The sequence below is a fragment of the Mya arenaria genome, chromosome 1 (genome assembly GCF_026914265.1).
Source record: "Mya arenaria isolate MELC-2E11 chromosome 1, ASM2691426v1".
NCBI classification, from domain to species: domain Eukaryota; kingdom Metazoa; phylum Mollusca; class Bivalvia; order Myida; family Myidae; genus Mya; species Mya arenaria.
The window spans coordinates 1,946,528-2,018,616 of NC_069122.1; the positions used below are offsets into that span (position 1 = coordinate 1,946,528).

General features: G+C 33.9%; 4 protein-coding genes across 5 annotated transcripts; all 4 read left to right on the forward strand.

Moving 5' to 3' along the window:
• The first annotated feature begins 9,114 nt into the window (after positions 1 to 9,114).
• Positions 9,115 to 11,506, forward strand: LOC128235097 (guanylate-binding protein 1-like). The gene is made up of 4 exons (XM_052949833.1): positions 9,115 to 9,547; positions 10,320 to 10,546; positions 10,762 to 10,840; positions 11,091 to 11,506. The coding sequence occupies exons 1-4, from the start codon at positions 9,115 to 9,117 to the stop codon at positions 11,504 to 11,506; spliced, it is 1,155 nt and encodes a 384-aa protein (XP_052805793.1).
• A 6,818-nt stretch (positions 11,507 to 18,324) lies between these two features.
• Positions 18,325 to 29,185, forward strand: LOC128213936 (guanylate-binding protein 1-like). Of its 2 annotated transcripts, none has more exons than XM_052920092.1 (12): positions 18,325 to 18,438; positions 20,796 to 20,855; positions 23,086 to 23,130; positions 23,375 to 23,407; positions 23,700 to 23,899; positions 24,758 to 24,897; positions 25,228 to 25,337; positions 25,854 to 26,257; positions 26,594 to 26,877; positions 27,119 to 27,334; positions 27,550 to 27,631; positions 27,889 to 29,185. In XM_052920092.1, exons 2-12 carry the CDS (start codon positions 20,812 to 20,814, stop codon positions 28,194 to 28,196), a joined length of 1,866 nt encoding a protein of 621 aa, XP_052776052.1. In that variant the 5' UTR covers positions 18,325 to 18,438; positions 20,796 to 20,811; the 3' UTR covers positions 28,197 to 29,185. The 2 variants fall into 2 exon arrangements, with proteins under 2 accessions (XP_052776052.1, XP_052776126.1); XM_052920166.1 differs by having other exon boundaries at positions 27,550 to 27,615; positions 27,889 to 28,118.
• Positions 29,186 to 37,180: 7,995 nt separating this feature from the next.
• Positions 37,181 to 38,503, forward strand: LOC128235140 (uncharacterized). The gene has a single exon (XM_052949886.1). It carries the CDS (start codon positions 37,181 to 37,183, stop codon positions 38,501 to 38,503), a length of 1,323 nt encoding a protein of 440 aa, XP_052805846.1.
• A 53-nt stretch (positions 38,504 to 38,556) lies between these two features.
• LOC128235151 (uncharacterized) lies at positions 38,557 to 52,494 on the forward strand. Its single transcript, XM_052949894.1, has 4 exons — positions 38,557 to 38,657; positions 38,877 to 40,566; positions 49,448 to 49,630; positions 52,297 to 52,494. Exons 1-4 carry the CDS (start codon positions 38,557 to 38,559, stop codon positions 52,492 to 52,494), a joined length of 2,172 nt encoding a protein of 723 aa, XP_052805854.1.
• The last annotated feature ends 19,595 nt before the right edge of the window (positions 52,495 to 72,089 follow it).

Here is a 72,089-nt window from a genome sequence, read left to right on the forward strand (position 1 = left end):
ATGATAAAATTTTTCCTAAGAACAATTCAAATTATGTAATGTTAGTCTCAGAGGTTCCAATAGATGTATAGGAACGATAAACAATTCCTCGATAATTTTCCACACAATTTACCAATATTCATGCAGAAAAAGGGCAATCATAAATGAAACAACATCAGCGAACAAGAGGCTTGTCACATGATTCATGTAACTTGAAAACAATTGTGATGTATAGTGCAAAATGCATCTCCAATTAATTGCTTTTGCATCGTTGACAACTTGTCGGTTCTTTTGAAAATCTATCACGCATGGGCTATAGGTACATCCCGGACAAGGATTATTGCATCCTTTGACCTCTAGGGGTGACCTTGACCTTTGGTACTTTATCGAGAAACACCATCCCATCTTAGTGAACCTTCATGGCAGGAGTTTTGTGAATCCTATAATGTATTGTCAAGATACAGCCCGGACAAAGTTCAATCCTGACGGACGCATCACCGCTCTGCCGCACTGACGCCCTACCGTACGGAGCCGCCATGGTGTCAACAATGTCTTGCTATCGACAAAAACACATTAAATGGTTCATTGTGCTGTTACTCGATCTATTTGTACTTTCAAACGAAAATATTTTTAATTTAGTTTAACGTTTAACAAACGTCAATCTGATTGAGCACTTGCATTTTTATTGACAATGACAAAGCTTTTAACTGTACGTTCTATTCCTGGTAAGCATTTATTGGACCACATTTAAATGACTGGTATATAGTGTAAAGAGATTGAGCAGGTTTGCAAAAACTAATAATTAAATAATCTTAATCTTAAAAATTGTATAGACAATATTCCCAAATGACCACAAAGACTCAAGACAGACGGATATGAAGCAAATGTCAATTATGTTACTAAATGCGCACAATTTTGGCACTCTGTGCACACGCGAAGCAGTGTCTGTTATTTATCCAAAACGTTTTAAAAGAGTAACTTAAATTCGAAATGAAGAATGGAGGTTGGTGTTGTACCTATGAACGACCAGTGGAAACACAAATTAGAAATTAATGATTGAGTTATCTTAATTATCTTTATTATCGGGCTAATTTGTAATCATGCAACGTGCCGTAAATGTTGATGTTTCGTCTTCATTACTTTGAATCCATTAACACTGCTTTGTTTTTAAATTCTTTTTTATAATTTAGGTGTAATAACGAACTTGGTATTTTGGCAACGTATGCTTAAATGCATAAAATGAAGAAGCATTGACGACACCTCTCGAAGTACGACGGGCAGAGCAGGTGAGGAAAATACGACACGGGACCAAAAGGATTATGACAGTACCTTGGCTCGGTTTAAACTGTGTAATCTAGCTTCAGATAAAGAGATACCGATTAATTGGCGTGTGCAACAAAAGGAGTAAGCAAAACATTTTATTGTAGATAATGCTGATTCGAATGTGGACCTGATGTCACGTGCGGTAGATAGTAACGAGGCTTGCCATGGGTCGATATTGTTAGTCCTTTCTGGAAAGACAAGATCGGTTCTTGCATTCCTTTCAAAGACAAAGACGCGCAGCATTTATGAATAACAGTTGAAGAAAGAAAGTTCCAAAGAAAAACGCATGTTGATACAGCTTGAACATCTTTAAATGATTCTCTTTTAAAAGATTATTTATGTGATAAACGTCCTTTTATGAAATTGCATCCATTTATAAATTAGAGTATATTAAGCCTAAGGCCTTATTTCCTCGACGAGTTGAATAATATAAGTATCTTCCATGGCCGAGAGTGTAAGATAGGTTCATCCCGACCTGAGCGTTTGGTGTTTTGCGGAAACGAGGTTTACCGAGTTTCTGCAAAACACCCTGCGCGAGGGTCGGGATGAACCTATCTTACACTCTCGGCCATGGTAGATGCTTTTTCCCCCAACTCAGTTAAACAAAATTAAGTAAAAATGTATTTTTTGCTGGAACTCTTTTGTGCTTAGTAAAAATAATTGCGCATGGATATGCGATAATTTGTGGTTGTCATGGATATGCGCGCAGATTCAGATGATGTTATTAGTCAAATCGGTCGTTAAATAGTTCTAAGGAGAGTGAAGCATTATTTCTTGAAAGGTGCGTGATAACTGTTTTATGGTGACATTTGAAGCGAGAAATAATTAATAAGCGTTCTAAATATTACCTCAAGAAAATGTTTCCATAATTCTACAGACGACAGTCTTTAACAAGGAAGGTAATTACAATGTGGAGACCATTAAAAAGAAGTTCCATACGGGCATTTCATCTTCGCCCGTGGGCAAGATTAGAATTTCTAGCATAGCTCAATTATTGGATCTACTCAACTGAGGTGGGAGAAAAGTGTATTCTATATGACGACGTATGTTCTTTTATTTTATCACTTGCTTTTTTTCCTGTAAAAAGTAATAAAATATACTTACCTGTTTCACCTACGCCAAAGATGAAACTTACAACAAACTGCCAAAGCAAAGCCATTTCACTCGCTTCATTCATTGCAGAAATTAAGTATTCGGGATAATTTAAAACAGCATTTATATATCTAACTGTTTTAGATCCTTTATAAAGTAAAAATAATACCGACATTACATATTCACTAAGAATCAAAACATAAACACTTTATACAAAGAAATTTGCTTTCTTTAAAATGGTGATGTAACACTAGGTAAGAGGTCGTCATAATTTTTGTTATACGTTCAGACAAAGAGACACACTGTCAGACAGAAGATTTATCAAAGCCTAACCTTGATTCATTCGTGATATAAAAACAGATGAGACATTCATTTGTTATGATTATAATAAATGAATGTATCATCGGTTTTGCACAGAAACCGGACTCGAGCGTGATTCATCTCATCATGCAGCCTTTTTCACAATGATTATAGAGCTAAAATTTTTAGTATATTTCACGAAATATTCATGTTTATTAACATTTATTTACGTCACTGGCTAATCCATCTGTTCCTTACATCCGCTTCAGTCTGACATGAGTTAACAAACCTGATCCGTTTTCTTTTAATAATATCGACCATAAAATCTTTATTCCATGCAGCGCTACTACAGCTTTTCGGGTTCATGTTGCATAAGATACAAAATGCTATCATCTCAACTTCACGTAATGCTTACGGTATTCCTGTTCTCACCGATACGTTTGCATTCTATTTAAAAAGTACCCATCAGGCTTTGATGTGCATGCGTAATGGTTCAATGACGAGGGGACAAAGAGCAATGCCCGCGCTGATGATGGGCCGAATACCCCACACTGACAAAGCAATTCCATATTCCTCGCTACATGCAATGGAGAAAAGTAGTTCCCGGAATAGTTTAAATAAAAATATATGCTAATCGTTTTAATTTCGTTTATAAAAAGAATGAATACAGGGGTGATATACGGTAAGAGCCACCATATTATTACAAAACTTTTAATGAATTGTGTGTTTTTAAAAGGTGACGTCGCACGCGGTAAAATGAATATAGTATTGTGTAATATGTTCATAATCCATCTCGTTTTAATTCAGGAAGTGACCAACATTTAAAAAAATGTCATTCATATACTCCAGAGAAATATCACATATCTAACTGATGAATCAAATGGAAAATGAACTACTTTTATGAACAGTGGCGTTATTTAACAATACGTGATTATTCATAGGGGCCAGTTTTATTAAAAACTTCGTACGAACTAGACCAGAAATCTACGATCACTTCGCACGAACTTGCGTACGAAGATTTCTGCAACCGTTTTATTAACGCTTTCGTACATTATTTCGTACGAACACTTCGTACGAAAGCTTCGTACGTAGTTACTCTTCAAAAGGAGGAGTAAACAGACAAAAATCTAAACAAACCGTAGATGTGAGTATACTTAAAAAATAATAATCGAAAAATCATACTAGAAGATATTTACTATTTATTTTAATAAATATAGTGGGTGGTAACCTTTTGTCGTCTACGGTTGCTACGGCACGGTTTGACCCATTTAAGCAGCTGTTTCCTGTTTCAATGTTATCAGGTTATGACACATTTTGATAATACAATGTATTCAAGTTTTCATTTTTATTTAGACTTGTACTGTGCATGTTATGGCGTTGACATGTTAAAATAGAATAAAAAGGTATACTTGTCAGTATTATACTATTACGTTCGTTAATACTTTGTTATCTTCGATTGAAAAAACCGGAAGTACAAAATGTAAACAAAGTTTAGTAAGCGCATATTATTTGAACTGTTTCCTTACGCTATGTAAGTTTACACACTGAAATATGTTTTAATATACAATTATATTTACTATAAAAATGACATTTGTCTTTTATGAATAGGTAGACCTATTGTCAATTATCACTATGTACAGTACCCTTTGTTGTTATTGATATGATTTACAGTATAAAGTTTTTCATTGCAGGCAATATTTCGAAAGAAAGGCTCAGCCCTGAAAAGGATTGGGTAAGACTGTATATCTCTGCATATGAGTATACGAATTTTTGCATTATCTATGCAAACAGTAATTGGGACGTATGCTTATTTTAAGATTTATTATTGTTATAGGACCAAGCCTTTCAGGAATACATGCAACTGCCATTAAAATAAATATGAAAGAAGAAAATAACTACTGGCTGCTGCTTCTTGCAAACTACTGCTTTTTAGCTCAAGGTGAGCTATTGTGATCGGTCTTTGTCCGGCGCTCGTCAGTCCGTCCTTCCGTCAGTCAGTCAGTCAGTCAGTCAGTCAGTCCGTCCGTCCGTCCGTCAACAATTGCTTAAAAAACTTCTCCTCTGAAACTACCAAGCCAAAATTCAATGAATCTTCACAGAAAGCTTCCTTGGGTGGACTTCTACAAAAATACAACAAGGGGTCACGATTGATCAACAACAACAACAACAAAATGGCCGACTTCCTGTTTTGCTTTAAAAAACATCACCTTGAAACTATCAGTCCAAATTCAATGAAACTTTACAGGAAGCTTTCTTAGGTGACCCTCTACAAAAATACAACAAGGGGTCACAACTGATCAACAAAAACAACAACAGCACTAACAACAAAATGGCCAACTTCCTATTTTGCTTAAAAAAACCCATCTCTTCTAAAACTACCACTCCAAATTAAATTAAACGTTACAGAAAGTTTCATTTGGTGACCCTCTACAGAAATACACCAAAGGCCATGATTGATCATCATCAACAACAACAACAACAACAACAACAAAATGGCCAAAATGTTAAAATCTGATAGTTATGTACTCTTGAAGCAAGGGCAGCAAGTCTTGCTATATGGTCTCCCTTTATGTTGGAGATTCCACTATTTTCTATTTTTATTAACAAGGGAATATATTTTAAATCTTATTAAGTCTTCAACATAGTCATTTAAAGGTTATTATTGTTCTTTTTTTAGGTTCATAGATTAAAATAATTATTATTATTTGCATTTTTACATAATGATAAATTTAAAAATCAGACTTTTCCATTGAACTTTATGTTGATTATTCTAAGCTACAATCTTATCTTTTGTGTGGATATTGAATAAGGCTTAATGTCTTTTAAGAAAATTTTGATTTTGAACATGTGATGGAAGGTGATGTTTACCTAGATGGAAGAAGCAATGATATTAGTGGAAGGTGCTGAATGTGGTCTGATATTTGATTAGAGCTTAAGGCAGTTTATTGATTTTATTAGATGGTGCACTGTTTTTTGTTTGTGTATCTATACTAAAAGTTCTTTCAGTGTGCAAGCAATTTGACATAGTTTTGTCAGTGTGCAGGCAATTGAACGAAGTCATGTGTGTGTGAAGGCAATTGAACAAAGTCCTGTCAGTGTGCAGGTATCTGTACCAAGTGCTGTCAGTGTGCAGTCAATTATCAAGTCCTGTCAGTGTGCAGGCAACTGAACAAAATCCTGTCAGTGTGCAAGTATGAGAATCAAAGTCTGTCAGTGTGTAGTCAATCATCAAGTCCTGTCAGTGTGCAGGTAAGTGAACAAAATTCTGTCAGTGTGCAGGAAACTGTGACAAGTCCTGTCAGTGTGCAGGCAACGGTGACAAGTCCTGTCATTGATTATCCAGGCAACATGTTTGACCAGTATGTTTTTCAATATTCTTTGAGACCAAATATTAAGCTATATTGATTATAAAGGTTAAACTATTTTACTCAGGTGAACGATTTAGGGCCATTATGGCCCTCTTGTTTACCAGTACCCTCGTATATGAAATCATAACTATTACAAAATATCACTGTCAGTGCAGGCATTTCATTTCAATTCGAAGTTTGACACAGTATTTAACTAAAAAGTTAAATTTGTACTTTTATAAGAACTATTATCAAATATTGTATTTGAAAAAAATGGAAGACTATTTTACAAACAAATTTCACGTTTTATGGTTAATAGTAAATATTTATGTGTCTTCTATTTTACAGGTGCCCAACATACAGCTTTTCTCTTTGATTGCAAGCAGGATACATCAACTGACCTGTGAACTCTGTTTTCCAACTTGGGATTCCAACCCATTCCCTCTTGGGTAGAAGTAGTCAGACAATCACCTATACCACTACACTTCTCTCACTCTAGCTCTATTGAGTGATCATGATGTGAAATAAAGCAAACTGCAGTCATCTTTTTGTCATATTAGATTAAAAGTTAGAATCGCATGTCATTTTAATTAATATATATCTGAGAAACAGGTTTAAGCTTAATGGACCTTTGATTAACCTTGAAATGAATATTGGTTTAAGAACTACATTTGTGTAATAATACCATATTTGTCAAAAAATGACCTTGATAAATCATTTTGGACCAAACAATGACTCATGTTAATATTAGGTGAAGTTGTCGTTTTCAGCATCAATGCCATAAAATAAAATTCTGTTCATTTGCATTTTAACTCGATTCAAATAATTCTTGAGTCATTGTTCATCATTCCGGTTTCCATCCAAAAAGAATCTCCAGTATGTGTCATTTTGAAATCTTAGCCACAATATTAATATTACTTTACTAACCAAACCCTTTCTTTAAATACATTAAATGTTGATACTAGAATGATGCTATCAATTACACTTGTTGAAAGTTTAAGCATTAATGTTAAAGTTTCATTAGTTTAAAATATTACCAAACTTAATTTTATTAATATGAATTATAATACCTATTCTCTAAGAAAAATCTATTTATAAACTAAAAAAGGCATACATAAATATAGTTTTTATGTAAAGCTTTTCATTATTTGACTAACTATTTATAACAAAAAAATAATCAGTATCAAATTCAGTCTAAACAAAGTAGATAAATTGAAACACATCCCTTTAAGCTGACTTTTAAATATTTATCCGAAATAGTTGAAGTCCGAAATGTATACACACTTGCTTTTTCAGCTTTTTTTTTTTTTTTTTCGTTGATATTGAGCATTTCTGCAGTAAAAATATTTTAAACAAAAGAATATGTAAACTTTAACACTTAAAATACTTACTTATACACAAACTAATTTAATATTGATCATAAGCCTTAAGCCACTGGTTTCTTCTATTCCAATCCATCAAAACAGGTTCATATAATGGTATTTTTTTATATTTTACATCCCTTTAATGTGGATTTGTTTGAATTTCTTGAACGAATGGGTATGAAACTATACTTCTATTTCATTTTTGCATTAGTGCATATTTTTTTACCTGTTTCAAACAAAATCTAAAAATTTCCATTTTTTTATTTGAGAAAAGCGTGCACCACACAATTAAAGTATCAACTTTAACTATCAGTTGTTTGATATGCTTCAAGCTAATGTTTTAAAACCTTAAATTGGCATAAATGGATCCCCCTAAAATCCCTACATTTTGTTACCAGGTTTTCGGACTGTGAAAATAGTGTCAATTTGAGACTTCCCTTAATAAAAACACATAAACCAGCGTAGAAAAAATATAATCGTTAATGTCTTCAGTCTTTAAAAAGACATTTTAACAAAAAATCTGGCTGGCGATTAAAATATGGGAGCGGGCGCACAAAATAAAAAAATACAGTTTCAAAAAAAATAGGAACGGTAAATCTGCTCCGCGCAACGAAACATGAATCTGGTGGGACCTAAGATGCAGGCCTTATGCAATCAAACAATGTTTCTTTATTTGTGATTAAAAACAAGTATATTTTACAAAGCTTAGTGCGTGGCTTAAACAGGTAATAATTTATTTTAACGTTATACCTCTTTCGTCTGCAAACTTATAACCGAAAGCGAAAATGTCCATATTATGTTATGATCATACTTTAAATATTCTCTAAGCAACTTAAAACATGTGTTATAGGTAAAATACCAGTAAATGTTCATAGTTTAAAAAAGAACCAGTTTTGGGACAAACGACTGCGGCGGTGACTGATAACCTAAACATTGTTATTTTGGCCTCATATGAGGTTTACCTATTACACGTCGATTGGCAAACCACCATGCTCATCTATGCAAACTATAGTCAAAGCAAACTGTGTTTTTATGTACTGGACCACTGAATACGACATTTTTTTATTCCAACGTTTTCACGTATCATTTTTAATAGTCCATGATCTTTTCTCTATTTTTGTTTCGATTACACAATCAATTATAGACATTCCGTGGCGTGGTGGATATTCCTTATTGCCACATTGCTGTGCAATGTCCTTGTATACAATACAAAAGGCATCCTTGATGCCTCAGACATCACGAAATTTCGGTAAAAAATCAAATTATCAAGGGTTACGTTTTCTTTTCAAGTATATTCTAAGACCAGCGGGAGGTAGTAAAATTGATAAAACATTTGTTATCGTTAAAATTATATATAAACGTTTTGAAAATCTGGTTTAACATCGAGAACAGTTTTATCATTGAACATCAGTATATCAACTTTGTTTTGATGAATACATGTATCCGCCATTCGTCTGTTGTTAAAAAGTGTTGTAGTTTGTTTCGTTTGAATGCCTACATTGGTTTGCTTAAAGGGATGCGCAGATTTCATTTTGTCCTTGCAAATACGCTACTTAGAGGCGGCCGCCCAGTTTGTTCGCTTGGATTATTACATAAATTAAACGAGAAAATAGCATCTCAAATTATTCTTGCTTGATCAAGTAGTAAAACCACGTCAGACAAACGGCCTTAGTAAGAGTTATATCATTAACCGCTAGATTGTAATCATAATGCATTGCTGGATGTTAATATTTTACAGATTTCTGAATGTGATTCAATCTAACGTGTCAGTTGCAAGAAGTGCAAGTGAACACGACAGTATTCTTGATTTCTTCTTTCCAAATTTCGCTCTAGTTTTACGAGATTTCAATTTAACATCTGATACATCTTATGATGAACACCTTGAACAACTGCTGGTTTACAAGACTGGGAAATCTGACAGTGTCAAGGAGTACAACGAACCAAGGCGACTTATTAAACGATATTTCAAGAAAAGGAAATGCATTGCACTCCCTATTCAATGCACAAAGCCCGAAAAACTAAAATCAATGCCGGATAATGAGATTGACCAAGAGTTTTTGCAACGGGTAAACGACTTGCACAAATACCTATGTGACTGTAGCCCGTTGAAACTCAAATCAGGCAAGCCCATAAACGGCAGAAGTAAGTAACAACTCAAATACCGATCAAATATATATTGCTCTCTTTTAAGGGACCCGGGTCCCGTTTCATTATTGATTTAGGTATAGTCTTAGCATAAAATGGTTTATGCTGTATGCCAATGTTAAAATCTAGTTCTGGTTATGAGGTCAAAATGAACTTGGTATTATATATGATGTTGAAACAAATTTAAAAAAATCGAAAAATATTTAATGAAATAGGCCAAATATTCAACTTTTTTTTTACACTTTTTACATTACCAAGAACTAAAACGCACAAGGAAAATCTAAAAAAAACATATATTCATATTCTTTAAATGCTTGTCTTTATCCTGTGCTGAAAACGATCATAATAAGCTACATGAATTACGTGAAGGAAAACACGGCGCCGTGTTTACAAGATGCTATGAAACTAATGGCTGACAAGGAAAATCAGTTTGCAGTAAGGAAAGCGTCAGAATGCTACCAAAAAGAAATGAAAAAGAGGATAAACAAACACATACCAAATGAGAGCGGGCTTGAGAGATATCACAATGATTGCATGGACATTGCTGTCAATAAACTAAAGGAACTTGTTGTTGTAGATGACAGTGACTTATTTCACAGAAAAGCGTCCGTGAGTTTGTATGCATTTGTTTTTAGTACCGCATAAATAGTACGACATAATATCCAATTGAATACTGACATTGCAGAGTAAATTTGGTGGGTTTTTTTCGGTAGAAAACTATAGTAGAACAAATTGTGTTTAACAAATGCGTATGTGTCATGTAACGCAGATTTCTTTCAGGAATGTTTTGAAAATCAATTGAAACGTTTCAAGTCAATCGTAGAGAGAGACTCCCTTGAGAGATGCAGAAGGTCTCTAGAAAAGCTCGACAAAAAAATTCAACTGAAAATCAGAGAGAAGAAGTATGCTCATGTGGACGGCTACAGCGAATACATAGCAGACATCAACACTCTTACTGATGAATTTACAAAGCAAGAACTTTACCTTGGATCAAAGGTAAATAGATAATTGGACATTACTTCCAATAATTTTCTAAGAGCAGAATCCAATATTTTATAATGCGAATGAATTCTTTTGGAAAACAAGTGGTGACTGTCGTTGATTATTTAAATATATATACAAATTTGTTATTTATGCTAACGCATTTCTTATGATCCTTACGATAAAAGATTTGAGTGTATGGTTTATCATTAATGTATGGTACTCTACAGACTAGAGCCGCTTTGCAGGGATATATGGATGGAAAGGTCGAAGAACAACTTGTCTACAAAATGGTTAAGGAAAAAAATGGTATGATTTATGACCATTAACCGAATAGCATCATATTTTAATGAAAATACGATGATATGTACCAATGCAAATAAAAGCAATGCACGAAAAAGAAGGAACCCTTAATTAAAAATGATTTATGGCATTCATTATTTACACTTGAGATTAGGGTAGGGGGCATGATTAACTGATATTGCATTTGATGAGGGAGGGCATTTTAACTTTTATTATATCTCTGAAAAGATTATTAAATACCAACCTGTGTTTTTAGAACATCAGTTACATCGCCTTTCATCTGGATCAGTTGTTTTGCCAATGGAGTTTGCAGATGTTACAAAAGGAGAACAATCAAGTAAAAAGAAGGCACTTGAGTCATTTAAAAAAGATGAAAAGGATGGGCTGATGAGTCTTGGATCTGAAATCATTGAGAATCTGGAAATGAAGTTACAAGAAATGGAGCAGGCTAAGACCGAGTTATCAGAAGACGACACATACTATAAGCAACTTGTAGCAGAGTTTGACGCCTGGAATAATATCTACAAACAGGCGAAACTCACGAAGGGTCCGACGATTCCGAAGCCAATCCCAAAGCCAAAACCGGTCATGCCGATCATGCAAGGAAACGGTGAACAACGAAATACCCCAAAAGGAAAGGAACAAAAACCACCAAAATGTCCAATACTTTAAAACAGAACACACTCAGACATATATCATAACCATGTTTCTAAAATATGTGACTCCATCACACACATTTTTGACCCTAAATGTGTACGAAAATAAGATATAGATATATAAAACAGGAGAATACAGTTGGGACCAATATACATTTTAGAATTTTTTGTGGTATACTGTTATTATGCTAGAAAATAGTCGACTTCGGTTACATGTTTTACTTTTTGGTTTGTGTGAATTTATAAAGATGTTTTTGTTATCCAGTACATTATATTGCTGACACGTGTTATCATACTATACTGTACTTTCATATGTAAATATGATGTTTTAAAACTCTTGATAGATAAGAAGAAAGTTTTGCGTGATTTATACTGTTTTTAAATTTTTATGGTCGTTGGTTACAGTGTGCCCATTATTCACATACTTCAAGATTAAGGATATGTTTGTAGCAAAACGGTTTGTGCTTTTGTAGTGAACTGGTATGCGCTTTTTGAAGCAACATGGTATGTGCTTATTGTCGCAAGACGTTATGTGCAAAATGATATGCGCTTTTGTAGCAAAACGGTATACATGCATTAACTAATGTGGAAGACAGTCTATGATTTAAAGCATACAAAACGGCAAAACAGCATGTGTAAATTGGTGTATGCTTTTGTAGTAAAACGATATATATGTCAAACGGTTTTAGCAAACGGTAAAAGGATATGAGCCTTCGAAGAAAATCGGTTTCTGGTTTGTAGCAAAATTGTATGTGCGTTTGTTAGTAAAATTGTTAATGTGCGAACCGGTATGTGACTTTTTGTCAAAACACATTATGTTCTTTTGTTGCTAGACGGTAAATACTTTTATAGCAAACACAACGATATCTGTGCAAACATTTCAGAACGGTGTGTACTAAACGATAAGTGTTTTTGTACCAACATGATGTGTATGCAAAACGGTACGTGCATAACGGTTTGGCCGTATCTAACAAACAGTATATTTGCAAAACTGTATGTTTCTTTGTCGCATTTATTTTTATATGCGTTATACGGCCCATTGATTTTCAACAGTCCTGTTATATTTTGTCTTATGACATGTATTTTCTGTTTTGCTTGTTTTCTGAATAAATGTATTCATAAATATGATAGTATACATAATAAGATATCCGTCTTTGTTTTCATGAAACGAATGTTCAGTAATAAGTCAAATTAGGTGTTACAAGAATATCTTTTGTAATATAGTTTTATTCATGAAATGAACATATGGTATCCATAAAATTACATTTAATGTAGAGGAAGGTGCGCGAAGTGAAATAGAGACTGCAGTTTCTCGTTGACTACTGGGTTATTGATATATATGCAAAAAGCTACAGAAAAACGTGTCACGTCAGTTGAGTTGAGTTTTTATGGTATATAACTGTTAAGTTTTAATATGAAGATAAAGGCACTTGACAAGTTATATTGAAATGCATTAATGTGTTACTAAGTGAATAATGGAGTTGACTTGTTTCTCAATCAATATTATTAATGCCAACTCCTTGCTGTCTACATATTCGCTACTGTTTTCCAATCAAAGCACTAAAACTGATAAAAGACTGGAGGAATGGTAAAGATGGTGTTAATACTGATTTTAGGACACAAATCAATAAAGAGAAAATTGCGAGATGATGTTAACATCAAATGAAATAACTTTAACACTGAATTATAACTGTTGATGTTTATGATGTGGTCAAGGAAAGCTATTTACAATCAAATGTGCATACAGCTGCACCGTTCCATCTTTCCTCAAAGGAGGTACTATCATGTATGTAAAGGTACCCAGGGCCTACCACGATTATCTTTGGCGGTTCGGTGTACGGTACGACAACCTTCAATACGGCTAGGTAAGTTTGGTATTAGGAAAATAACCCATATCCAAAATGATAAAAAAAGAATTGTAACAAAAGTGTGAATTTGTTCACAAGAGACAGTTTTTACAGTATCGCGATTCGAGAAGAATTTAAGCAATATTCGTCAGTAAGCTTCAATGCGTTGTACTCAACTATGTCAATCTTATGTTAGTTTTTTACTATTTTCTGTTTTCTCGCTCTGGTAAAATCCTGTGCCTAGCCATTTTAAATCTTTTGGCAAATTATATTTAATGTGGTAATTGAAACAAAAACTCCTATCGCATATAGTCATTATTCTAAAGATACTTATATATCACATCGATCTACTTCTATTGATCGACGTTAAAGGGACTGTACACCAGATTGGCACCAAAAAACGTTTGTTTCTGTAACGAATGTCAGGACAATTATGTAATAGAATGTGTTACGCTTCGATATCATAATTATTAAAAAGTACCAAATTGTAAAAAAATATTGTGTCGGAGACCGGGTTCGAACCCTTGCAGTCCAGTGTCGTATCCACTGAGCTTCGACGGCTTACTCTAATTGGGTGACATAACTAAGCTATACACCTACCTCGATAATATCACGTGATAACACCGACTAGCCAATCACGCATAAGGAATTAATTCTACCTGGTAGACATACCCAGTAATATTTTTTAATGGAAAAACAAAACAAAATAATAGCTTAACTTGAATAAATTGTAGACTATGTGGTACTTGTGGTAAGCTTCAATGCTTTGTACACATCGATGTCAAGATTATGTCAGTTTTCGACAATTTTCTTTTTTTTCGTTATTTTATCATACGGGGTACAGCCCCTTTAATTATTTGCTTTTTAATGGTTTATTCAAAGAAAACAATGCCAATTTTCTGGCTTTCTTTATAGACACGAAACCAATATGTGCTTTTAAACATACATCAATCTCTATGATGTCATTTCACTTCACTTGTTGACTCATGATTTTCTCCTTCACCTCATATTTTTGTGAGTGCTGTTTATTAGATTACTTCAAAGATAAACAACAAACATTACCCCATCGACCAAGATTACTAATCAATCTGCAAAAGTGGATATTTTACTGCATGCAGCGCTTTGATTGTATATTCCTCCGTGACGTGCTTCATTCATAAAATTTAAGTCAATTATAGTTCCTGATTAACATAATAAAAAAATACGTCTACTTTTCGTTTACTACATGAATCTTAAACTATAAAGTATGGATTTCAAGTTTGAAATGGAACAAATGCAACCCTCTTCCAAACAAAATACTTTTGTATCATATTATAGATAAAATTATGTTTATATAAAATGAGTTTGGCCACTTGGCGGTCCTGACGTTAAAAGCAATTATATATAAGATGGCGCGCGAGATGCCCGCCGTAAAGCTCCATTTCAGTAAAAATACTCTATTCGAATATGACTATTTTCATTTAGAAAATAATCGTGTATATCAAATTTACTTTTCTCATAATCTACATCAATGAGATATAATATGTAGCATTGCAGAACCATTTATGTATGTTTTTACATTAAACATGAATTATAACCGATACATGTACTGTAACATTTTAATTTGGTTCTTTTCACACAAAACATTCAGACAGACTGTATGTCATTTGGTTCTCTCAAGCATGTTAACCAACACAAATATCCGGATGACTGTCACTAAGTGCCTTCAGCTGATAAGTGAGAAAGAGACAAACTATTTCAAATATATAAGGAAAGTTCAATAAATAGTATAATATAGTCATATATCTTATATTATTTCTTAATAAACACATCCACTTCAACGAGCTTGCCAACATATGTCTGGAACGAGGGAAATACTGTCACTAATCGTCATATAACATACACAACTCTATCTATCGAGTTCAGTTGTTAGTTTACGTGCCTTTGATGAGCTTACCAACATATGTCTGGAACGAGGGAAATACTGTCACTAATCGTCATATAACATACACAACTCTATCTATCGAGTTCAGTTGTTAGTTTACGTGCCTTTGATGAGCTTACCAACATATGTCTGGAACGAGGGAAATACTGTCACTAATCGTCATATAACATACACAACTCTATCTATCGAGTTCAGTTGTTAGTTTACGTGCCTTTGATGAGCTTACCAACATATGTCTGGAACGAGGGAAATACTGTCACTAATCGTCATATAACATACACAACTCTATCTATCGAGTTCAGTTGTTAGTTTACGTGCCTTTGATGAGCTTACCAGCATATGTCTGGAACGAGGGAAATACTGTCACTAATCGTCATATAACATACACTACTCTATCTATCGAGTTCAGTTGTAAGTTGACGTGCCTTTGATGAGCTTACCAACATATGTCTGGAACGAGGGAAATACTGTCACTTATTGTCATATAACATACACAACTCTATCTATCGAGTTTAGTTGTTAGTTTACGTGCCTTTGATGAGCTTACCAACATATGTCTGGAACGAGGGTAATAAATAGTAAAACGCTAATCTGCTAATTTTGTGCAGTATGGTCGTTTTTTAATTATTTAATTTGAATATAATACGAATATCACCACGTGTGTTAGAAATAAAGATAAGCTTAGTTTCACTAATACATGTATAAAATTATATATATTTCTTTTTTTATATTCAGCAGCATAAACAATCTTTTTATCTTACTAGAAAAATCCTTAAAGAAAGGTGAAAACATGTCAACTTAACTTTAATTTCTAAGACCTCATGCTTGTATAAAATAAACAATCATGTAAATAATTAAAATAACCAAGCCTTTTAATGACCAGGGGTGCGTTTCAGATTCAATTAACGATCTGCCATTATCGTAAATTTACGATCATAATAACGACCAACTTAACGATAATCATAAAGGCGTTTCAGAAACGTCTCGTAAACTCTGCGGTCGTACGTAAAAAATAACGATAAAGCACAGCGTTAAAGCTAGTGACCCAGTCTGAAGTGAAATGACGTTACGTCATATTAACCTAATGAGCGCCTCTCTCTTTTATTAATGATAATTATAGTCATAATAATAATAATAATAATAATAATAATAACAATAATAATAATAATAATAATAATAATAATAATAATAATAATAATAATAATAATAATAATGATAATCTCTTGAAGGGAATCAATTAATGTAACTTTCCTTTTTATAATGATTTGCACAAATGATACAAACTCGCAGTCTCTATTCTGCTATTAATGTTACATTTGTATCTTAAGCATCCGGTTTTTTTGTGATGGAGGCGGTGGCGGGTTCCGACGCTCATTTTAAAATTTGTGTAATTATAATGAAAATTGGACAACAACAAAATACGTTGTTTTTTTCAGGCTGGTGATTTTTCTTTAAATTCGTCTTTGATAAGTGAAATATTACGACAACGACACTATCATGATGATGCGATGACGACGATAGTGATAATGCGGCGGCGACGAAGACGAATATAATGAGTATTATAATGATAATGCGACAACGACGACTAAGATGAAGATAATAATAATGATAATGCTACGACGGCAATGATACTAATTATGATGTCACGATGACGACAATAATCATGACGAGATGATGATATGTAGATGTTCCTGATGATTGATGATGTGGATGATGATGAAGATGGTGAAGTTGGTGGTGGTGGTTGTTGTGGTGGGTGCGTTGGATGATGATGATGAATGATGATGATGATGATGATGATGATGATGATGATGATGATGATGATGATGATGATGATGAATGATGATGATGATGATGATGATGATGATGATGATGATGATGATGATGATGATGATGATGATGATGATGATGATGATGAAAATGATGATAATGATGATGATGATGATGATGATGATGATGATGATGATGATGATGATGATGGTGATGATGATGATGATGATGATGATGACGATGATGATGATGTTGATGATGATGATGATGTTGATGATGATGATTATTATGATGATGATGATGATGATGATGATGATGATGATGATGATGATGATGATGATGATGATGATGATGATGATGATGATGATGATGATGATGATGCACCAAAACTGTGACTGAGAGTTGTTGTATTGGGAAATAATTCGAAAATACAATTTTGACTGGTTGGATTTTTTGTATGAAGACAATTCATAAATCCATCTTTATTGTGCCAATCGTTGTTATAACAGTTAAATAAACAGCATTTCAGATCCATTCAAAATACATGATAAAATCTACATTTGCAGACATGCTTCAAATACACAAAATTACTAAAAGAAATACAGCTATTTTACAAGCTAGTCTCTTCAAAACACATTATTCAACAAAATGTATCTTAATTGGTGCAGATTGTCATAGTGGTTAAGTGTTCAGAGTTTCATGCAAATATTATCTATTATCTATTTCAGTCATGTCATGATATACACTGGAGTATACACTTAATGTAGCATTCTGTGTTTATACACGAGACAGTCAAAGTAAAAATAAATGTATTCAGAAATATCAAAAAAGATGCACTATATATATATATATACGAACCAAATTTAAAAAGTTGAACTCAAATATATTCAATTGCAGGAGTTTAACCTTGAGTATGCCTAAAATGGAATAAAATTAAAAAATAATAAGGACGTGGGTTCTTTGTCGTTGGCGTTTACCGTGTACCATTAAAGGAATTAATGTCTTAACTTACTGCCACTAAGCTTGTTTATGAAGTATTTCACATAAATTCTGCACGTTATTTCTCGTTTTTTGATAGTATTTTGAAAAGCAGTATGAAATGTTATTGTTAACATCTCGCACGTAACAAACAGGTTAATCAGATTGTCCTTTGCCTTCATGGTGGTTTTGCAGCCAATGTGTGTCAACATTTCAGTCACAATCTTTACGTTATATCATAAATCCTCGTATTGAAATTGAACCTTAAAGGTCTTGATTTGATATCCGTTTCATGGAAAAATGATAGTGAATGAAACAAAGTTTAACATATCATGACGTTATTATCCAGCGTGTCGCCAATCCTGAAAGATTGTAAGAGATGTGCATGCAGCATGGATAACATTTGAAAACTGTCCTTAAAAAGAACAGGTAAGCACACTTTTGTTAAATTTCCACTGACTGTTTGAATAATTAAAATAATGTAAGTTTATGTTTACTTTGACTTACAATAAAACATTGTTTGGAGCTATTTTAACTCATTAAAAAAAAATGTTATTATGTATACAATTAAAATAATGTTTTCAATTGACATATGTAGGAGACCGTGCATGTTAAGTTCAAAAAGAGAAACGCGACTTATACTTGTTATTATTACTACCCTGCAGATGGTCTGAAAATTGGTTTGCACTCTTGTTTTCATTTTTTGTGTACCAGAAGGCTGAAAAGCTCTCCCATTCATCGCTTTTTCGTGATTTTGTTAGTGTCAGTACCGTTTTGTTTTGTAAGAGCCTACTCTTTCCTATATAACATGGATCATTTTTAAAAGCAGTTTGGATATCGTTTTCATTGTTTCAACGTTTATATATAATAGTTCCCTTGATGATGTAGAATGTGTTAGCATTGTTACAAATTATGTTCGGCAAGTTCTCTTTTGTTTATGAAGTACAAATATTTTAAAAACTGATTTGAAAATTAACTGATTTCGCAAAAAATACTAATTTACTTTTTATTCCATTTGATTGTTTGTTGATTTTATGGCCATTCAGAACATTCACTCATAAGATAACTGGCTACTCAGTAAACGCTCATCGTATTAAAAACGCAGCTCTCTTAGATAAGCATACGTCTTTTGAACACGACTATTTAAATGAAGTTGTGATTGTTTTATGATTGTAGTAAGTGATAAATCAACAAAGAAGTGCACATTTCACGGGTCAGTGGTTCAAGCCGCACACTTGGGATATTTTTGTATTGATAAAATGTTAGAATATGACACTTGAATGTGAGCTCTTTTGACGTTCGTGAAAAATAACAAGCAGGTTTCACCGAGGATATTAAGAAAGTGTTAATATATTCCGATACATTGCAAGAAATTGATCTGTTCTTTATATGTTTCTTTCTTGGTCGCAAATGGTCAAACTTTAATATAATACTAAATTGTAAAGGAGGGAAGGGAAGGGAGATATGCCTTTCAAATCCCAAATTATCACATACTCATAAAATGTTGATATCTCAAATATCGACCTATAAATATAAGCAATATTATTTTAATTATTTTAATTATCAAAGCATAGTAAAGTCATGGAATTGTACTTTTTTAGAATATGCCGATTCGGTTTAGCTTTTAAGTAATGTTCTATAACGTTTCTATTTACTAGGTGTCTAATCTGATGTTTACACTTTCGGCTATGAGCTTGTTTCTGTATTTTTTTATTTAAATATTAATTGTTTGAAAGCAGGATAAAACAAATTTACGTATGAAAATTCAAGTTCCATGATTGTTTAAGAATGTCTTATATGCAATAGTATATTTTTCAATATTTACTTTGGTTCATATACATATATTGCAGATTAAAGTGAAATCTATTGTTCATATTTTGGTGTTGATCACTAAAAACCTAAAGACCTTGTCCAGGATTTTTCGTATTCCTCCAAATTGCGCTTATGAGACGTACAATTATAGAGCAATAATGAATAAACTGTTCACACGGCACTAAACAATATTATATGTATAAAGTACGCATATATCAATGCCACTCTAGTCAGATTAAAACGCATCCGTAGGCATGTGTAGAATTGTCAAAGAGTGGTCTTTACGATATATCAAGCAAAGTGTGTGTATTTCTGTCTTCAGTTATTACTTTGGACACGAACTGAAAATGAATGTCTCATAAAGGTTTCTTGCAACATTTAAAAAAATCGTATCTTTATGTCGTTTTTCATTCATAGTAAAAATGTAGTATTTGGCAGTATAAACATTTATGCAAAAAACTACAAAAACAAGCTCAGTAGCAAAAAAAATAAACATAAACCATGTTTAATGGCACTTGGTAAACGCCAAAGACATAGAACATAAAATCACAAACAAGAAACATAGGAGAACAGCACGAAACTCCACAAACAGCACAGTGCATACATACTATATATAAAATACTAGGTATGTTTATCAACAATTGTTAGGTACCGCCTGGGAACGGTTAGTAAAATGTAACTTTATAAATCAATTACGTGAACGTCTAGGAGCTTCGATAAATGTTTGGGTTGTAAGAGGAACGAATGCAAAGTGACATCTTTGTTTTAAGTTTGTAAACAGAAACCCTTAAAGATAACATCTTGCTCAGTCTGCATAAGTATGCGTTATATTTACGGTACTGGCTTAATTATTAAACACTCACTGTTTTATAGTAGAACACTACTATCTACCCAGCTATATCTACTATCATTTGTGCCATGTTTTTTTCGATATCGATACTTTTAAATATTAGAAATTCATATATTTGTTTAAGGTGAACACGGCTCATCATGGATTTTAATGAGAGACGAAGGGTGTTTGAAGAGGGAGGAGGGTACTGTAAACGTTATTCATTGCTGTAATATTTGAGTGTTGAATAGACAGTATCTTACTGGACATTTAACCATTACCATTAGCTTATGCCATATTTGAGTGTCCATAAAAACGTTAGCCTCAATTTTTTTGTAGTGTTGTTATTAGACTTATTTTAAGTGACATTAAATTACTGATTACAAGATTGTAGCCGTGTATTTAATAGCTGTAAAAGCACACATACTAAATGATTGGTGAGTGCCAAAGGATTTACAGTGATCAACTTAGACAGAAATACCGTGTTTTATGCACCTTTCTTTCATGAAAATAACCCACAGTATTCTTCATAATAACCATTGTTTTCGATATATGTATTCATTCTTTACGGTAAATTAAAACAACTTTATTAATTGTGGTATATCTTATTTGTGAGTAAACGTGCATCTTTAAATCAATAATGAAAACTCACACTGCTTCTCGTACTTGATATTTCCCTTACATTGCACTTAACGGCATTTAGAATATAACAATTTAAGCCAATGAAATTGCAGGTAGGCAATCATTAAGTACTAGACATAATCATTGAGAATTTCATCTTTCGCGAGTAGTTAAAGGTCAGCCTGCTGCCACTTATCAGATACACACTCCCTGTGTCAAATTTTGCGTTGTCAGTGTATCAACCAATGCGGTTGTATTCTAAGGCAGTTAGATGAGCTGGAGTAATTTCTAAATAATTAAAAAATCCTCGTTCGCTACGCTCACTACGCCGAATTTTTAATCATTAAGAATTTACGCCGTGACATCTAACTATTACGTAAATCATTTAATCGTTGACAAATAGTTTCATATACAAAGTGCATGCTATTTTTATCCTACTTCAGCTATCTTATCACCAGTATGTAAAGTTCAATTGGCATAGAGTGGATCTCCAAATCTATGAATAATAAGTGGGTACATGTTCACGTACGCCTTTTTTCATCGCATCTCTATGATAACATTTTCGCTGAGGACGGGATTTTATATAAGGCATTGCAAAGGCTTATTTAATCAGAGAGAGCAATTTGTTAAAATAACGTGTTTTATCACAACGCTGACATATAATGTTACTGTACATACATATATACAACGTCAATGTACAAATTTACAAAATTATCAAAAAACAATAAAAATGAGAGCTATCCTACGATGTGTTGATTTTAACAACTCAATTAATTTAATTTGTCCCCGGTGTGTCGTCATCAGGCGTCCACGTGTGCCTTAAAACGTGATGTTTTGAAAGGGACATGATATGTATAGGTTGAAATGGGTTGCATTCAACAAAGAAAGCATTATCATTGTTTCTTAGGCACATATTTCAAATATTAAGCGGGGAGCGGGATTTGATCTAATTTAACTTTTTTGTTTATATCATTATATTTAACGTTATTCAGTTCAAGATTCATAAGACTCAACTGCGATATTGCCGTAATAAAATATATATTATTAATGAATTCTTTTAAACAGCTTCACACAGCTAACAATGATAAATTCGTTGTATTCAAAGATACAAAAAAAATATATTAAGAAATAATTAAGGAAAATGATGCAGGACTACTTTGTTGGGCCTCTGCAATGGTAGACAAGGTTTTTACCGATCGACCACTGACGCATCGACTTGTGATGTTATACACTATATAAATTTACGGTTACATATGAATTTGTCAACACGGTAGCGAAAGTTGTCAACATTACAATGTAAATATAAAACATTCATTTGAACAAGAACATACTTTCTGTCAAAAGTTTTCGCTTTTGGACAGAATCTTAATAAAAAGTACCCCAAAACCCAGCCTCCGCAACCAAACTAAGTGATGTGTTGTCAAAAAAAGCCCTGTTATATTGTTGTTGTTTTTTCGGCCTTATACGAGGTTTCCCTATTTACACGTCGTTTCACGAGCTCTAATGCTAACCGATGCACATCCCTATCATAGCCTCATTGCGTTACATGTACTCGTACACAATGCATTGCACGTTTTAACTCATAGTTACTCAAACATATCCACGTATTTTTTGATAATCTATAGTGTGTACCCCTACTTTCATTTTCGAGCAAAGCAAACTATTATTGACATTCAGTGTCGAGTATTGGAAGCGTGTGAAATGTTCTTCAATTAATAAACTCTTGTCATAAAGGGAGTAATAATAAGTGTTTGACTAAATTAAATGTGAATGCTTCATGACCGTGCAAATTAATTTTCCGTCTAACATTTTAGCAACGCTCCGGTTCCTAAAGAGGCACATGGTAATAGAAAGGCCGGGTATGTTGCTTAAAAATGATATTTGACATAATGGACAATGCATACCGACACGATGTTAAAACAATTAGTATATTAAATATTTATCATTGCTCTGTGATTGAAAAGAAGTATAAAAATATCTAGTCTGTATTTGATGAAACATTCACGCCAGTTCTAAATTTGGCATAAGCATGTTTTTAAAATTACGTACTAGTACATTTTGATTCTAGCATGAATTCGATCCCCTCCTTTTATGTGTTTTCAGTGCCAACGCTGTAAATGTAAAACTTGCAGACAAGTAAGTTCTAGAACTAAGAAGATTTTCGAAAAAAATACTTTGATTCAATTTCTCCGAATGAATCTATTGGTTCGATATGTACTCTTTATATATATATATATATATATATATATATATATATATATATATATATATATATATATATATATATATATATATATATATATTGCAATTAAGTGATTCAGATTAATTTATCAAAAACGTATCTGAAATTGTAGTAATCGACTGACTTAATGATAGATACATCAGAATATGCATAACATAATGCCAACATCGCAACATATCATTCTAGGTACAAACTATCATTGTTCGAGAGACCATTACCACTTATCGTCAAATACGATGATGGTGAAGGTAACGCACTGTCTTACAACTATGATACCCTCGAGGAACTTAGCCAAATTGAGGAGCCATTATGTGTCATAGCTGTAGCTGGATGTCTGAGGACTGGAAAATCGTTCCTTCTTAGTCGCCTTGTACAGAAGTGCGGCCGTAAGCTAAAATTATTTAATAGTTTGTTTAATAGATTAAACCTAGTTGTGCAGACATGTTAAAAGTGGTGGTAAGTCCCAATTACCCATTCCTATATTTAAAAAGAAATGGTATTTTCAATTCCTAAGGAATGTAGTTAGTCTTGCCTCAACGTGGTCACATACATAAAAGGTTCAGTGAAAAGTACTAAAACAAGTCAATCAAGTCGGATGTTTCTCATTTGATATGATTAACCGCAATTTTGCTGTTTCAATTGAATATAATATCTACAACACATAGTTAATGCTTTAGACATTGTTTGAAATAAAACAGTTAGTCATTAAAGGAACTGTCAGTCATTAATACAAAGAACATTGTTTGAAAATTTTATTGTATTTGTTTTGTTCAGAATGTATTGAATTTCAATTATGATAGCTATTGCATATAAGAGGAGACCAGAAATGTTTGTATTGTGCTCGCGAGCATTGTTGAAGAAACGATTGCGGCTGAATATGGTTATTTCATGTTTAAAATATATGATATTTAATTACATTTTGAAAAATCGTTGTGATTATATAATATGTTATCCATTAGTTGGTATAATGTAGAAAAATCCCTCACAACATACTAAACTTGCATACGCCCAACCCCGCAAAGAAACCCGAGAATAATTGGTGAGCGCGAATAACCTTCCCCTGCACATAACGGATGACTGAATGCGATTGTAAAAAGTAACTCAATTAATATACATAAAAAGAGTTCTTGTGAAATCTTATTACAATAACATAACAATTAAAATGTCCGCTTTAAAATGATGATAAATGAAATCGGATTTTTTTTCTCGTTAATATTTATGGATAAGATGAAAGTTTATTTTAGTTCCAGGAAAGGCTTTCACTGTTGGGCACTCAGCCAACGCACAGACGCAAGGAATATGGATAATGTGCAGACCTCATCCTACTCAGGAAGGGAAGGTCATTGTTTTTCTCGATACGGAGGGCATAGATGATCCAGAGAAGGTTTGCTTGATTAATTGAAACACATTAATAGGTTTTATATCCATCAAGCTTTAAACATAGACTACGACTGATATTAATTGATAACCATGTGCATGAACCGCTACAGATGAATTGCTTTGTTTGTCAGAAGATCTTCAAGTGTTTCATCAGAATGAATTATTCCTATTTAAAGTTATAACAAGTTCTTGTTTTACTGAAACTGCACATAAATAGCCTGTATATTGTTATTTAACTTTGACGCAATCAATAAGCAATCAATTGTTCAAATTTCTTTTAAAACCTCAGGTTGCATTCATTACCATTTAAATAAATTATCCACTGTGATTTCAGGTTGAAATTCAAGAAGACACTTGGATATTCCTTATTGCAACGCTTCTTTGTAATGCACTTGTTTACAACACAAAAGGGGTCTTTGATGCATCACACATCAGCAAATTTAGGTAAGAGGTTTCAAGTTATCACTGGTAACGTTGTTGTTTCCAAATTACCTAAGAACAATAGGAGGATGAAATATTAATTTGACATGTGTTTGGCGTTTAAATAAAATACCAACATTTTGACAATTGGGTTTAACACAACGAGCAATTTTGAACTTCGATGGCAAACAAAAATCAACCTTTATTGGATTATAACCTTTTTTTTCGAGCGTTTGCTAAATAATGTTGTTGTTTTTGTTGTATTATTTCGCGGGATGATTTGCTTCAAGGGCTGCACAATTTGTATTTTGCCATTTTTAATGTGCTAATTAGAAGCAGCCGACCGATTTGTACGCCTGAACAATGCCATAATGTTAACGAGAAAATAAAAAAAATATACTTAAAGCATAAAACTTAGTCAGGGCAGTGTTTGTAAGTTCGTTTGGCAGATGCAAATACAGACGAAAGGACGGCCTTATACTAAAATCATGAACATCTATATTGTTTACATAATGCATTAATGGCTGTTGATGTATACAGATTTCTGAAGGTGGTTCATTCTAACGTGACGGTTGCAAGAGATGCAAGTGAGGACGACAGTTTTCTCGATTTCTTCTTTCCAAATTTCGTTCTCGTTTTACGAGATTACAATCTAAATGCTGATACATCTGCTGATAAACTCCTTGAAAAACGTCTAGTGTACAAGACTGGGGAATCGGACATTGTAAGGGATTTCAACGAACCAAGGCAACTTATTCGAAGATATTTCAAGAATAGGAAATGCTTCGCCATCCCTATCCCATGCGCAAAGCCCGAAAGTCTAGATTCAATGCCGGATTTTAAGATTGAGTCAGGGTTTTTGCAACGTTTAAACGACTTGCACCAATACCTTTGCCAATGTAGCCCGATGAAACTTAAATCAGGAAAGCCTGTAAACGGAAGAAGTATGTATCTAATAAATTAGCAATCGAAGATATAAAAAGCTTTAAAGCTATCAAGAGTTTGTTTCATTTAATATGTTCTATAGCCGTTAGTTGAAATAAATTTGCCGTGTTATTTATCAGTATGAGTTAAAATTTCTCGTAATGGAAAACCCCCCATCTTGTTGTCTCATATAAGATGTTGATGATTTTTTTCGAAGAACAAAAAATGTTGATAAAATGTGTACCTGGTTATTGAACTAGTTTACACTTTTACATTACCAAATATTAAGATGAACCAGCACTTCATTAAATAAAGAAAATCTATATTATTTACATATGCATTTTTTCTATATCTAGTGCTGAAAACGATGATTATATGCTACATCAATTCCGTGAAGAAAAACATGGCACCGTGTTTAAACGATGCTATGAAAAAGATGGCTGAGGAGGAAAATCAGTTTGCAGTGTTTAAAGCGTCGGAATGCTACAAAGAAGAGATGAAAAATAGGATAAACAAAAGCATGCCAAATGAGAGAGGGCTTGAGAAATATCACACTGATTGCATGGACGAAGCTATGAAGATATTAAAGGATATTGTTGTTGTTGTTGATGATGGAGATATATTTCACAGAAAAGCAGCCGTTAGTATGCATTCGTATTTCGGTACATTTAAAATAGTATGGCATAAATTCTAAAAATTAAATAGGCTACTGAGTGACTTTGGTTGGCTTAATTTTGCAGAAAACTGACTAAGACCCAGATTGTGTTTTGGCTAATGCGATATTTGCATCTTACTCAGAAAGCGTGTGTTGAGAAATAAGTACAAGATAAACAAATTTTATATTGTTTTAATTTAAACGTATTTTTCACTTATTATTTCAGGAATGTTTCGAAGATAATTTGAAACGATTCAAGTCATATGTAGAGAGAGACTCCCTTGACAGGTGTAGAAGGTCTTTAAAACAGCTAGACATGAAAATTCAACAGAATATCAGAGAGAAGAAGTATGCTCATGTGCGTGGTTACAGCGAATATATGGAAGACATTAACACGCTTGCTGATAAATTCACAGAGCAAGAATGTTACCTTGGACCAAAGGTAAATATATGAACATTTTTGAAGTGCAGAATCTAATATTCTCATAAAGCGTATGACTTCTTTTTCAAAACATGTAAAGTTTCCAAACGCTGACTGTTATCTTTAGAACATATTTACAAATTGTGTTATTAATGCTAAAGATTTTCTTATAATATTTACGAATTTTACTCAAATGTAAAGCGAATTGATACCATATAACACTGTCATAATTTCAGACCAAAGCTGCCTTGCAGGAATATATGGATACAAAGGTCGAAGAAGAGCAACTTGTTTACGAAATGGTAAAGGACAAACTTGGTACGATTTTTAGAATTTTAATGTAGGATATTACAGGTTTCATTGAAAACACGATTATGAGTACAGATACGATTTAAAGCGAAACATACGAAATAGAAGAAAACCTTTATTATACGTTATGTGTGACATTCGTTATTTACTTCTACGATTTGGAGCATGATACGATCGGCTTTGCATTAAATAATGGGTAATGCAGCGTTGAACTTGAATGATATCTTTGAAACGAGGGTTTATACTATCAAACTGTCTTGTTCCAGATGCTGAATCAGAATGTCAGTTGCATCGCCTTTCATCTAGTTCAGTCCCGATGCCAAGGAAGTTTGCAGATGTTACAGAAGGGGAACAGTCAGTTGAAAAGAAGGCACTGGAGTCATTCGAAAAGTTAGAAAGTGATGGACGAAAGAATATTGGATCACTATATCTTGAGAACCTGAAAATGAAGACACAAGAAATAGAGCAGACTAAAGCAGAATTATCAGAAGACGACGCATACTATAAGAAACTTGTAGCAGAGTGCGACATCTGGGATAATATTTACAAACAGGCGAAATTCGCGAAAAATTAGAAATTGATCCCCTCGGAGGATATACCGTTCAACCCTCGAGAGGCTGAACGGCAAGAAAGTAAAAATAAGGAAAACGGATTGAAAAAACAACCTGCAAATCCAGAATGTCAAATAATTTAAAAACACAAGACACTCAGGAATATATCATAATCATATATCTCAAGGATATGAATATGTTTCACAAACAAATGTTGACACTAATATTTCTTCTTAAACTAAATACGGCTTTAAAAAACAAAAGTATATACTTGATACATTTTAGAACTATTTAGAGTGATGCTAAAACTATTTGACAAAACAGTCGACTTTGGGTGCACGTATTACTTTCCAATGTGCGTAAATTTATAAAGGTATATTTCTTATCCAGTACGTTATATTTGTGACACTTGTAAGCATTATATACATGCTTTTTAATGTTTAAAAGAATGTTTTTAAGTCTTTAAATGATTGCGTGAATTTGTATTGTGTTTCAATTTCAATGAAAGTTGGTAACAATGTGCCATATATTTATTATATTTTAAATATGAGGTTATTTTTGTAGGAAAACGTACAAAATTGTATGTTTTTTTAGCAAAATGGTATGCGCTTATTTGTGTGCATGTTTAGCAAATGGAAGTCTGCAAAACAGTAGGTACCAAAAATGTGTGTTTTTGTAGCAAACACAACGGTACGTGTGCGAAAACGATATGCTTTTTAATAGCAAAATGGTGAATGGGCAAAACGGTATGTTTATTTGTCGCAAAATAATGTGCGTTTTCTTGCAATACGGTAGTGGATAATGATATTCTACAGTCCTGATCTTTGAACATGTATTGTCTGCTTGCTGTACTCAGATATATGATAGTTTATTATCCTTCTTTCTTTCTTGTTTGCCAACATTTGCTTTTCTTCAAGAAAATTTAAAACATGATATAAATAAATGTTTTTATTTTTTTATTTTTACGAACTGTCCTTTCGTAAACAAATGTAAAATGATGCATAAATGCAATCTAATTACATGCTCATATTGTGTATTGAGATTGTTTATACCTTACAAGAAAAGAATACATCGTTCTTACTATAATTGTCTTAAATGTTTTATATTAACAAAAAAAGGTTGGAAATGGCTATAATTAATTTTATAGTTTCAAATATTACTTACACATAATTTTTCCAGAATTTATATTAACGATATTTATAAATAATACAAAGTTATCAATGAAATAAAGCTTCGCGTCATTAAGAGTTTAACTTAAACATAGGTATAATTCTAGTAAACATCAAAACATAAGAAGCTGAGACCCTTTATGTCTAGATAGCTCTACGTTTGTGTGTTTAGCTCAATGCATGCAGATGCGTTAGCTGTGTCATTGTTCATCGCGATAGATAGGTCAAACATATCAATGTTTTTCACCCTATATAAGTGTTCATAACCAACGTGTCGATTTAGAAGTGTGTAGTGCCGGAAGTCAAAATTGTATGATCAGATTAGTCACATCAGAAGTTTTAAGTATATCAATTGCATGATAGTTTTTTGGTAAACATTCACAGCTGATGAAACTAAAGAAACTTTGTCATTTTTTGTAAATAAATGGCAGACTATGTGCATGCGTAATTGTTTTGGCGAAGAATGGTGCGCAAAATGTAATGGAGACTGTAGTTTCTCGTTAACGACTTGGTATTGAGTTGAAATGGAATATACCTACTAATCTTTGATATGAAGATAAAATCACTTGACAAGTAATATTGAAATGCATTCAAGTGTAAACAGGCGAAAAATCCCATTTAAATGTTGCTGAATATGAAGCAGTTCGTAAGTACTGTCGTTAGTGACGACTCCTTGCTGTCTTCATAGTTGGCTCTGCTCTCCAATTAAATCACGCAAAGTGCTAAGTGGGGTAATAGTTAAGTTGGTGTCTGGACGAAAAACATTGAAAAGGTGATTGCGAGATTAAAGGTGTAACACTTCACAAAAAACATCTATTATTGGATGTATTTATTATATTTTAAACATAATCTATGAAATATATCTGCTCCTGTTGATAGGCGATCAATGTGCCTTTTTAATGTTATATAGTAATGCAATCGTTTTTTGTCTGGCTCTATATATAGACACCGACACAAATATGTACATTTGCACATACCTTACTCCTTTTTAGGTCATTTAACATCAGATGATGACTCACGATTCTTCTTCACCTCATGTTTTTGTGACGAGTGTGATGTACGTTCAATTGCTTAAAATATAAACAATAAACATTACCTATTCGAGACTAAACAACCTACAACAAGCCAATATTTCAGTACTTGTATTAATATTCCACTGTGCCATGATATCTACTGTCTAAATTTGAAGTCTATTATAATTGATGTATAAAAGAAAACAAATGTTTATTCATGCGTCGCTTTCGCACCAATGGAAAAAGCAATGTCTAGGGAAAAGATAATATATCCAAAATCGCGCCCGAGATGGCCGCAATAAATTGCTATTTCAGTAAAATACTAATTTGGAATGTTTTTATTGTCATCAAATATCTAAGATCGATACTACTTGTCTAATAATGTACTTCAATGATATATAAAATTAAGCACTTCAAGAAAAATAGTAGTTCATACGGTCGCTGTCGCACCATTTGAATTAATTAGTAAACTTTATATGTCATGAACTATGACCTATACATGTATTTGAACATTTTAATTGGGTGTTTAAACTTAATACATTCATCCAGGCATTATGCGTTCAGCCAAATCCGTAAGTCATTTTGTTTTCTCTGAAGCACCCTCACGAACCCCAAGATCCGAATAACTGTCACTAAACGCCTTCAGCTGAAAGGTGAGAAAGAAACAGCAATGATACAATGTCTGGGAAGTAAAATGAATATGATAAAAATTTAGAATATTTCTCAATAAGCTTATCGACTCAAACCTTTATCGGGGCTTGATCAAATGGATCATTACAAGGTGTCCCATAAGAACCATAAAGTTTAACTGTACTGAAAATCTTTCTTCATGGCCCTTAAGCGGGTTTATATTTGATCATTTTTAAATAGTGGGTTAGTTCACATATTTTCATTGTATTTGTCAAATTCATTAAAACTATCTATTGTCAAACTTGTGAAATTAACAAATTTGCTATATCTTGTTATTACATAGCCAATTTAACTTTCCACATTGAAAGCGATGCAAAACCACTGACCTAGATCAATCGCCCTTCCAGATGTTTCGATGCCCCTCCTTCCTTAACATAGTTTAAGACTTTAAAATCAAAACTGCATATTTTGATTGGATGGTAAATGTTTTCTTACATGAGCAATGTATGATGAATATTGCTGTTACAAATTAAATGTTATTCGACCAGGCACATACATTGATGTCGCAAAAAAGTATATTAAAGAAAATTTAAAAGATTAAGCAATTTACTTTTTTAGTTCTACAAAGAAAAAAGTACTAGTAGAAAATTCAAAAGTTTTTCTGTTTAAGGAGCACAAGGCAAAGACCCAACCGGCAATAACATATAGACACAGACACATTAACATAACATACACAAATACAAACATAAACAATATTACACCACGTACAAGCCTAACTCAAGCGCAAGACGTTATTGACGTTATTGTCCACGTTTTTGAAACCATTTAGCTTCCATTTTTTTTTTCTTTCTTTACGTTTATGAGAAACGCGTTGAACAAGACGAAAATAAATTTGCATCCAATATGTTCCTAATTTGAACCACATATATACTGGAGAGTAACTATTGTGTATTATATATATGTGTTCATAAACTGACCAACTAATCTGCATTCGGGCATATCATTTTTCTCCTATGTGTCACGCAGATTTCTTTCGTCTTTCAGTAACTTCCAAATGTCAGGGCTGGCAATGGAAAAGTAGGATGTTTTTTATTTAGTTAAAAAATGAAATTTTTATGTTAACTATTGAGAAATGGCGAAAAAACTATATGTTCTACAGTTATTTCAATGTTTGATGTATACGATGTTTGTGTAATTCGAGGTATCCAAATGCGGAAGCAATATTTAAACAACACTTCTATTTATTTAGTAAATTTACATTAAGTAATGCGAATATCTAATCATTTTTTTTGCAAATCGCATTCTTCTTTCCATCGACTTTTGACTTTACAATGACGGATTACTGGTCGAGAATTATTACCCTCACTATTTTGGATGCAACAGCATAAAACGTGTCAGGGTAATACTGACTGACTCTTCATTTATTTGACACAAAATAATCTTTGCTACAAAAACTATCATATATGTTGTCGACGGTATTAAGTAGCCTCATTATCAACGAGCTTTATGCAAACTTTGGTATGATCGCGAACGAAATGTGTACTTACAAAATCAAGTCAACTGACCAATTAAGCTTTTATGATATCACAACTGATCCGCAATATCGTTTCAGATCTTCACCAGGCCGAAATAACCTATGTATGTATATCATTGTTATTCATTTTTGCTAGTTCCTCCAATTCGTTTTCCCCTTTTTAATGGAAATTGAGCGCAAACGATATAACTATTTCAACAGCTACCAACAATTCGTCTATTTACATTAATATCAAATATATAAATGCAAGCAAAATCCAAGCCATCATATCATAAAGTGGAACTGTCGTACATAAATAGATTGTTTGCTTTCATGCTATTCGATAAAATGTGGAGTTTTATTAATGAAATAACAAAAGTGATAATATCCATTCGATGTTTTCACTGCAAACTCAGGAGTGAAATTATCAACTTTAAGAACTTCTTTAAAAATCAATTGTCGTGACTGTAACTTAATCAAAACTAAACACGTGACTTTTGGACCAGAAAGTGTTGCCAAAAGATATTTTGATAATTAAAAAAAGGTATCATTACTTTAACTAAATAAATATTTGGAAATCGACCACTTACCGTTTATAATAGAATGGTAATCCTGTTTTTTAAACGTTTCTTGAACTTTGAAGCTGAATTTTCGAATAATTGCTTTCATACAAAACAAATAACGGATGAAAACAACTCGAACATATATAGGATGTTAAATGATCGTTTAAATATATTTTTACCTGTTGGTCGTTGCAATATTTAATTCGAAATTCCCGAACAATCCACACACCAAATACAGAACAAATGATGATCTATTGACCTAATCTACGCCTCAAAATTTGTCAACAACCTAGCGTGGTCTTCACTCTTTACCTTGATTTTCAAGCTAATCATACTGGTCTCTGACAGTGATAGATGACTGAATATCCATGTCTCATGAACTCTTAAACAAAGAAAAAACAGTTTATGATCAAATGATTATCTGCAATTGTTTTGTTAACACGTTCGACCTTTCAGTTGTTGCATTTTCATTTAATAAATAGCGGCGTAGTAATTTGGTCATGTATTCATGCCCTATTTTATTTCAAAGTGTTTATGTCAATTTTTGGAACATAAATGCATTAATAAAAGTTCATGAAATGTTCTAAATGAATGTACTAAAAAACGAGTGAATAATTAACTATAAATATACTTGACCTTTTTCTTCAAGAACCGAAAATACAAATGTATTTCATTTGATGTTTACCTCATCTCGCCGAATGAGTAGCTAGTTTAAAACCCCAGTAAATTTATATTTTACTGACCGTTCCAAGGCGGTACCTAACAATTCTTGATAAACAGCCCTAGTTTGCTAATATAGTATATATGTTGTATATTATATATTTAGTGTGCTGTTTGTGGAGTTTTGTGCTGTTGTTTAATATTTCTGGTTTGTGAGATGGAATTGAAAAAGTGGAGATTGTTAATGATTTTAACTATTTAGGTGTTACATTACACTGGTAATTTTAATTTTAATACCCAAACACTGTACGGTAATGGTTTAAAAGCAATGAACATCTAATACTGCAGTTATTTGATACCTTTGTTTCATCTATTATTACATTCGGTTTTGAATATGGGGATTTGCAAAATTTACACAGCTGGTTGGAGAGGATACATTTGAGGTTTTTGCAAAGCTATACTTGGTGTGAGACAAACAACTTCCAACGCTGCTATATATTGTGAATTGAGTTACATATTAATCGATACTTACGTATTTTAAAATATTGGTTTAAACTTAAGAAAAGTGATAATTTAGTTAATCAATCGGTCAATAAAGAGTCTATGTTAGATATTGATTATGATAAATCAAACTGGTTTAATAATGTTAAGAACTTTCTTACACGATGTGCCGCAGCTAGGAATATGTTTATTAAATTCATCAGCTTTGTAGGTCGCTAACGAGTATGATTCATTGTAGTAATAATAGAACAAATTAATCAGACCCGTTGTTTAGATTATTTGCTTGGGATATGCAAGATACGTATACAATATATATTTAGCATGGTTACCATGAGAATGTTTTGTGTTTTGATTGGCTGGCAGCTGCGAGGGCTCTGGGCGAAAGTAAATTTGGTCAGTAAGTGAGGTGCGAGTGAAAAGACATGAACGAATGTTTGGGCTTTGTTAAATAAATCGGAATACGTACCAATGTTAAGTAAGTTATATTTTGTAACATTTTTGTTTTGTTTTTATAAATGAAGTTAATCTACAATATAACGGAAAGGTTAGTTAAGGCAATTTTTGATAGCTACAAAACTTCAGAGCATTTTCGTAACTTTAAGTATTTTTGAATGTCCTGAAAATACTCTGTGAACATCTATTTGCTATGTTAATTGCATTATTTGGATTATTATTGTGTATATGATGTATGTGTCTTGATTATTGTGTTTGGGTTATTTCAGATAACCGTTCATACGTTCATACGTTCCTTAGCGTTCATTTACGTTCGTATACGTACAATAGCGTTAAGATGAGTTCCATTACGTACTGTTATGCTGACTGATTGACTGTTTGATTGTATGGAATAAATGTGAACGAGTTTATTACAAAGAGTTCCGGTTTATTATGTGAAAAAGCAGATCCCGCGGTTTAGTGAATTTGAAACCGCGACAGTTATTAAACATTGAAGTTTGCAATGTGCAAAGTGGATTAAGTGCTTAATTGGATTACGATGTCAACTGGTTCGATACGTGACGTCGACGTCTCTGAAGAAGGCAGTAAGAGAGCGGCGATCGACGGTGAACAGCTAAATCATGATTTAGCTAGGAATTCGGCTTTGTTAGCCAGGCAGTACAAAACTGCAGAGCTACTTATGGTGAGCGAGAGCGTGTCAAATTACACCTCGCTAATTGGCATACAGAAAGAAATACGAGAACAATACGAGGTTCTGGCTGTTACCTATGAGAGGATTATCAGCTCGTTAAGTGGGCAGGGCAGAGATGAAATGGGAGAGTCGTTTAAAAGGTTAAAAATGGAATTTGTTGAAAAGAATAACATGATTATAGACTGGTGCAGGAGCGTTAGACAAGAACATGAGACTGGCTCATCGGTGTCGTCCAAAACTAAAAGAGATATTTCTATGCAGAGAAAACTGTCTGAACTTTCACAATTAAAGGAAAGACAAAGACTTGAGTAACAACAAAAGGAGTTAAACATGAAAATAGAAGAACAAGAATTAATTAATGAAATAGAACGTTCAAAACTTGAAGAATCTTTATGTGACGAAGATGACTTGCCCAGTTTGGCAGACATCAAACCTGTTGTTCAATTGCCAATATTCACGGAGCAACACGATGACACAGATGATAAGAACAACTCTGTTGCAGCGTTACCTCTCACTGAACAACCATCGAGGGGGATAACGTTTGGTGACGTTGTAGGGCAGCAGAACGGCGGTGCTGACGAACTGACGGCTAGGTGTGGAAGCGGGAACGCACATCGAGGAGACGGCGGAGATGGAAAGATTTTCCAGGGGTTACAAGCGATGGCCAATACCATCCAGGAGAGTTTTAATTTACCGAGACCTGACATTTTAACTTTTAGTGGTAATCCGGCAGATTATTGCAAATTTATGAGAATTTTTCAAACAAACATTGAGAGTAGAGTTACTGATTCTAGGTCACGCCTGTCTTATCTCATTTAATATTGTCAAGGTGAGGCTAAGCGATCTATTGAGGACTGCGTTGTACTATCACCTGAAAATGGGTTTTCAAGAGCAAAGGCAATTTTAGCTTCACGGTATGGTAAGCCGCATCTTGTCGCGCGGTCCCATGTAGATCGTTTAGTTAATGGTCAGCCGTTAAAAGCAAATGATGTTCAGGGTCTCATGAGATTATCCCTAGAAATGGAAAAATGTGAGATTACGCTATCTCAGTTAGGATTTATGTCAGATGTTAATAGCTCTGAAAATTTGAGGAAAATAGTAAAACGCCTACCTATGCACATTACAACAAAATGGGTTGATAAGGCTAGTTAAATGCAAATGATGTTCAGGGTCTCATGAGATTATCCCTAGAAATGGAAAAATGTGAGATTACGCTATCTCAGTTAGGATTTATGTCAGATGTTAATAGCTCTGAAAATTTGAGGAAAATAGTAAAACGCCTACCTATGCACATTAAAACAAAATGGGTTGATAAGGCTAGTTCAATTATTGACGAAGGCCGAGAACCAAACTTAAATGATTTGATGAAGTTTGTTGAGAAGCGGGCTACCGTTGCAAATACTATGTATGGGCAAGATTTAGCTGGTGATGGGGTCAGTAAAGGGAGAGATAGAGCTGGTGTGAATGGGCCGAAAAGTGAGAGAGTTACAACTTTAGCCACATCAGTAAGTAATAATGACATTGTACCAGCAGCGCGTATCTTGTCATGTGTATTCTGTAAGGGTCGGCATAATCTGAGACTGCAATGAATTTAAACAAAACGATGTTGAATACAAAATAGCATTTGTAAGGAAGCACAAAATGTGCGACAATTGTTTAAACTTCAAGCATATTGCAAAGTTTTGTAGGAAGCAGAGCGGATGTGACGTACCGGGATGCAGAATGAAACATCATGCCGTGCTGCATCGAGGTAACCAGAGTATAGCGACGGGCAGTTGTACATCGACGAATGTGAGTGGTTATGGCACAAAGGTATGTCTACGAATCGTTCCGGTAGCCGTGCATCGGGGCTCGAAGACAGTGCAAACTATGCTTTGTTGGATGCGGGGTCTGACGTCCCACTTTGTAGCGATTCCCTAGTTAAAAGTCTAGACGCCAAAGGTAAGTCCTTAGAGTTTTCTATAACAACTGTTAATGGAAGTAAGGAGAAGAAAACGGGCATAGAGTTTAATGCAGAGGTAAGTTCTATTGACGGACATGGGCATTTGACCCTTCCAAGAGTGTGGTCTGTAGAACGTTTGCCTGTGTCTCTGGATTCACTCCCGAGGAGATCGGAATTGGCTAAGTGGGATCACTTAGCTGGCATTGAGTTGCCTAATATAGACGCAAATGAAGTTGGGCTATTGATTGGCAGTGACACACCGGAAGCTTTCTGGGTGGAAGAAGAAAGAATAGGTAAGCGCAGCGAACCATATGCTATAAGATCGATTTTAGGTTGGACGATCATTGGGCCTACATGTAAGGTGTCCACAAATTTAAATGTCAATGTGCATTATCAACAAGCCGATGTATTACAGCAAATGCACAAACTTTGGTCTACAGACTTTCCGGAGTACGTAGCTGACGCTAAACGAGAGATGTCGCAAGACGACCGACGAGCGTTAGGTATAATGATGCAGACAATAACTCAAGAGGATGGACATTATAAAACTGGACTACCTTGGCGCGATGACCAATGTCTTCCACATAACAAACACATGGCACTTACACATCTATCAGGCCTGAAAAGGAAATTGCAAGGAAATGATTATTTGCATAAAATGTATAATGATACAATGGAAGGATATATATTGAAAGGTCATGCAAAACGAGTATGCGAAAGTGAGACAGAGAGTAAAAGTGACAGGATTTGGTACCTACCAGATCACCCAGTTGTAAGCCCCCGGAAGCCAGGAAAGGTAAGAGTAGTATTTGACTGCGCTGCAAAATACAAAGGTATGTCACTGAATGATCGGCTGCATCAAGGTCCTGATTTAGTAAATAGTATAGTCGGAGTACTTACGCGTTTCAGAGAGGAAAGGATTGCGTTAGTGGCAGATATTGAAGCTATGTTTCACCAAGTGCGGGTGATGGATGAAGACTGCCAAGCGCTAAGATTTCTGTGGTGGCCCGAAGGGGACTTAACTCGACAGTCTGAATGCCACCAGATGCAAGTGCATTTGTTTGGCGCAACTTCCTCGCCGAGCTGCGCAGCGTATGCATTAAGAAGAACGGCGACTGACAATGCAGGAATGTATGCACCGGAAGTAACCACAACACTGGAGAGGAACTTCTATGTTGATGAATTGATCTATTAAAGTCAACAAACAACAAGGAAAATGCAGTTTTGCTTTGTAAGGATCTCCGAGAAATGCTCGGTCGAGGTGGCTTCAGACTTACAAAGTGGATGTCGAACTGCCAAGAAGTTGTTGATTCAATCCCACCGGAAGAGCGAGCAAAACCGTCCCTAACGTGAAAAGCGTCTACACGAAGAGGAGTTTTATCTGTAGCGAGCTCCTTATACGATCCGTTAGGATTTGTAGCTCCAGTGACATTGATTCCGAAGTTGATACTACAGAACGCATGTCGTCAAGGCTTAACGTGGGATCAAAAACTTAATGAATCCGACATAGAAAAGTGGTGTGATTGGCTTACAAATTTGCCAAAGTTGTCATCTGTCAAAATTGAAAGGTGTCTAAAGGCGGGTGACCTTGATATCTCGTCATGCAATGTAGAGCTGCATATGTTCAGTGATGCTTCACAATACGCCTACGGAGCAGCAGCATACGTTAAGATATATGACAGACAAGGAAACGGCAAATGTTCATTTGTGATGGGGAAATCTAGGTTAGCGCCCATCAAGACCCTAACCATACCGAGACTTGAATTAGCAGCTGCAGTAGTATCGGTAAGATTGTATCAGATGCTGATTAAAGAACTGGACACAAAAGTCGACAACTGCTATTTTTGGACAGACTCAATGATTGTTCTAGGGTATGTTCGAAATACTTCACGGCGTTTTAAGACGTATGTAGCTAACAGGTTAGCTCTTATTCATGAACTGACTTCCCCAAATGATTGGAGGCACGTGCCCACAAACATGAATCCAGCTGACTTAGCTTCCAGGGGTGAACACCCGGAGGAAGGTGGTAAACTTTTTATATGTTTGAACGGACCAAAATTTCTGAACATGGAGAAAGATGATTGGCCACATAAACCTGATGGAATCACGACGGAGTACGAAGATGTTGAAATGAAACCAGCTGTAGTGACTAGTATGGTCCAGTCTCAATGCCAGGACGTGGTATCTGATATCCTAAACAGATATTCAGATTGGTATAAACTGCAACGAGCTGTTGCTTGGCTGCTTAGGTTGAAGACATTTATGATACACAGATACTTGAAACATGAAACAAAGGAGATTTTCACTGGTGGTTGTTTGTCACTGAGAGAAATTAAAACTGCTAGGAAGTTGATACTAATGAAGGTGCAGGAAAGTGCCTACGGTGACGAATTTAGTAAACTGACTTCAAATAAGAAGATAGCAACATCAAGCTCGTTAGTAAAACTGTGTCCAGTGCTTAATGAGGGTCTGTTACGAGTTGGCGGGCGATTTCAGTACACTAAATTTTCCGAGGATAGCAAACATCCGATCATTTTACCAAGCAAACACCACGTGACAGAACTTATAGTACGGAAATATCACGAGGTTAATCATCACATGGGAGCTCATCATGTATTATCATTGACTCGACCGTCGTATTGGATAATTCACGGAATAAGGACAGTGAAACATGTAGTCAGTGCATGCATGGATTGTAAACGGCGCTTCAGGAAAACACAACGACAACAGATGGCACTGTTGCCAGTTGAGAGGCTTACTCCGGACAAACCTCCATTTACGTATGTTGGTGTGGACTATTTCGTGCCTATGTATGTCAAGGTAGGTCGTAGCCAACAGAAACGATACGGGTGCCTGTTTACCTGCTTGGCGACACGAGCAGTACATATTGAAATCGCACATAGTTTAGGAACAGACTCGTTTGTATGTGCATTGCAACGTTTCATGAGTAGAAGGGGAAAACCAGAAAAGATTTTCAGCGATAATGGTACTAATTTTACTTTCGGAGAAAGGGAATTAAGAGCAGAAATTGCCGAATGGAACCAGAGTCGTATCATGAATGAATTGGTGCAGAAAGACATAGAATGGCAGTTCATTCCTCCATATGCGAGTCATATAGGTGGAGTGTGGGAAAGACTGGTTCAGTCAGTAAAGAGAGCCTTAAAATCGGTAGTCAAAGAGCAGCTTTTGAATGACGAAGCACTAAATACTCTCATGACGGAGACAGAAAAGATTGTAAATGACAGACCGATTACAAAGGTAAGTGATGATAGCAGAGATCCAGAAGCACTATCGTCGAACCAACTGTTGCTTTTGCGCCAAAATAGGTGTATACCACTTGGTGGCTTTAGCAGGAATGACAATTATTGTAAGCGTTGGTGGCGTCAAGCTTAGTATCTTGCAGACGTATTCTGGCGACGTTGGGTAAAAGAGTATGTACCAAATCTTCTTGAGAGGCAAAAATGGCAAGATGTACAACGAAATATCGAGGTAAATGACCTTGTTCTGGTGTATGATGAGTCACTACCACGTGGATGTTGGCCTCTTGGACTGGTAAACGAGGTAAGTAAGGGACGAGACGGTTTGGTTCGCTCATGTAGGGTACGTGTGAATGGATCAGTGAAGGTGAGACCTATTACGAAGTTATGTCTGCTAGAAAACAGTGCATAAACACGTTCATGTTTAAAACGATAGAAGGGTAGAAGTAGTTTTCAATTAAGCCGTTGGTCTTGTAGTGTATGTTGGTTGGTAAGTATACAACATGTATTTGTGTACGTCTTATAATCACGCATTGTATAACCTTAAGATCCTATTTTGTTTTTGGAGCATTTAATTTTTAGTTGCTTTAGGTAAATTATTGAATGAACTTCAAAATGAAGGTTTATTGAGGGGCGATGTGCCGCAGCTAGGAATATGTTTATTAAATTCATCAGCTTTGTAGGTCGCTAACGAGTATGATTCATTGTAGTAATAATAGAACAAATTAATCAGACCCATTGTTTAGATTATTTGCTTGGGATATGCAAGATACGTATACAATATATATTTAGCATGGTTACCATGAGAATGTTTTGTGTTTTGATTGTCTGGCAGCTGCGAGGGCTCTGGGCGAAAGTAAATTTGGTCAGTAAGAGAGGTGCGAGTGAAAAGACATGAATGAATGTTTGGGCTTTGTTAAATAAATCGGAATACGTACCAATGTTTAGTAAGTTATATTTTGTAACATTTTTGTTTTGTTTTTATAAATGAAGTTAATCTACAATTATATATATAACGGAAAGGTTAGTTAAGGCAATTTTTGATAGCTACAAAACTTCAGAGCATTTTCGTAACTTTAAGTATTTTTTAAATGTCCTGAAAATACTCTGTGAACATCTATTTGCTATGTTAATTGCATTATTTGGATTATTATTGTGTATATGATGTATGTGTCTTGATTATTGTGTTTGGGTTATTTCAGATAACCGTCCATACGTTCATACGTTCCTTAGATTTCATTTACGTTCGTATACGTACAATAGCGTTAAGATGAGTTCCATTACGTACTGTTTTGCTGACTGATTGACTGTTTGATTGTATGGAATAAATGTGAACGAGTATATTACAACGAGTTCCGGTTTATTATGTGAAAAAGCAGATCCCGCGGTTTAGTGAATTTGAAACCGCGACACACAAAATGTTTTTTTTATTATTTATGGTGTGATGATTCACAGATAAACGAAAACCATTGTATATGTATTTTTAAACAACGCCTTATTGACGAATATTTACAGCAATGGCAAAGAAATGTCAACACAAATGGTATTTTAACTGTGTATAGAGAACTTAAAACCTCATTTGAATTTGAATTCGACCTTATTTAGAAAATATCGTGTCAAGAAATCTAAGAAATGCTGTAACAAAATTATTTGTTCCCATAATTTAATGATGCACTCTTACTCCCAAATAAGATTTACCACAATTAATAATTTTGTTTTAATCTCCCAGAAAGGACGAATAAATGTCAAAAATAATATGTTGTTATGAAGGATACTGAGTTGAATATGAAAGAAATGAGCATAAAAAACGGTATTTCGACCTTATGGAACAATAGTAGACCACAGTAAATCTTTTAGCATTCAGCAATCGTTTAATATTCTTGCGTTTTCTGCTATTAAATAAACTGCTACAATATTGTTCTCAGTAATTAACATTTCCCGCACATACATTATTTAGTAAGTAGTTAAAGGTTTATCAATTAAAATTTATGTTTGTTATACCTTTATATGTATTGATTTTTAATAAGAGTGTCACTTTAAGAATACATACTGGCTGATATGATAGACTAGAAAGAAACTTGCGTCATTGTCAATTATGTGCTTCTAATGAATTAGAAGATTAGTAGCACTATATGTTAAAGTGTCCACCATATGTTCTGTTAAGACAAAAACATATTAGACGTAATTATAGAGTTAGACCTAGTATGTTTTTACTTGTCCAGCTGTTTCATACACAAAATGAATCTGAAGCATTTATGTTAGGTAAATATATATCGGAAGCATTTAAGATTCGATATACTTTATTAATGAATATATAAACAATATCATTAATTGTTCATCGTAATAAGTAGATTTTACATACTCATTTAGAATATTTTTAAATAAAAGTCACCTTTTTGTAATGATATTTAGTTCTATATTTGTCATGTATTTACTTATATATTGAAAGTGATGACATAATAATTTTGTCAATTTAGATTAATGTGTGCATTCGCAAGTGGAAAATATTTCAACGCCGTTGGCTTTTTCAATATTTTTGAAGCATAGATGGCGTTTTCACTTTGTAATTGTTCATTAATTTCATTTGCTATATGAACGATTCTTTAATACACATTTTTCAAATGATTAATCCTGTCCCTCACAACTTTTATATAAATAAATAAATAAAATTAATACGTACGGAGACAAATTTTTCATTGTAAATATTTCAAAGAATGTTCTCTCCATTTTATTCAGTAACTTACGCGCTCCTTAATTTTATCAAAAAGGGAGAACAGTACACAATAATCACTCTTACAAGTATGTTTTCTTCTTATAAATCAATGTTTCTTTTTGGCGGTAAATAGAGTTAAAAGTCGCTGCATTAAAATTCTTAGGACCAATTGTATGCCGAAATCAGTGAAGGATTCCTGTCGAAAAATATCGCATTATAGGTCAGAACTGCTTCTTGGATATTTTATATAATAGTGAAGGGTAATTGTCCTTTTTTCTGATATTTGATCCTTGAATTGTCGTATTTTCAAGGGCATTAACAGGTCTTTGAAATGAACGCTTTCGAAACAGTTGGTTCCCTTACAATCACCAAAGTGATTATGGAGCGATGTCTAGCAATCTAGCACTGTTAAATATGAGTATCTTGTTTTCCATAAGCATTCGAAGGTAATAGATCAACATATGAACGCGGAATTGATTGTGAATTGTTAATTTACACACCCCTATGTGTCCCTAATAACATTGCTGGTAATTCAGCTCAGGACAGTTAAACTCACCAGACAAACATTTAAATACTGTTTATCCGAACACCGTTTATCCGAAATTGTCCCCGTTTCGATATTATTTCTCGATCCCGAGTTCGTTTTATCTTAGTTTAATTAAAAATCAGGCTTAACCATGATCATAGGTTTAATCCGATCATTTATCCGAACTCGCTATTTCGAAATTATCGTTTCTTCGAAGTTAAAATAACCGTCCATTTTCGATATTTCATACTTCTTTGTCAATCCTCGTTTCAAAATAAGTCATCTCATTTTCACTCCATCCGACAAATGCAAGCTACATATAATGAGCGATTTATTTTGGATGGAGTTAACATGTCATTTGCATATAACTGATGAATATCATTTAAAATGTCTCAACCGATGCCGAACACTCCGGAAAAAACGCCCGATAACCAACCCGGGATACTATCTGGTACGGAATTGAACGGGAAGGTTTTTTTAGCAGCGCAACAATTCAAAACGACATGAAATCATTCTTCAAAAAGTGTTTACCCGAATGATTCTGAGTTAACTAAGTTTATGTTCAGTGCATGTACACTTAACGATGCAACATGTTGGCAATTTGTAGCCGACATTGCAATCTTCATGACTAAAAAGTTTACGTCACCATTAATCGTCTGCCAGAAATTTCAAATCATCCGGTTGACCAGTTTTCTAAAATATGCATAAGAGCACATAAGCAACTGAAAATCCTTCAAGGACGAAGCAACTTTTTGGCAATGAACACTTATCTTATGATGTTCAAATCTTTTATCAGAACAATTTTATTTAATGTTAATGCACATACGCATGTCATTGACAGCTTAACGTTTAAGACGGTGTATAAGGATTTTAAAATATAAAGGTGTTTTAATACTCAAATTAGCAGTTTTTTGTGTTCGGCCGATGTTTGCTAGGTTGTATCATGAGTCATTTACATGCCACCCACTTGATATTCGCTTGGAATATTCGCTCCATATATTTAATACTATATTGAAGCAATCTTGGAAGAGTGTTCGTAACCAAGGGCCTTCCAGCCAGCTTAATGGAAACCTTTACCTTCAAGCACTGTTTAGTGCACCCCATTACTTAACTGTAATTAAAGGCAATAAAGATTAGATGCGACATTGCATTTCTAGGAAATTACAGTATATATCTTGTGAATGTACAGTAGGATATTTGAGTTTGGCTTCCGGCTGATTTGAACTTGATTTACAAAATAAAATGACCAATTTAACGTAATACAATACATTTTTTTCATAAATAACCAAACAGACCACTATATATAAATACTTATAATGAATTTAATTGGCATCTTATATAATTCTTACTACTTGTACTCCTATTAAGTTTCATGTGAAAAAATACTGTAGCAAATCTGGAATAATTTCTCTTTTGGTCTATCAATAATTCTTTAGATTTAGTTAATGATTTTGAAAGTAGACGGTATAAGGTCTTAGTGCTTAATACTTATGTCTTTTCAACGCTCTATACATCTATTCCACAATCTTTAGTTACAAACACATTGACTCCTCTTGCGAGGGAGAAAAGTACTTATATGACAGTTCATGTTAAAAAAGGTTTTTTACTTATGATCGCACAGATAAATATATCTACTGGACATGCACAGATGTCATTGAAGTTTTAAATTTTGTACTTAATAATCATTTTCTAAAATTCGGTAAATGTTTATATGAACAAAAAATGGGCATTCCAATGGGTGCCAATTATGCACCTTTACTTGCAGACCTCTTTTTATTCTGCTATGAAAGTCTAAGTCTGGAGATCTCGCTCTTGTTGATAAATTCAATAGCACTTTTAGATATATTGATGATATTCTAAGTTTAGATAATCCTGTGTTTACAGATAATATTCAATCGATATACCTTCACAATTGCAACTTAATAACTCTAATACCGGTACATCCGATTTAAAAGCATCCTATTTAGATCTGCAACTCGAAGTAAAGGAAGTTATATTGAGTATCAATCTTTATGATAAACGTGATGATTTTAATTTTAAAATAATGAATAACCCTTCTTTAGATGGATATATTCCTAGTTCACCATCTTTTGGCGTTTTTATTGCACAGCTGATCAGATTTTCTTGAATATATACAGATGGTTGCCCAGTGCCATTAAACAGGGTTTTTGTTTAAACTTTTTGCTACTGAGCTTGTTTCGGTAGTTTTTCGCAAAAATATTGTGAAGTGAGAAAGACTTTCTGATTGTCCAGTCGCTGACAAAATGGTTCATATACAGATAAACAGCAATTTATTGCATTAAATGTTTATAATTTAACTCATTTTCTGATAAATGTTTTTCGATCATCCATTTGCAACATTGACAATACAAGCTTACAATGCCATTATAACGTTGTATAAAAACCGTTTGTTTTGAACTTTGGCAATTACGTTTAATTATTTAAATACTCACAATATACAAAATTGCGGCAGACAGGATGTCATTTGATAATATATGTAAAATTAAAACATATTTTAAACATGTATGTATTAAACTAAATGCCTGGCATTCATTCAATAATATATGTATAGTAAACTATTAATATAGGCTTTTTTGCGGTTACATGTATTTGCATGATTCAACGAATACAAGTTTTGCGGACGGGCTGTGCCAATTTGTGTCATACAAATAGCTTCAACACACATATGAATAAAGCATATAATCATAATATATCTGTATAGAAATACTTCGCAATATAATCACTGTTAAAATTCAGATAAAATTCTTTTTCATATAATTTGTTCATCTCGCCAACACATGTAACAAAATATGTATTGTTCAACTCCTGCATAGAATAGTACCTCAAATCTACGATTTAAACAAACTGAAACTTAATAAATATTTGCCTTCAACGCCCACTAAGATGTTGATGAAGGCTCTTAACTATATTTTGTTAAAAAGATAAAAAGCTAATAATTATAATTAAGTTCAAAACTAAACATTATCAATTTCATTGAACAGTCGCATTATTTTATACAATGTTATAACATTTGACTGCACACGATGCAGTCGAGATATGTTATGCACGTCATACACTAAGCGTCTTATACTTTAGGTGTCTTTAAATAGGTTGATCAAGTTTCGCAATAAACAATTGAAATACCATACTAAACACCTTATGGACAGACTTAAAGTAAGTTTCGTTTCCACGAAGCAGGTAGATGCAGTGTTGTCGGTGTGTCAATAAATAATATTATTCATTATAAAAAAATATCTGAAGAGATAAATAAAAGTTTTTATTATAAAAAATATCAGAAGAGAAAAAAACTTATACATGTTTGTCTTAAAGCTGCACACTCAAATATTAACCGTTTTTCCAACTTTTTTTTATTTTTTGTCTTGGAATTAGAAAATATTTACGTAAATATCTACAAACCAATGATAAAAGACTGCTGACAAAAGATCAGATCGCAGATTTTCATATTTCCATTCCAAATTTCATGTTTTGGCTTAAACCGTTACTAACGTTAAGAAAAATGCATAAAAAATCAATGTTGGCATGGAAATATATAAAGCTGCGATCTTTTGTCAGCAGTCTTTCATCCCTGGTTTGCAGTTATTTACGTAAAAATTTGCTCGTTCCAAGACAAAAAGTTGTCAAAACGTTCAATCTGTGAGTGTGCAACTTTAAAGGGTCACGCAAAACGTATTGCTTAAATTGCTTAGTTGCTCGTTACGAGACATTATATTGAAAATGACTTAGTTGTAAGGTATATATAGTGTGTTATTACTGGCCAAATAATGCACAGGTGTCAGAGAACATTGTCGCGTTAAACATTAAAGGCAACCTTTACAAAACCTCAAATGTCAATTATTAACAATATCACCACACGTGTAAACATTTGTTAAATCTCAGCCAAGAATTATTACCTATTTAAAAAGCAAAACTAACTAGAATTTGTATTTACCTATCTAGATTTTGGCATTGCATGCATTATACACTGCATACTTTTTGGGATTTTCTCATAATTATTTAAAAAGCGGCATCTTGTTATCAGTGCCCTACCGTTAACAGTGTGGCATAGTCTATGAAGCAACTGATCTCTATTCGTTATAACACGTTTTATAGCACTATATGTGCAACACAACTATCGTACTCTCTCATCATGCAGTTTTATTTTAATATTCAATACAAGCACGTTACATAATGTACGTATCAATCACAGCAGAAAGGCACTATTATAATGCATATAAATTATCTAATTAATTAAAAGCAATATGCTTCAATAAAGGTATCCTACATATTTGTTTAAAATTGTTACACTTTTGCATTTGGTTTAAAACCTGACAGTTGGATTGAATCTAGCTGGTTCACTCAGTGGTCAGGAAATGGGAATATCCGCAATATGTGACATATTTTGGCCTTAGATATTTCTTAAGTTGACAGCATGAGGAAACTAGTTGGTCACTCGCCGTGGCCAGTGTAGTATAAAAACAGAGAATATTTCTAAAAACTTTTAAAAACACATTCTTAACGTATTACTTAAAAAGGGACTCTGCTGAATAACCCAGTTTGTATTCGTATCGAGTTTGTTGTTCTCCCTTAGTTATTGACATAAACTGAAAATACGGAAAAGTGTTAAAATAGAACTTGAACTGTAACTTGAAGAATAATTTCTCTAACTTAGTAGAGACATCTTATGTTGTAAATATATGCAACTTATTATTAAGAAATATTAATAAAAACTGTATTAATCGTAGTGGAGGTTGTTGTATAAGAAAAGTGAAGACGGTAAAACTTTGAAGAACCTGGGTTTAAAAAAACAACGTTATAACGTAATAAGTTAAAAAGCGTAGGGCAAGACGATATCATTCATTATTCTAAACCAGCATGTCAACCACAAGCATTTAACAATTTTTGTCGTTTAAACTATGATGTATTATTCTAATTAATAATGTGTGTGCTCATTAATCTCTGACGATATGACACATAACCTTCTTGAAGGTGATAAAAATTAATGTACATAAAATACGCAACGGTTGCTAAAGAGCGCAACGCTCATAAGAATTTACCAAGAGCAAGAACGTTTAATTATTTAAATACTAACAATGAGATTTAGAATAACATTGACGATGATTTTATTTCAAGATGGCCGACTCTTACCATTAATCGACTTAAGATTTTATCTTAACTAGTTAAGAAACCTCCGAGTATTTTCGTTTCGCCAATCTTTATTGCAAATTGTGACCGATTTCATTTTGAAATGCATCATTACGGAAACATTTCTCTTGAGGCAAAAGCAAAACCTACAACACCAAATGTACTAAATTATTTATTTAATCATATTGTAGAAAAAATGCTACTTTCATCCTACGTCGTGATTTTGATTGTCTTAAAAGTATCTTTGTCTAACGAAACACAAGGTATCGACGCAGTTGCCAACATTGAATTTAAGTAAAGCAAGTAACACGGAAATAACTGAGTCGAAGATACCTAAGTCGGAGATACCCGAGTCAAAAAAAAATATTCTGAAAACGAACCAAGAAGGAACGTTGCAAAGGGTAGTCGATTTAACTAACCATAATAAAGAAGTGAGCATTGTCAAAGACCCTGGAATGCAAAACACACTTAGTTTGCAACAGAACGCAAATTATTGGACAGCTGGAAAGTCACTTTGCCATCCAGAAACATCATGTGACTTCTATGGCACCTCCTATATGTGGTGCTACACGAATGTCAGCACGCAGAAATGGGACTACTGCTGTACAGGTGCGTGTGAAAGACGAAGCAAAAACTACCTTTGGTGCCCGTCGGGAAACACATGGCAATACTGTGGCAGCCCCGGTACAAAGAACATAGATAACAAAAAACTATCTGCCAACGAGTCCTTGCGGTCTCTACCTTGATGTCGACTCCAAAACAAAATACTATTGGTGTTATGTGGATATTTTTAAAAACTACAAAAGAGCCGGCAGCCTGGAATTCCTTGTGGATATAACAAGGAAAGCTTCAAATGGTACTGGACCGGATACTTCATTCAGAGTGGGAAGTGGGACTACGGCAAATAATAAAATCGATATATTTTGAGCCAGCATGAGACACTTCTAAAACCGAACATGAGGAACATGTACCTATAGAGTAAAACTGAGCCATTATGACATCAGATAAGGAGAACACATTAAGAAAGGTCATGTTCATGTCTTATAAATATATCAACAGAGGCATCTGGGTTATAAAGGTACAAATTTAGTTATAACTGTTATGATTTTGAACATTAAAGTGTAATTGTTTCTACGTATGACCGATCAATGTCTTTCCTAGCAAATATACTAGTATTATAGGTGGCTTCCTATACTTCTTATACTTTCCCCGTTATATTTGTGTAAGGCATTACAAAATACAGTATATTATACTAAAAAAGAATATGTTTAAGAGTTCAGAACAACACTTTCAGACGCATTTCGGATGTTCATCATGAACAAATGTGTACTTTGAGTTTATAAGGTATGTATTATTGTATGTATGTTAGATTAAAGTAAGAAGATTACAGTTTACAGTCATTTGTTGTTGTAGGTTTTGCTTTGCCTTAACAGAAATGTTTCTGTTATGAAGCATTCCAAAATAAAATCGGTCACAATTTGCAATAAAGATTGGCGAAACGAAAATGCTCATATATTGTTGCACTATAAAACACGAAACCAACAGAGATAGAATATTATAACACAACGTCATGTTTTCCTAAGAACAATTCAAATCATGTAATGTTAGTCTCAGAGGTTCCAATAGATGTATAGGAACAATAAACAATTCCTCGAGAATATTCCACACAATTTACCAATATTCATGTAGAAACAGGGCAATCATAAATGAAACCACATCGGCGAACACGAGGCTTGTCACATGATTATGTACCTTGAAAAGAATTGTGATGTGAAGGGCAAAATGGCAACTCCAATTAATTGCATTTGCATCGTTTACAGCTTGCCGGTTCTTTTGAAAATATTTTCATTCATGGGCTACGTACATCCCGGACAAGAATTATTGCATCCTTTGACTTCGAGGGGTGACCTTGACCTTTGATGAAAAGACCCGGGGCGGTATTCATATAACTTCTTAAGATAAGATGTTGACTTAAGTGTGGCGTTTTTCCCTAAGTTTAACATTTTTTTCCTAAGTTTTATTCATAAAACTTCTTATCTTAAGAATTTCCTAAATTTTTCATAAATCGGGCAAAGTTAAGACAACGCTGGAGGGGTCTTAACTAGTAAAGAAAAATTCTTAAGTCGTTTAATGGTAAGAGCCGGCCATCTTGAAATGAAATCATCGTCAATGTTATTTTAAATCTCATTGTAAGTATTTATACAACGTGGTTACAACTGACTGGTGCATAATCATGGGGATCAAATGGTGGTGATTGTGGTCATGCTACGGCTGTTGATGTTAATATGCTGCTGTTGCTGCTGCTCCTGATAGTTGAGATTATCATGATAATGATGATGACAATGATAAATGACGGCGACGATGATGATTATGCAGATGCTGCTGCTGCTGCTGCTGATGATGCTGCTGCTGCTGATAATGATGATGATGGTGATTGTGGTGATGGTGATAGTGGGGATGATGATGATGATGATGATGATGATGATGATGATGATGATGATGATGATGATGATGATGATGATGATGATGATGATGATGGTGGTGGTGGTGGTGGTGGTGGTGGTGGTGGTGTTGATGATGATGATGATGATGATGATGATGATGATGATGATGATGATGATGATGATGATGATGATGATTTTTTAAATACTTTATCTGAGATAATTTCTTAATTAAAATGCATTTGTTTGGCTGACAACATTTTGTGAGTACATCAATTCAGCTTTACCTATTTATACGAGAAAAGTTTGATTTTTAAGAATCACATTAGCAAAAGAAATGTATTGTTACATAACGTTTTGTATTTTTTTGTTAAACTAAAATGAATTGTCTTTTGAATTGTTAAATAGACATAATAAAAGTGCTATCTATGCTCGAACATCGAAAAACTGCTTCGTTACGTAAAGTCACAATATCAATTAAACCGATTTTACCCTTTTTCAACATCTTGTTGTCATTTAAACTATGATGTATTATTCTGTTAACTAATGTATGTGCTCAATAATCTCTGACAATGTGACACATAACCTTCATGAAGGTGTAAATAATTATTGTAAAATACTTACATATATATGTACTAAATTATTTATTTAATCATATCGTAGAAAAAAGATGCTACTATCATCCTAAGTCGTGATTTTGATTATCTTAAAAGTATCTTTGGCTAACGAAACACAAGGTATCGACGCAGTTGCCAACATTGAATTTAAGTAAAGCAAGTAACACGGAAATAACTGAGTCGAAGATACCTAAGTCGGAGATACCCGAGTCAAAAATAACTATTCTGAAAACGAACCAACAGGGAACGTTGCAAAGGGTAGTCGATTTAACTAACCAAAGTTATTGGACAGCTGGAAATTCACTTTGCCATCCAGACACACCATTTGACTTCTATGGCACCTCCTATAAGTGGTGCTACACGGATATCAGCATGCAGAAATGGGACTTCTGCTGTACAGGTGCGTGTGAAAGACGAAGCAAAAACTACTTTTGGTGCCCGTCGGGAAACACATGGCAATACTGTGGCAGCCCCGGTACAAAGGCCATAGATAACACAAGTTGTCTACCAACGAGTCCTTGCGGTCTCCACCTTGATGTCGACTCCAAAACAACATACTATTGGTGTTATGTGGATATGCTTAAAAACTACAAAAGATGCTGTCAGCCTGGGTTTCCTTGTGGATATAACAAGGAAAGCTTCAAATGGTGCTGGACCGGATACTTGATTCAGAGTGGGAAGTGGGACTATTGCAAATAATAAAATCGATATATTCTGAGCCAGCATAAGACACTTCTAAAAACGAACACGAGGAACATGTACCTATTTTCGAAACTAATACATATAGAGTAAAACTGAGCCATTATGACATCAGATAAGGAGAACACATTAAGAAAGGTCATGTCCATGTCTTATAAATATATCAACAGAGGCATCTGGGTTATAAAGGCACACATTTAATTATAACTGTTATGATTTTGAACATTAAAGTGTAATTGTTGGGTCAGGTTGGTCAGCGATAATAAATACATGTGTCTGGTTAATTTAGTATTCTGTTTATAATGTAATCATTCTGTAATGTTTTTAGGAAATAAAATCAAATCATACTGTTATGAAATTGGGTGGTCAGTGTATATAAACACAATTCAATGTTTTATACTTTAATAACGATATACATCTCATGATAGTAAACACATCTCTGCTATGTACAAAAGCCTGCAGCAGTAATACGAATTACATTAGACAGTAGGCGGAGCCTCATATTCATTAGCAGCTCTGAGTAATCATGGATACATTTTATATGAAAGGAATACCAAAGATCTCCCTCCATAAATTGTTAACCTAAGGGTCACATATTAGAGACAGCACTGATAACTTTTGTGAAGTTTTAATCTAAACAAGAACGAAACTGTCAGTTAAAACATTTCTTAATTAGCGATTATAACGTCTTATCTGAGACTCTTGAACTATATCTGAATATCATTACTTCTAACATTAAACATAGTTCCCATATCGCTGTGGTGGTTTAACTTCCCTCCCAAATCGAGTTACGTTTAATACTGGAGATGTTTGTGTTTTATCTCTCTGTTTACTCGGAGTTTCCCTGGATTGTTGAAAAGGAACAGTGACATCGTTTTCACTTTGTTTATCGTTTGATTTGTCAGACTCACGAAAGTCACTGTTTGGAATATGTTGTAAATGCCTTCGATTTCTTGTATATGTCCCATTTTCTGTATTTACAACGTATGATCTTCTCTCTTGGAATGGAATCGTAACAGTTCCTTCTTTTTCCCATTTCTTCTGATTGTCTAGTTTTATTCTGACCTTTTGACCTTCATTCAATAATGGCAATGCACGTGCAGAATATCTCTTGTTGTAGAAATGTTCGTAAGTTTGTTTTGTCTTCTTGTCGTTTTTTGAACAATTGACCGTCTAGGCCATTTTGGTTTAGTGATTTCCGGCATACATGGAAGAAACGTGCGAACATTCCTACCTATCATCAGCTGATTAGGACTAAATCCTGTTGCTATTGTTGGCGTGTTCCGATACGTTTGAAGTGCTCTGATAACATCAGATTGTCTCAAAATACCCTTCGTTAATTTTACCCCAGCTTCGGCTTGAGAATTTCCTTGCCGACATCTTGGGGATGAAAATCAATGTTTCACATTTTATGTTTCCATAAACTTTGTGAATTTATTAGATGTGAAGTGTATACCGTTATTGGTCACTAGCTCTGTGGCGTCGCCCCAATGTGAGAACAGGTTTGACATTTTTCCCACAACGTTATCACTTGTTGCTCTCGGTAAGTATCCGATCTCAAGATAACGGGAATAATAATCCATTACTACCAGAAACTGTTTTTTGTCAACTTCAGAAATATCTGCGGCAGTCTTCTCCCATGGCCCATTAGGCAAGACATTGTTTTCAATGGTTCACGTCCTTGTATTGGCTTATTTTCTTGGCAAGTTTGACAGTTTTAAATTAAATTCACAATGTCTTTGGATATTCCTGGCCACCTGTCAGGCCATCTAGGTTCATACTTTTAGAAATTCCCATGTGACTTGTATGCAATTGTTGTAAAATTGCTGAGTGTGATTTGTCTAGTACAACAATTCTACTCCTGTACAACAGTTAACCTTTGGCCACAAAATAATCATTTCTTGCTTGCAAGTACGGCTTTATTTCCTGTGTAAGTAAGTTTTCCTTTTCCGGCAATTTTTGCTTTGTGTGCGTAATAACCTTTTGAATATTTTCATCATTTTGTTTTGACTGTTTGATTTGCTGTCGTGGAATATCACTTAAAGGAATATTTTTAGTGACCATTTCTATATATGTATTGAGAGATAGCATATTATGACACTACGTCATGTTTTCCTAAGAACAATTCAAATTATGTAATGTTAGTCTCCGAGGTTCCAATAGATGTATAGGAACGATAAATAATTCCTCGAGATTTTTCCACACCAATATTCATGCAGAAACAGGGCAATCATAAATGAAACAACATCGGCGAACACGAGGCTTGTCACATGATTCATGTAACTTGAAAACAATTGTGATGTGAAGTGCAAAATTGCACCTCCAATTAAATGCTTTTGCATCGTTTACAACTTGCAGGTTCTTTTGAAAATCTATCACGCATGGTCTATAGGTACATCCCGGACAATAATTATTGCATCCTTTGACCTCTAGGGGTGACCTTGACCTTTGGTACTTTATCGAGAAACACCATCCCATCTTGTTGAACCTTTATGGCAGGTGTTTTGTGAATCCTATAATGTATTGTTAAGATACAGCCCAGACAAGTTCAATACTGACGAACGCACCACCGCTCTGCCGCACTGACGCCTTACCGCACGGAGCCGCCATTGTGACAACAATGTCTTGCTATCGACAAAAACACATTAAATGGTCATTGTGCTGTTGCTCGATCTATTTGTACTTTCAAACGAAAATATTTTTAATTTAGTTTAACGTTTAACAAACGTTAATCTGATTGAGCACTTGCATTTTTATTGACAATGACAAAGCTTTTAACTGTACGTTCTATTCCTGGTTAGCATTTATTGGACCACATTTAAATGACTGGTATATAAGGTTAAAGTGATTGAGCAGGTTTGCAAAAACTAATAATTAAATAATCTTAAATCTTAAAAATTGTATAGACAATATTCCCAAATGACCACAAAGACAGACGGACATGAAGTAAATGTCAATTCTGTTACTAAATGCGCACAATTTTGGCACTCTGTGCACACGCGAAGAAGTGTCTGTTATTTATCTAAAAACGTTTTAGAAGAGTAACTGGTGTTGTACCTATGAACGACCAGTGAAAACACAAATAAGAAATTAATGATTGAGTTATCTGAATTATCTTTATTATCGGGCTATTGTGTAATCATGCTACGTGCCGTAAATGATGATGTTTCGTCTTTATTACTTTGTATCCATTAACACTGCTTTGTTTTTAAATTATTTTTTTCTAATTTGGGTGTAATAACGAACTTGGTATTTTGGCAACGTATGCTTAAGTGCATAAAATGAAGAAGCATTGATGACACCTCTCGAAGTGCGACGGGCAGAACAGGTGAGGAAAATACGACACGGGACCAAAAGGATTATGATAGTACCTTGGCTCGGTTTAAACTGGGGAATCTAGCTTCAGATAAAGAGATACCGATTAATTGGCGTGTGCAACAAAAGGAGTAAGCAAAACATTTTATGGTAGATAATGCTGAATCGAATGTTGACCTGATGGCACGTGCGGTAGATAGTAACGAGGCTTGCCATGGGTCGATATTGTTATTCCTTTCTAGAAAGACAAGATCGGTTCTTGCATTCCTTTCAAAGACAAAGACGCGCAGCATTTATGAATAACAGTTGAAGTAAAAATGTTCCAAAGAAAAACGCATGTTGATACAGCTTGATTGTCTTTAAATGATTCTCTTTTAAAAGATTATTTATGTGATAAACGTCCTTTTATGAAATTGCATCCAATTATAAATTAGAGAATTTTTAAACCTAAGGCCTTATTTTCTCGACGAGTTGAATAATATAAGTATCGTCCATGGCCGAGAGTGTAAGATCGGTTCATCCCGACGTTCAGACAAAGAGACACACTGTCAGACAGAAGATTTATCAAAGCCTAACCTTGATTCATTCGTGATATAAAAACAGATGAGACATTCATTCATTATAATTATAATAAATGAATGTCTCATCGGTTTTGCACAGAAACCGGACTCGAGCGTGATTCATCTCATCATGCAGCCTTTTTTTTACAATGATTATAGAGCTAAATATTTTAGTATATTTCACGAAACATTCACGTTTATTAACATTTATTTACGTCACTGGCTAATCCATCTGTTCCTTACATCCGCTTTAGTCTGACATGAGTTAACAAGCCTGATCCGTTTTCTTTTGATAATATCGACCATAAAATCTTTATTCCATGCATCGCTACAATAGCTTTTCGGGTTCATGTTGCATAAGATACAAAATGCTATCATCTCAACTTCACGTAATGCTTACGGTATTCCTGTTCTCACCGATACGTTTGCATTCTATTTTAAAAGTACCCATCAGGCTCTGATGTGCAGGCGTAATGGTTCATTGACGAGGGGACCAAGGGCAATGCCCGCTCTCATGATGGGCCGAATACCACACACTGACAAAGCAATTCCATACTCCTCGCTACATGCAATGGAGAAAAGTAGTTCCCGGAATAGTTTAAATCAAATTATATGCCTAATCGTTTTAATTTCGTTTTATAAAAAGAATGAATACAGGGGTGATATACGGTAAGAGCCACCGTATTATTACAAAACTTTTAATGAATTGTGTGTTTTTAAAAGGTGACGTCGCACGCGGTAAAATGACGATAGTATTGTGTAATATGTTCATAATCCATCTCGTTTTAATTCAGGAAGTGACCAACATTTTAAAAAATGTCATTCATATACTCCAGAGAAATATCACATATCTAACTGATGAATCAAATGGAAAATGAAATACTTTTATGAACAGTGGCGTTATTTAACAATACGTGATTATTCATAGGGGCCAGTTTAATTAAAAACTTCGTACGAACTAGACCAGAAATCTACGATCACTTCGCACGAACTTGCGTACGAAGATTTCTGCAACCGTTTTATTAACGCTTTCGTACATTATTTCGTACGAACACTTCGTACGAAAGCTTCGTACGTAGTTACTCTTCAAAAGGAGGAGGAAACAGACGAAAATCTAAACAAACCGTAGATGTGAGTGATCAACAACAACAACAACAACAAAATGGCCAAAAATGTTAAAATCTGATAGTTATGTAAAGTGTACTCTTGAAGCAAGGGCAGCAAGTCTTGCTGTATGGTCGCCCTTTTTGTTGGAGATTCCACTATTTTCTATTTTTAGTAACAAGGGAATAGATTTTAAATCTTATTAAGTCTTCAACATAGTCATTAAAAGGTAAGTATTGTTCTTTTTTTAGGTTCATAGATTAAAATAATTATTATACACTTTATTCTTTAGAAGAAATTTCATTTTTACATAATGATCAATTTAAAAATCAGACTTTTCCATTGAACTTCATGTAGATTATTCTAAGCTACAATCTTATCTTTTGTGTGGATAGTGAATAAGGCTTAATGTCTTATAAGAAAATTTTGATTTTGAACATGTGATGGAAGGTGTTGTTTACCTAGATGGAAGAAGCAATGATATAAGTGGAAGGTGCTGAATGTGCTCTGATATTTGATTAGAGCTTAAAGCAGTTTATTGATTTTGTTGGATGGTGCACTGTTTGTTGTTTGTTTATCTATACTAAAAGTTCTTTCAGTGTGCTTTCAAGCAATTTGACATAGTTTTGTCAGTGTGCAGGCAATTGAAAGAAGTCCTGTGTGTGTGAAGGCAATTGAACAAAGTCCTGTCAGTGTGCAGGTATCTGTACCAAGTGCTGTCAGTGTGCAGTCAGTTATCAAGTCCTGTCAGTGTGCAGGCAACTAAAAAAATCCTGTCAGTGTGCAGGTATGAGAATCAAAGTCCGTCAGTGTGTAGTCAATCATCAAGTCCTGTCAGTGTACAGGTAAGTGAAAAAAATCCTGTTAGTGTGCAGGAAACTGTGACAAGTCCTGTCAGTGTGCAAGTAACGGTGACAAGTCCTGTCAGTGATTATCCAGGCAACATGTTTGACCAGTATGTTTATTTACTTTGAGAACAAATATTAAGCTATATTGATCACAAAGGTTAAACTATTTTACTCAGGTGAACGATTTAGGGCCATTATGGCCCTCTTGTTTACCAGTACCCTGGTATATGAAATCATAACTATTAAAAAATATCACTGTCAGTGCAGGCATTTCATTTTAATTCGAAGTTTGTCACAATATTTAACTAAAAAGTTAAAATTGTACTTTTATAAGAACTATTATCAAATATTGTATTTGAAAAAAATGGAAGACTAATTTACAAACAAATTTCACTCTTTATGGTTAATAGTAAATATTTATATATCTTCTTTTTTACAGGTGCCCAACATATAGATATTCTCTTTGTCTGCAAGCAGGATACATCAACTGACCTGTGAACTCAAACCCATTGACTCTTGGGTAGGAGTAGTCAGACAATCACCTATACCACTACACTACTCTCACTCTAGATCTATTGAGTGATCATGATGTGAAATAAAGCAAACTGCAGTCATCTTTTTGTGATATTAGATTAAAAGTTAGAATCACATGTCATTTTAATTTATATATATCTGTGAAACAGGTTTAAGCTTAATGGACCTTTGATTAACCTTGAAATGAATATTGGTTTAAGAACTACATTTGTGTAATAATACCATAATGATAAGGATGTGTTTCTCCTTTCTTGTTTGAAAATTTGAAATGGTCTTGAAATACTGAGGTACATGTGAAATAGTTTAATATAATGCACTTCATACTAATAAGTAGCCATGTGAACCACCTGATAAATGTAACTTTATTTCAAGTTGTATTCAATAAAAAAATATTAACTTCATACACGCCTTTAGAATTAAGAAATGGCAAGGTAATATGTTTTGTATGGAAAAATGCATTTCATGACCTATTCAAACTGTATAAAACTATGAACAAATAAAATATTTCAAACATTTTATTCATGTTTACTTTTTTGACAAATAGTTTGAATAAATATACATGTAAACCAATAGACAAACACATGATAATTGGCAAAGGAAATCTTATAAAATGTTTGATCATTGAAAGGGTCTCGTTCACATTTTAGGGGCAAACATAACAGAGGAAATCATTTCATTACGAAATGTGCACAAAAAGATAACAATATTCAAGTTGTAGCTTTATTGTTAATATTGATTTCAGAAAATACCCCATTTTGCCGAAACGCATTGAATATGAATGACCGAAGTCTTGGATTTACAAAAACCTGCCCAAAAGAGTACAGATCTGTGAGCTGCTGTTTGGTGTTTAATCATAAAAGTCATGATATATAACTAAAAGTTAAAAAAAAAAACATTATGCAAACATAAAACAGTAGTGGATCTAATCTTATGTTGAACTGATATACTTGTAAAAGCTATTTAAACTGTAAATGAGCAGATTCTCATGGAAATGTTGAGTTTTAAGTATTACTTTATTTCAAAATATTGACAATGTTGACCTAGAAGGGTTAGTTCCAAAGTATTCGTCAATGTTGAGGTTATATTGTTCACTTAACAACTTGAGTTAAATGCAAGATAGAATACAGTCAAGTTCAGAAACTACTAGACGGTTGTAATAAATAAACTTATGTCTCCCCCTAAACACATTGTCTCAATATGGTAAACATTTGTGGCAAGCTATTTCAAATCCTTCAAGAGATTAAAGAGAAATGGAGCAGACACAATTTGTGATGGACAAACAGACAGACAACTCGAGCTAAAACAATTAGTCTATTTATGGAGGAGACATACTTTAATAGAATGGTTATTGAAAAGAAGTCATTGAAAATAAATTATAAAAAGGACAATAAACATGCAGTCACAAAAGTCAACATGAACACTAACTTAGGATGGCTTAGGTGAGCTGAAGGAAAACTGTCTAAAAAGCTAAGAAATGAGCCAAGAAGTATCAATAAAAATGCTTTATCATGCACAACAGTAATTGCATTGACAGAGACATTTCTCCTTTGAAGTTTTTAAAAAATGGAGCCAGAAGCTGAATTCTTGAATGACATAACAGTGCACATGACGTCATGATGGTTATTAAATTTGTATCCTTTTTTCATGATATGCTACAACCAGTATGTATAAAGATGGTCTCTCCTTCCTACATAGGGTCAACATCTCAAAGTCCACTGTAATTAGCTTCATGTGAGTTGCACGAAGACAAAAAAATCAAATATAAACTATTTACAAAGTTGAAATGATGTACAAGGTTGCTTATCACTGCAAGAGTTGTCACGTAACGTCGTTACGTATGAACTTTAAAGTGTCACGTAACATAAACGTTACGTATGAAACACTTTAAAGTAATAACAAAAATCAATAATAGAATTCAAAGTTTATTTGTATCAAAAAGTAAATACTTCATCATGGTGATAAAATGTAGATTCACTTAGATGCTGACAGTTCGTGATAGCCGCTGGCTATTAGACCAATTAGCGTGACAGTTCATGACTGTAGAATACATCTTTTTGTATATAACAAGAAATTAGATATGCATACCTGTCACAAACTAGACGAAATCAGCAGTATATATGAAAGCATGTTACTCATTTAGTTTAGGTTAGGTTTTGGGCATAAACTGGACATATAGCCCGTATGATACTTAAGAAGGTACATAACAAAATAAAGACTTGGAACACTTGAACAGTTGTTGGTTGTTTACTGAACGAACTATCACGAAAGTTAAGTGAGCGAGCGGCCCAACGCCAACTCCATGTCTGCGTTTGCTGCTCTGATTCCACAGTTTCTCGTAGATCGGTGAGAGCCCTCACCAGGAAACGGGCCGTGTTCCAAAGCGTTTGGACACGTGCCACAGCGCATCTCGAGCTGCCGCCCCAAGGACCAGCAACTTCGCCCATCCTTCCGGTATTGCCGCTCACATGGACGTGCACCGGATGCTCGAGTGACCGCCCACGGTCACCATCCACGAACAATATAAACGTAAACAGTGTCGATTAGAAACTAATTCGGTGACTTCTATAAAGTGTGGACTTCATTTATTATTATTATTCCTGTTTCAGTGTATTGTGTTTGTCTATATTGATTACTTTTTATATTTGGTTTCGGGTTTAATTTATTTGCATGTATTATTGTTTTCTTCATTGTTCATTTAGAAAACAAAACAAAACCGTACCTTCATATTCACCAACTCCTTTTAAGTGTTTGTTACCGATCATCTACTTCATTATTAATCAAGTATAGTTGACGGATTTTTATCAAGTTAAAAATACCAGAGTATTTATCTTTCTCATCAAATGTCTCCATTAACACCATTTCTGTTGACACCTCATCATTAGCAAGTGTCATCTTTCTCGCGAGCAATTCACTTTGACACCAATTAACCCTGCGGGTTTAAGTAATGATAGTTTCTCCGATCTTTACCGAAATAATTATCACCTATTTATGACACTTCCTAAAAATAAGATTAGGGCGAAAACGCGTTGAACTTCAACGCTTGTTAGATTTAAATTGACGTCAACGCTTATTAGATTTAAATTGGCGCTTGTTAAATTGATAAAAAAAATATTGAAAAAAATTATTGGGATAAAAGGTATAACGCAAGGGTTATTGGTGGCAAAACAAAACATTATTTTATTTCTCGGGTTTCAGATCGAAATGAAATGAAATTAAAATATATTAAGTAAGATGAAATAATTCCCATGATGAAATATTTCTTTTAAGAAAAATCGGACGAATGTCACGTAACGTCGTTACGTATGAACTTTAAAGTGTCACGTAACATAAAAGTTACGTATGAAACACTTTAAAGTAATAACAAAAATCAATAATAGAATTCAAAGTTTATTTGTATCAAAAAGTAAATACTTCATCATGGTGATAAAATGTAGATTCACTTAGATGCTGACAGTTCGTGATAGCCGCTGGCTATTAGACCAATTAGCGTGACAGTTCATGACTGTAGAATACATCTTTTTGTATATAACAAGAAATTAGATATGCATACCTGTCACAAACTAGACGAAATCAGCAGTATATATGAAAGCATGTTACTCATTTAGTTTAGGTTAGGTTTTGGGCATGGACTGGACATATAGCCCGTATGATACTTAAGAAGGTACATAACAAAATAAAGACTTAGAACACTTGAACAGTTGTTGGTTGTTTACTGAACGAACTATCACGAAAGTTAAGTGAGCGTTGGCATTACGCGACAGAGTAAACTGAATGAATCCATTGATGGTCACGGTGTTGAAACAGTTTCTATTCAACTCAAGCACAGTCCATTGATATAAGATGTTGGCATAAACTGTTTTGTGAATTTTGTCCTTGCAAAATCTGTGGTTGCATCAAGTATCAGTTGGAAAAGGTTTAGATGAAGTTTGTAGAGTATGGATAGTCTACTGCTCTTTCAGCAACTTTCAGCCTAGGTTCTGAAGTATTTGTGACACGGCCACGAGTCTCTGAAACGAAAAACAAAAATTGTTTAAAAGAAAAAAAAAACAAGGAAAAAATAATATTTAAAGTAAAGATACAAGATATTTGAATTTTACACCTTTTAACAGTCAAAGAATATTTCACAGAGCCACTAGTAAAATTGGTATAACAAAATGTCTATTGTTTTTTTCAGTTAGTTAAAGGGTATGACTCATCATTTCTTAAAGCCAGAGTTATAGACCCATATACAATTATAATATAATTACATTAGCGTATTGTTTCTGACAAGGCGGATATTGATACCTTGAATTTGTTTCTTTGACAATAGACATAAATTATCTGCTAGAAATCATTCAAAAATAGTCCTGTTATTTCTAATGTTTTCTTTAAAGCTGCAATCTCACAGATTTACCGTTAAGGACAATATTTTATTTTTTTTGTCTTGGAATGAACCAATTTTGTGTAAATAAAACCAATGATATAAGAATGCTGACAAAATATTCTATTGTTGTTTTTCATATTTCTGTTGGCAAATTAATGTTTTGAAAAATGCATAAAACATCAATTTTTGAACATGAATATGAATACCTGCAATCTCATTTTTTCAGCAGTCTTATATCACTCGTTTCTATGATTTTTCACAAAAGTTTGCTTGTTTCACAAAAAATAAAAAAAAGTTGTTGAAACGTTTAAAGCCTAGCAATCTTTATTAGCATAAGTACATTTATCTAGCGATTCCATATGTGCTGCACATCTTTAATAAAGTAATTATAGGATATGCATTAAACAATATGCATGATAAGCTTGAACATTTTTATATTAAATTGAGATTTGGTAAAACAAATGCAACAAACTGACTGTTAATACATACATAACGCGCGATTTACACTTATTACCTCGTTATGTTTATTGCTCAATACATAATACATATACACATTGTGCTAGGGTCCAACAATTATTATTAGATCTTTTTTCAAAATCATATAACTTTTTATATTTTAATTCATATATAATTTATAACTTGTGTTAAAAGATGGCGCTTATCGCGAAAAATACACCCCTTATTATTTATTCAATACTGTTAGAACATGGTATGTGCTTTTGTTTCTTTTTAAATTAATGCTGCTTTACTTTAATGTGACAGGATTAAAAAATATAGTATGAATTAAGTCATTCAGTAACATCAATTGATCTTATGCGTAATCATGGCATCTTTTTATAAACGAATTTTATTTTTTTTTCATTTTTTTCTGATTCTATCTTTTGTAATTGTATCATTTCACGTACTCATCACGCTTTACAAGACTATCCATATTCTGTTCGCCTGAACAAAAAAAACTTATGCCACTAAATTTATTTCAACACCCGTTTCTGAGAGACATATGGATTTTCTTAAGAAATATTCCAATTATCTTTGTTCTTTTTAAATAATGAGTGTCACTTTTTGTACTCTTAACACTAAAAGACTCGGCAATAAGCAAAAACGTTTACAAGTATTTAAGTATATTAAGGTTAAATCGTATGACGTTATCTTTTTACAAGAAACTCATTCCGATGCATCAACAAGTCAATCCTGGAAACGGGAATGGGATGGTTGTTCATTCTTTAGCGGACTTAAATCAAATAAAAAGGCGTCGCATTCCTTGTCAATAAATTTTCGAATATCGAATGTTTAAATTTTAATGAGTTAGTAGCTGGACGATTAATCACTCTAGATCTAAATGTTAATAAAAAGGATGCAACAATAGTAAATGTTTATGGGCCTAACGATGATAAGACATCTTTATTTGATCAATTAGAAAATTTTGTGGCTACCAATAATGAACGAAATATAATGATAGGCGGGGATTTCAACACAGTACTTAATCCTTCTATCGACAAGGAAAATGGAAGGACAGATTTTTTTTTTCAAATATTAGGCCTATTATTTACTCTCGTCTAGACTATTTTATTATCTCCGAATATCTTCGTAATACAATACCTAAATGTGACATCAAGCCAGGATATAAAACAGACCATTCGACTGTATTACTCACCCCTAACACACTTGAGCAAAAGAGAGGACCAGGTTACTTTAAGATAAACAATAATATCATCAATCACACAGAGTACCAAAACCAAATAAAAACTGCAATTATGGAAACCGTACAAATTAATAGTAACTATAACCCCAATACTCTTTGGGAATTAATCAAAGGAACCATTAGAAACATTTATATTAAATACTTCACTTACATTTAAAAAAGAAAAAGAAAAAAAAGAAAATGAACATATTGAAAAAATTCAAAAATTCAAGAAAACGCACGCTCAAATAACAATAACAGTGATGATGAAGAAATAATGTTGCTTCATCAGGAATTAGATATTATTACAACATAAAAACATAATGGCATGATACTGAGGTCAAAAGCACTATGAACAAAAAACGATTACAAAACTTAAAGCAAACCAAACTATATTAACTGATATTAAAGATATTTTAACCGAACAACGACACTTTTATGAAAAGTTATACAAAAACAGACACAAAGCAATAGTGAAATAAACTTTTTTGATACTCCTCTAAAATCATTAAACAATGAAGAAAAACTAAAATGTGAAGGTTTGTTAACTGAATCCGAATGCACAGATGCATTAAAAGATATAAATTTAAACAAAAGTCCTGGTTCAGATGGGCAAACAGTCGAATTTTATAATGTATTTTGGGATGTATTAAAAATGCATTTCGAAAATCTATAAACTTCTCCTTCGAAACTCAATCACTTACTGAACTGCCAAAACAAGGCCTTATTTCTCTAATACCTTAGCCAGGCAAAGATCTTGAATTACTTTCAAATTGGCGTCCAATAAATCTTCTCAATATAGACTATAAAATTGCAACAAAAGCAATTGCAAATAGAATAAAAAATAAAAAAAAATGCTATTATATCACCCAATCAAACCGGTTTTATCAAAGGGGGATACATTGGTGAAATTATAAGACTTATACAAGAAGTAATTGAACATTTAAACAACACAAACACACCAGGACTTCTGATATTTGTAGATTTTGAGAAGGCCTTTGACAGCATTGATCACGAACTCATAATAAGATGTCTTAAAGAATTCAATTTTGGAAATGAACTTATTAACTGGGTAAAATTATTTTATAATGATATCAGAGGAATTATTCTAAATAATGGTAATCTGTCAGAAAGTTTTGTAATAAAACGCGGAGTACGACACGGATGTCCATTATCTTCTTTTTTGTTTCTAATGTGTATCGAAATACTCTCAAATTACATTGATTATTGCCCAGAAATTATTACAGTTAAAACACTCAAATAAAACAAACTCTTTTGGCAGACGATGCTACATTCTTCAATAATGGAAATGAATTGTCATACAAGAAGTTAATACATTCAATTTACGAGTTTGGTATGACGTCAGGCTTAAAACTTAACTATTCCAAAACAGTAGTACTTCAAGTCGGAATTTTAAAAGGAAAGAAAATAAAACTCAGTGATAGAAGTCGTCTTACATGGACCTCTACGTCAGCAAAAGCTGTAGGAATCACATTTACAAACAATAATTCATTATTTTTAACCAATAATATTATACCTAAAATACAAGAATTCAAAAAAATGTCTAAAACAGTGGCAACACAGAAAATAACCCAGCTTGGAAAGGTCTCTGTAATTAAAACATTCGCTCTTCCAAAATTAGTTTTCCCTTTCACTGTGCTACCAAATCCACCGGATCAAATGATAGACGATATCACAAAAGGTATGTTTACCTTTATTTGGGATAATAAACCTGATAAAATCAAACGAGAACAAATATATTGCTCCAGGGAAAACGGTGGACTTAACCTGCCAAATGTTAGATACTTCTTACATGCTATTAAAGCAAGCTGGGTAAAAAGACTCATTGACAAAAATAATATAGGTAAATGGAAAATATTTATTAACAAGGTATTAGAAAAGAACGGTGGGAGCTTTATACTTGATTGTTAACTTGAAGAAAATGACATTAAAGGCATATATGGCCATAACGTATTCATTCATAATATTCTGCACTCGTGGAATATACTTAAGAGGAAACAAACAAATATTGATATCAGAACATTCATCATCTGGAACAATTCATCTATAAAATGCAATGATAAAATTTTTCCTAAGAACAATTCAAATTATGTAATGTTAGTCTCAGAGGTTCCAATAGATGTATAGGAACGATAAACAATTCCTCGATAATTTTCCACACAATTTACCAATATTCATGCAGAAAAAGGGCAATCATAAATGAAACAACATCAGCGAACAAGAGGCTTGTCACATGATTCATGTAACTTGAAAACAATTGTGATGTATAGTGCAAAATGCATCTCCAATTAATTGCTTTTGCATCGTTGACAACTTGTCGGTTCTTTTGAAAATCTATCACGCATGGTCTATAGGTACATCCCGGGCAAGGATTATTGCATCCTTTGACCTCTAGGGGTGACCTTGACCTTTGGTACTTTATCGAGAAACACCATCCCATCTTAGTGAACCTTCATGGCAGGTGTTTTGTGAATCCTATAATGTATTGTCAAGATACAGCCCGGACAAAGTTCAATCCTGACGGACGCATCACCGCTCTGCCGCACTGACGTCCTACCGTACGGAGCCGCCATGGTGTCAACAATGTCTTGCTATCGACAAAAACACATTAAATGGTTCATTGTGCTGTTACTCGATCTATTTGTACTTTCAAACGAAAATATTTCTAATTTAGTTTAACAAACGTCAATCTGATTGAGCACTTGCATTTTTATTGACAATGACAAAGCTTTTAACTGTACGTTCTATTCCTGGTAAGCATTTATTGGACCACATTTAAATGACTGGTATATAGTGTAAAGAGATTGAGCAGGTTTGCAAAAACTAATAATTAAATAATCTTAATCTTAAAAATTGTATAGACAATATTCCCAAATGACCACAAAGACTCAAGACAGACGGATATGAAGCAAATGTCAATTATGTTACTAAATGCGCACAATTTTGGCACTCTGTGCACACGCGAAGCAGTGTCTGTTATTTATCCAAAACGTTTTAAAAGAGTAACTTAAATTCGAAATGAAGAATGGAGGTTGGTGTTGTACCTATGAACGACCAGTGGAAACACAAATTAGAAATTAATGATTGAGTTATCTGAATTATCTTTATTATCGGGCTAATTTGTAATCATGCAACGTGCCGTAAATGTTGATGTTTCGTCTTCATTACTTTGAATCCATTAACACTGCTTTGTTTTTAAATTCTTTTTTATAATTTAGGTGTAATAACGAACTTGGTATTTTGGCAACGTATGCTAAAATGCATAAAATGAAGAAGCATTGACGACACCTCTATAAGTACGACGGGCAGAGCAGGTGAGGAAATACGACACGGGACCAAAAGGATTATGACAGTACCTTGGCTCGGTTTAAACTGTGTAATCTAGCTTCAGATAAAGAGATACCGATTAATTGGCGTGTGCAACAAAAGGAGTAAGCAAAACATTTAAGTGTAGATAATGCTGATTCGAATGTGGACCTGATGTCACGTGCGGTAGATAGTAACGAGGCTTGCCATGGGTCGATATTGTTAGTCCTTTCTGGAAAGACAAGATCGGTTCTTGCATTCCTTTCAAAGACAAAGACGCGCAGCATTTATGAATAACAGTTGAAGAAAGAAAGTTCCAAAGAAAAACGCATGTTGATACAGCTTGAACATCTTTAAATGATTCTCTTTTAAAAGATTATTTATGTGATAAACGTCCTTTTATGAAATTGCATCCATTTATAAATTAGATTATTTTTAAGCCTAAGGCCTTATTTCCTCGACGAGTTGAATAATATAAGTATCTTCCATGGCCGAGAGTGTAAGATAGGTTCATCCCGACCTGAGCGTTTGGTGTTTTGCGGAAACGAGGTTTACCGAGTTTCTGCAAAACACCCTGCGCGAGGGTCGGGATGAACCTATCTTACACTCTCGGCCATGGTAGATGCTTTTTCCGCCAACTCAGTTAAACAAAATTAAGTAAAAATGTATTTTTTGCTGGAACTCTTTTGTGCTTAGTAAAAATAACTGCGCATGGATATGCGATAATTTGTGGTTGTCATGGATATGCGCGCAGATTCAGATGATGTTATTAGTCAAATCGGTCGTTAAATAGTTCTAAGGAGAGTGAAGCATTATTTCTTGAAAGGTGCGTGATAACTGTTTTATTGTGACATTTGGAGCGAGAAATAATTAATAAGCGTTCTAAATATTACCTCAAGAAAATGTTTCCATAATTCTACAGACGACAGTCTTTAACAAGGAAGGTAATTACAATGTGGAGACCATTAAAAAGAAGTTCCATACGGGCATTTCATCTTCGCCCGTGGGCAAGATTAGAATTTCTAGAATAGCTCAATTATTGGATCTACTCAACTGAGGTGGGAGAAAAGTGTATTCTATATGACGACGTATGTCCTTTTATTTTATCACTTGCTTTTTTTCCTGTAAAAAGTATTAAAATATACTTACCTGTTTCACCTACGCCAAAGATGAAACTTACAACAAACTGCCAAAGCAAAGCCATTTCACTCGCTTCATTCATTGCAGAAATTAAGTATTCGGGATAATTTAAAACAGCATTTATATATCTAACTGTTTTAGATCCTTTATAAAGTAAAAATAATACCGACATTACATATTCACTAAGAATCAACACATAAACACTTTATACAAAGAAATTTGCTTTCTTTAAAATGGTGATGTAACACTGGGTAAGAGGTCGTCATAATTTTTGTTATACGTTCAGACAAAGAGACACACTGTCAGACAGTAGATTTATCAAAGCCTAACCTTGATTCATTCGTGATGTAAAAACAGATGAGACATTCATTTGTTATGATTATAATAAATGAATGTATCATCGGTTTTGCACAGAAACCGGACTCGAGCGTGATTCATCTCATCATGCAGCCTTTTTCACAATGATTATAGAGCTAAATTTTTTAGTATATTTCACGAAATATTCATGTTTATTAACATTTATTTACGTCACTGGCTAATCCATCTGTTCCTTACATCCGCTTTAGTCTGACATGAGTTAACAAACCTGATCCGTTTTCTTTTAATAATATCGACCATAAAATCTTTATTCCATGCAGCGCTACTACAGCTTTTCGGGTTCATGTTGCATAAGATACAAAATGCTATCATCTCAACTTCACGTAATGCTTACGGTATTCCTGTTCTCACCGATACGTTTGCATTCTATTTTAAAAGTACCCATCAGGCTTTGATGTGCATGCGTAATGGTTCAATGACGAGGGGACAAAGAGCAATGCCCGCGCTGATGATGGGCCGAATACCACACACTGACAAAGCAATTCCATATTCCTCGCTACATGCAATGGAGAAAAGTAGTTCCCGGAATAGTTTAAATAAAAATATATGCCTAATCGTTTTAATTTCGTTTATAAAAAGAATGAATACAGGGGTGATATACGGTAAGAGCCACCATATTATTACAAAACTTTTAATGAATTGTGTGTTTTTAAAAGGTGACGTCGCACGCGGTAAAATGAATATAGTATTGTGTAATATGTTCATAATCCATCTCGTTTTAATTCAGGAAGTGACCAACATTTAAAAAAATGTCATTCATATACTCCAGAGAAATATCACATATCTAACTGATGAATCAAATGGAAAATGAACTACTTTTATGAACAGTGGCGTTATTTAACAATACGTGATTATTCATAGGGGCCAGTTTTATTAAAAACTTCGTACGAACTAGACCAGAAATCTACGATCACTTCGCACGAACTTGCGTACGAAGATTTCTGCAACCGTTTTATTAACGCTTTCGTACATTATTTCGTACGAACACTTCGTACGAAAGCTTCGTACGTAGTTACTCTTCAAAAGGAGGAGTAAACAGACAAAAATCTAAACAAACCGTAGATGTGAGTATACTTAAAAAATAATAATCGAAAAATCATACTAGAAGATATTTGCTATTTATTTTAATAAATATAGTGGGTGGTAACCTTTTGTCGTCTACGGTTGCTACGGCACGGTTTGACCCATTTAAGCAGCTGTTTCCTGTTTCAATGTTATCAGGTTATGACACATTTTGATAATACAATGTATTCAAGTTTTCATTTTTATTTAGACTTGTACTGTGCATGTTATGGCGTTGACATGTTAAAATAGAATAAAAAGGTATACTTGTCAGTATTATACTATTACGTTCGTTAATACTTTGTTATCTTCGATTGAAAAACCCGGAAGTACAAAATGTAAACAAAGTTTAGTAAGCGCATATTATTTGAACTGTTTCCTTACGCTATGTAAGTTTACACACTGAAATATGTTTTAATATACAATTATATCTACTATAAAAATGACATTTGTCATTTATGAATAGGTAGACCTATTGTCAATTATCACTATGTACAGTACCCTTTGTTGTTATTGATATGATTTACAGTATAAAGTTTTTCATTGCAGGCAATCTTTCGAAAGAAAGGCTCAGCCCTGAAAAGGATTGGGTAAGACTGTATATCTCTGCATATGAGTATACGAATTTTTGCATTATCTATGCAAACAGTAATTGGGACGTATGCTTATTTTAAGATTTATTATTGTTATAGGACCAAGCCTTTCAGGAATACATGCAACTGCCATTAAAATAAATATGAAAGAAGAAAATAACTACTGGTTGCTGCTTCTTGCAAACTACTGCTTTTTAGCTCAAGGTGAGCTATTGTGATCGGTCTTTGTCCGGCGCTCGTCAGTCCGTCCTTCCGTCAGTCAGTCAGTCAGACAGTCAGTCAGTCAGTCAGTCAGTCAGTCAGTCAGTCAGTCCGTCCGTCAACAATTGCTTTAAAAACTTTTCCTCTGAAACTACCAAGCCAAAATTCAATGAAACTTCACAGGAAGCTTCCTTGGGTGGCCTTCTACAAAAATACAACAAGGGGTCACGATTGATCAACAACAACAACAACAAAATGGCCGACTTCCTGTTTTGCTTTA

Coding starts and splice junctions, on each gene's coding strand:
- LOC128235151 (XM_052949894.1), top strand. CDS start 38,557: ATGCTCGGTCGAGGTGGCTTCAGACTTACAAAGTGGATGTCGAACTGC. Junction 38,658..38,876: donor CGAGCAAAACCGTCCCTAAC/GTGAAAAGCGTC, acceptor CAAAATTGAAAG/GTGTCTAAAGGCGGGTGACC. Junction 40,567..49,447: donor ATGACAGACCGATTACAAAG/GTAAGTGATGAT, acceptor ATTATTGGACAG/CTGGAAAGTCACTTTGCCAT.
- LOC128235140 (XM_052949886.1), top strand. CDS start 37,181: ATGTCTACGAATCGTTCCGGTAGCCGTGCATCGGGGCTCGAAGACAGT.
- LOC128235097 (XM_052949833.1), top strand. CDS start 9,115: ATGCATTGCTGGATGTTAATATTTTACAGATTTCTGAATGTGATTCAA. Junction 9,548..10,319: donor CAAGCCCATAAACGGCAGAA/GTAAGTAACAAC, acceptor CATGTAACGCAG/ATTTCTTTCAGGAATGTTTT. Junction 10,841..11,090: donor AATGGTTAAGGAAAAAAATG/GTATGATTTATG, acceptor CTGTGTTTTTAG/AACATCAGTTACATCGCCTT.
- LOC128213936 (XM_052920092.1), top strand. CDS start 20,812: ATGGATTTTAATGAGAGACGAAGGGTGTTTGAAGAGGGAGGAGG. Junction 23,900..24,757: donor CCTTGTACAGAAGTGCGGCC/GTAAGCTAAAAT, acceptor AGTTTATTTTAG/TTCCAGGAAAGGCTTTCACT. Junction 26,878..27,118: donor TATTTCACAGAAAAGCAGCC/GTTAGTATGCAT, acceptor TTATTATTTCAG/GAATGTTTCGAAGATAATTT.